The sequence below is a fragment of the Uloborus diversus genome, chromosome 9 (assembly GCF_026930045.1).
Source record: "Uloborus diversus isolate 005 chromosome 9, Udiv.v.3.1, whole genome shotgun sequence".
Classification (NCBI taxonomy): Eukaryota; Metazoa; Arthropoda; class Arachnida; order Araneae; family Uloboridae; genus Uloborus; species Uloborus diversus.
In genome coordinates this window covers 114224485-114296573 of record NC_072739.1, presented here as the reverse complement: position 1 = coordinate 114296573, position 72089 = coordinate 114224485, and the positions used below count along the sequence as shown (strand labels likewise).

Here is a 72089-nt window from a genome sequence, read left to right as displayed (position 1 = left end):
CTAAGAAGTTTGTTACATCGAAATGTACAGACCTATTTAAGTTCCTTTGAATTGCAATTTACATGCACATATTTTATTGATTTGAATCCTTAATTTACATTCACATTTGAACACATGGTTGTGTTATGAAAAAAAAGGGGGTGATAAATTAGGTATTATTTGCAATAGCTAGATTGAATATTTCATTATGTATAATGAATCGTTTAAGAAGATGTCATCAGTGTGTGCAATTGTTTTGCGATCATTACGGTCACAACAAATGAGAAAAAAGTAATATCAGAACGATGAAATTAGGCAAGAAAAAACAAATTATAAAATTTGTTTTGAAGGCAAGCATTTGCCCCCCCCCCCCTCCCCTCCTCCCAAAAAAGCTATGGCGCTTTTTACCACGAAGACCCTTCAAGAGCGAGAGCCACCCGAAAAGATAAAAATGCCAGTAAACACTTCAATAAAAATTTCAAGGGCACAGGTTGGGCAATGACATCCCCCCCCCCACTCAGTTGGGTGCCGCTGTAAAAACATGAAGGAAGATGGGTAAAGGCTAAAGGCAGCAGTTTCTACGTTTGCTCGGCTTGGGAAAAATTCGCCGATGAGGTACTTTTTCCAAAGAAGATAATCGGTTCTTTAGGATGTTTTTAGCGTTCGATTTGGAATATTGAATTCAGGGTGCCCTCCCCCTAGGAACAAGGGCGCAACCCTCTAAATATCACAAAGATCCCCCACCCCCAAGAGCAAGAGCTCTCCTTCCCCCAGACAAAAGAGATAAATGTCCCTCAAAACACCCCACCAAAAAGTTTAATGGTACTGTATGGTACACTAATGCCCCCCCCCCCCCCCCCAGTTGAGTCGCCCTGATTGACCAGTTGAACTGAATACAACAACGGACCGAGTATGGACTCGCTTTGATTTTTGAATATTACTGCTGCCATCTAGTGGGATTTTATTGAAGATTTGATTTTTATCGTAAAAAAATAATTTCTATATTTCTTAGTTTACATGAGAGAAAAAGATAATTTAATTATTTTAATTGAAACATTTACTGAGTCGTAACTTTTAACCATTTTAGCAATAGAGTTCAAGTTCTAAGTAAAATATTAAAAGAAAATTTTAATTTTAAGCCGATTTCTTCAAGCTTGGTTGGTACTAAAACTATGAAATAAAATAAATATAAGATTTCTTGATTACTACACTCAAAAACTGCAGTTGATCTTAATATCTTTTCTAATTCTAAAGCAGCCAATAAAATTTAAATTCAAAATTTGAGAAAAGAAATATAAGCGGTACAGTAACAGCTATTAGTACAAAGCAGCATACTGTATATTTCTTCTCATATTTTTGATTGAAATTTTATTGGATGCTTTAAAATTAATGCATATATAAAGATATGTATTAAGATAACTTTCAGTTTTTGGTTTCTGTAATCAAGAAATCATGTACTTATTTTATTTCATACTTTTTATGCGAACTAACTTATAGAAATAGTCGACAGATTTATTAATTTTCTTTTATTTTATTTATTTATTTATTTTTTTTGAAAAGTATTATTGTTTTAAAATTAATTTGAGATGAAGCTTTTTGAAATTTGACTCATATGTTACCTGTTTTTATTTATATTTTAAATTATAAAACAATATTCACTTTCGTTGTAATATAAATGCATTGTGCATAAAGAGAAAATAGCTTACATTTACCGCTAATCTGCTTTAAATACTGCAAGTTTGTATGTTCAAACTATAAACAATTCTAAACACGCATGTGCAAAAAAAAAAAAAAAAAAAAAAAGCTTTTAAAATGCTTTTAAACTGATGACTTGACTTAAATCAAAGAAAGCTTCAAAAACTCGCATGATAAGAAAAGTTTCACAATTCACAAATGTATGCTAGCTTAATAAGTTCTGGCCTCTTGTCTCGGAATTAATTCGCTAACTTTAGTAACAAAATTAACTTATAAATAATATTGTAACGGATTCGGTGCGACTTCCACTTTCTTGAAATGAAGACACAGTTCTTGATAAAAACACAGGAAATTTATTTACACTATGTACAGGAGAAACCGTTAACAACTGCTAAATTATTCATCAGCAATTATCACACAACACCGTAAACTCAACGTTTACACACGTATTTACTTCCAAATACGAAAACAACACAGCGAAATGCCTCGCTATAAACAGAGCAAAATGCTCTCCGTTCGAAATCTCAAACGAAACTAACTGTTTATCCATCGCTAACGGCTTAAATACACCGAAAAGAATTTTCTCAAATATTCCACACGCTTCTCGAAATGCGTTGACCGTTATCAAATTTTATCAATGAACGAAAAGGGAATAGGGGTCGTATATTTTAGCCATATGAAAAAGGGGTTGTATATTCATTACGGGAAACTATTTACAGGTTACGTTCCTACAATAATTACTATTTACAGAATTTGTAACATTGCCCCCTTCCTAAGGACTGCACGTCCCGGGCAGTACAATCCCCAGAAAGGGTGCCAAACTTCTATCACAAGTTCACAATTACACACATTAAATTATAACTAACAGATACAGAAAACACAATAATAACAAGAAATATTACTAAACATTAAAAGCAAAAATTATCTACAACTTTTATGTTATCAACCATGGTTGTTTACGTAATACTCATGAACTATGGCCATAGTATGGGGCTAACCGATCATAATGTACAACCCTAGGTTTTGCATTAGGTGATTTTTGGATCCTCACTACGACGTCATTTAGTCGGTTAACGACTTTGTAGGGTCCATCCCAATGCGACTGCAATTTGGGTGACAGACCTTTCCGTCGGATGGGATTCCATAACCAAACCTTGTCGCCTTCGTTGAATTCATGTCCAGTAGACCTTGTGTCGTATCGGGTCTTCATCTTCTCCGCCGCGATGTTGATTCGCTCTCGTGCGAAGTTATGAACGTCTTCCAACCGGGCCTGGAGATCCTGGATGTACTCCTCAGGCGATGAAGGCGCATCCGGAGGACGACCGAAGACGAGATCACAAGGTAGCCGAAGCTCTCGTCCGAAGAGCATCTGAGATGGGGCATATCCGGTAGTCTCGTGGACAGCACTGCGGTAGGCCAGCAGGAACAAAGGCAGCTTCTTGTCCCAATCCTGTTGATTTCTGGAGACCATAAGTGAGAGATTGTTCAGGATTGTGCGGTTAAATCTCTCCACCATGCCGTCCGATTGTGGGTGTAGTGGTGTTGTCCTAGTTTTCTCAATTCCGAGAATTTGACATAGGCCCTTAAACACAGCAGAGATGAAATTCCTCCCTTGATCGGAATGAATCTGCAAAGGTGTTCCATATCTCGAGATCCAATGTTGGACTAGAGTCTCTGCTACGGTGGTAGCCTCTTGATCTGGAATGGGATATGCTTCCGGCCATTTGGTGAAGTAGTCGATGGAAACAAGAATGTATTTGTTCCCATCAGCAGTTCTTGGTAGAGGACCCAGGATGTCGATCCCAATTCGTTCGAAAGGAGCTCCAACGTTGTACAGATGTAGCTTCCCTCTGCTTCTCTTCTTCGGTCCTTTACGAGCAGCACAGGCGTCACAAGAATGGCACCACTTCTCCACGTCATCCTTCGCCTTGCTCCAGAAGAAGCGCTCCCGAACTTTATTGAGAGTTTTCAAGACACCAAAATGTCCTCCAGTCGCACTACTATGTATTTCTTTCAGAACATCAGAAATCCTGGATCGAGGAAGTAGTAACTGCCACCTAGATGTCTTGCCGTCGTCAGATTCCCATTTCCGGTGTAGCACGCCGTTCCGTAAATGGAGTGAGTTCCATAAAGCCCAGTATCTTTTTGTTGCAGGACTGAAGATGGAAACGTCCTGCCAGCTAGGGCGCCGACTGTCACTTTCCATGAACTCTAAAATTGGTTTTATGTCGGGGTCTTCAAGTTGATCTTTTCGAACTTGGTCATCACTCCATGGATCAGGTTCTGATGATGTTGGAGTCACTGTCACCTGATAGGCGGTAGGGCTAGTCGTTCCGTACTGTTTCTCGATTCGGGAACAATAGTGGCAGTTCTCAGGACAGGGTCTCCTTGATAAAGCGTCAGCATTACCGTGAGATAACCCTTTTCGATGCTTGATCTCCATGTCATATTCCTGGAGCCGCTGTATCCATCTGGCTATCTGGCCTTCCGGATTCCTGAAGTTCAAAAGCCAAGTTAACGAGGCATGATCTGTCCGAAGCAGAAATTTTCGGCCGTAGAGGTAATGATGGAAGTGTTCTACAGCTTTCACTATGGCCAGTAACTCCTTTCTGGTGACGCAGTAATTTCGCTCCGACTTTGATAAGCATTTGCTCCAGTAAGCGATGACATGTTCATTTCCGTCAATTTCTTGGGATAAAACAGCTCCAATTCCCTCGTTGCTCGCATCAGTGTCCAGGATGAAGGATTTTTCAGGCTGAGGATAGGCGAGGATAGGCGTTGATGTTAAAGCCTCCTTCAGTCGTAGAAATGCATCTTCGCATTCTTTGGACCATTCAAACTTTTGCTTGCTCTCCGTCAGCTTATGCAAAGGTCGTGCAATGTTGGAAAAACCCTTCACAAACTTCCTGTAGTACGTGCAGAGCCCCAGGAAACTTCGCAACTGATGGATGTTTTCGGGACGACTCCAACTCCTGACCGCAGATACCTTCTCTGGATCGGTTTGCACACCCTCAGAAGAGATGATGTGACCAAGGTAGTTCACTTCCCGGCGGAACAAATTACATTTGGACGGGCTTAACTTCAGATTGGCTTCCTTAAGCTTTTGCAGCACCTTCCTAAGATTTGCCAGATGTTCTTCGAAGCTGCGTCCCACGATGATGATATCGTCTAAGTAGACCAGACAGGATTCGTAAGAAAGTCCTCTTAACACTGTCTCCATAAGACGCTCGAACGTAGCTGGTGCATTGCAGAGGCCGAAGGGCATCACTTTAAACTGCCATAAGCCTTGTCCAGTTGTAAACGCTGTCTTCTCTCGGTCATCAGGGTGTATCTCAACCTGCCAGTAGCCGCTCTTCAAATCCAGGGTCGAAAACCACTTGTGTCCGGAAAGAGTGTCCAAGGTGTCGTCTATCCGTGGAAGAGGGTAACTGTCTTTCTTGGTGATTTCATTCAGCCGTCGGTAATCGACACAAAATCTGGTGGAGCCATCTTTCTTTCGGACCAAGACGATGGGAGAAGCCCAAGGACTGGATGAAGGTTCGATTACATCATTCTCCTTCATCTCTTTCAGGAGAGTTTCAACCTCTTCCTTCTTAGCGAACGGTAGTCGTCTTGGAGGCTGTTTAATAGGGGGGTGTTCTCCAGTGTAAATCCTATGCTGCGTTAAATTCGTACGGCCAACATCCTCCGATGTAGATGAAAACAGATGCTTGAAGTCGTCCACCAATTGTTCCGCAGCAGTTCTTTGATCCTTCGATAAGGGTGCACTACCAATTAACTTCGACGTCAAGGACTCAGAAGACACAGTCTCAGGGGAATTGATTCTTCTAATGATGCAGTTTACTGGAGTACAAGTTGCCAACACTTCACCTTTTCGGATATTCCTTGGCCTTTCACTCACGTTGGCGACTCTCACAGGAATTACATCCTTAGAAAGGTCCACAAGCGTAGATGCTACCAGTACTCCTTTTAGGCTATTGCTTAGGTTAGGGTATTCAATGAGTCCAAATCGAAAACTATTGCTTTCTTCAAGGGAGCCAGGTATTAATGATTCTGACCTTGAGGGAATCGATAAATCTGTTTGAGCTATTATTTGATGAGCGGATTTTACATCACTCTCTGCAGGGAAAACGGCTATGTCTTCTCTCATCGAGTGCAGCTCATTAGTCTTGAAGTCGAGAGTGAAGTCATATTTCTTCAAAAAGTCCAATCCGAGAATGAAGGGGTCCGTGATATTAGCGACGAATGCCGTATGATGGTAGGTGGCATTCCCAAACACAATTTCCAAGTCCACTTTACCGTCAATCTCAATTTTGTCACCTGTCACAGTCTGGAGACTTACGCGTGGCGATGTCCACAGCAGTTTCAATCCAAATTCACGAGCCACATCTGTCCTAATGATTGTCACATTGGCTCCAGTGTCAACAATCAGTCTGCAGGGGTTCCCATTTACATGTGCGTAAATAAAAAGTCCATCACTGCCACTACTAGAAGAGGAAATCTGCAGAGCTCTAGTGGTGGTGATTTCCTTCCCTCGCGTAGCTTGGCGAGCCGGACAACTCCTTCGCAGGTGTCCTTTACTACCGCATTTCCAGCACTTCTGCTCTTGTTTCTTTTGGGCTGTTATGCTGCTCAGATGTCTTGTCAAGTCACCGAGTTGTCTCTCAAGTTCAGCGAGGTGGGACAACCTGGAATCAGACTCATCAGCTTCCTGAGTCCGGATTAGATGGCGATCCACACGGGTTGCTTCTTGGGCGGCCTCGTATCTCATCGCATACACAACGGCAGAATTCAGGTCTTTGACATCCGCCATCCGTAGAGCTTTCTGGATTTCCGGATCTCGAACCCCGTCGATGTAGTAGTTGAGTGCCAGGTTGTCTCGAACATCCGCAGGACAGTCGCAAAAAGCTAGATGAGACAGTCTCTCGATGTCCGCCGCAAGCTCTTGCAGGGTTTCCCCGGTTTTCTGGAAACGGGACTTCAACTGGAGTCGGCTGAAATCTTTCTGGCACTTCTCACCGAAGCGAAGCTCCAACGCAGATGTGAGGGCGGCGAAATCCAGGCGCTGGCTGTCCGGAAGGGTCTGAAGAATGTCCGCTGCGTCACTTCTCAGGGATGCTGCAAGATGACAGGCCTTGGTAGCAGAGTCCCATCCGTTCGCTTCCGCCACTATCATGAATTGAGTTTTGTAAACCTGCCACGAAGTTTTCCCATCAAATGTGGCAAGTTTAATGGACGGTCGAGCAACCGATGTGGGAGCGCCAAACTGTACAGAGCTGCTTTCCGCGATCGCCAATCTCCTTTCCATGTTTTTAATTTTCTCATCCACATGATTTTCAACTGTTGCGATACGGTTTTCTACTGTTTCAAACTTTTCATCAAAAGCATCAACTCGATGCTCTATCTCATTAAATTTGTTTTCCATCACAGTCTTTACCGAAGTAAGGTCGTTTTTAATTTCCTCTTGGTTAGAAGCTAAATCATTTTTCAGTACCATTAAATCACTTTTCAATTGTTCTTGATTAGCCGCAATGTCATTTTTTAATTGTTCTTGATTTGCAGTAAAACTTGCAGTCAAATGACTTTTTAATTGTTCTTGATTAGCCGCCATATCATTTTTTAATTGTTCTTGATTAGCCGCCAAACTTTCAGCCAAGTCACTTTTCGCAGCATTAATTGCTTCCAGAAGTTGTTTTAATTGGTCATCCATTGCGCGAGTAATCACCATAAAAACAAAGTCTATAAATTCAAACAGTCTTTATGAAAAAATGTCCAAAGTCACACTTACTCCAAGAAAGTTCAGAAGAAGCCCCACGTTGGGCGCCAATTGTAACGGATTCGGTGCGACTTCCACTTTCTTGAAATGAAGACACAGTTCTTGATAAAAACACAGGAAATTTATTTACACTATGTACAGGAGAAACCGTTAACAACTGCTAAATTATTCATCAGCAATTATCACACAACACCGTAAACTCAACGTTTACACACGTATTTACTTCCAAATACGAAAACAACACAGCGAAATGCCTCGCTATAAACAGAGCAAAATGCTCTCCGTTCGAAATCTCAAACGAAACTAACTGTTTATCCATCGCTAACGGCTTAAATACACCGAAAAGAATTTTCTCAAATATTCCACACGCTTCTCGAAATGCGTTGACCGTTATCAAATTTTATCAATGAACGAAAAGGGAATAGGGGTCGTATATTTTAGCCATATGAAAAAGGGGTTGTATATTCATTACGGGAAACTATTTACAGGTTACGTTCCTACAATAATTACTATTTACAGAATTTGTAACAATATTAATCATTTTTGTTTTTGTCAGAAATTAAAAGGTTGAATTGGCAGTTCTCATGACAGAGAAAAAGTTCAAGAATTCCATAGAAGTTTCAGTATCTTGAAATTGAATTACAAAACAAATATTTTTTCAAAGAACGTTTACAGAGCCACAACCTTTTACACAGTTCTTTACCAAAAGTTTAACAGTACGCTATCATGATTATAAGAAGGGTCGAAACTTTAGGTTATAGATATTAATAACCAATAATTAATAACATTTTAAAGCATAATTGAAATACATTTTGATTTAAATCATGTTCGAAATAAATTTTAGAAGTTTCGTAAGAAACTATACATTGTATACTATGACAAGAAAAAATGTCTCCATCTGCTTTCCGAAAGTGCATGAGCTAACCGGCTGGAAACTAAAAAAAGTGCATGATTTGCAAAAAATTGCCACTGCAGTTTTTGTGCACATTGTGTCCGTTTATTAATTTTAAATTTCAACGCACAGGCACAGGTCATCAGTGCTTTCTTTCTACGTAAGCAAATCTTTATTTAGTGGTAGTGCTGCCATCTTTTGGCGTTTATATTAAAAAACTTTATGTATATTTTATTCCATTATTATTCTACTTTCAGATTTATTATTTTTGACCTTAATAAATAAGAGTTATCAACGAAATATTGAGTATTCCCTGCAAGACTTTATTTTAAACCGTTAAGAATCTATGACATTTTTAAAAATATGTGCATAAATTTTTTTGATGCTGTTACAATTCACAGAAATACATGTAAATGGATGTTCTTAGTGGCATCCCTCACTATTGCCACCCCCTCCCCCTCCCCCCGTGCGAAAAAATGGCGTATGTACACTTGAACACATAAAGTTAGTACTATATTCAGAAACTTTTTTTTTTTTTCAATTTTATAGTATACTAGTGGTACCCGCACGGCTTTGCCCGTAATAGAAAAATTAAAAGGTTTTTTGGTTCTCCTGTATATTTACAAATAATGTATGGTGAATTTTCTCGCCAATTGGCTTGTACCCATGTTACAGTTCCACGTTATGATAATTTCGTATCTCGCCAATTGGCTTGTGCCCATGTAACTGTTCCACGTTACGATAATTTCGTAATTTACTCGTCGATCTTATGATAATTTTGTTCTTAAAATTGGAATAGAAAAAGAACAAAATCGAATTTTCGAAAAATCGCTTCGAGGTGCACACCCCCATGCTACAAACTAACTTTGTGCCAAATTTCATGAAAATCGGCCGAACGGTCTAGGCGCTATGCGCGTCACAGACATCCTACAGATATCCAGACATCCACCGAACAGAGAGACTTTCAGCTTTATTATTAGTCAAGATGACGAAATTTTAGTTAGCGAATATACATTTAATGACAACAATAACACTTGTTCTATCCAAATCTTGTCTGAGACGCACATGTGCTCCTTTGTTGTTGACATTTTTCTTCCCGTTGCTTCTTAATTTACTTCTTTTTATTAAATTTAAAGAATTTATTCGTATCTGCAAGTGATTTTTCATTTTTCCGGTCTCCGACTTGTTTTTCGTCAGAAATGATCTCGCTTATTTTTTAAATTATTTGGAGATTTTTCACTCCAATTTTGCTAACGTTTTAAAAATCGGTTCTTATTTCGTTTTGCTTTCCTTTATATGTTATCGAAACGTCACACATCAATTAACATTTTTTTACGTTATCAAACCAAAACATATTGTTACAAATTCTGTAAATAGTAATTATTGTAGTAATGTAACCTGTAAATAGTTTCCCGTAATGAATATACAGCCCCTATACATTCGGCTGAAGTATACGATCCCCCTATTCTTTTTTTTTTTCATTGATAAAATTTGTGAATGAAATAAGAAAGTGTAGAACGGTGTAGCATTTTCTGGAACAGTTGAGAAGTCTCTTTCGGTGTGTATAAAAAGCCGTTATGCATGATAAAGAGTTTAGTTTCGATTGAGAATTTGTACTGAGAGTGTATTAGCTCTGTTTATTGCGAGGCATTTCGCTGTGTTGTTTTTCGTATTTAGAAGTAAATACGTGTGTAACCGTTGAGTTTACGGTGTTGTGTGATATTTGCTTAATTGCTGATGATTAATTTAGCAGTTGTTGACGATCTTTCCTGTACATAGTGTAAATAAATTTTTTGTGTTTTTAATGAAGAACTGTGTCGTCCTTTCAAGAAAGTCGGAAGCCGCACCGGATCCGTTACAATATACAGTTGCACCCATTTATAGAAGTCGAAGGGACGAAATAAAAATCGTTAAAACCGTAATCTTTACTAATAATAAAGCTGAAAGTCTGGATCTCTGTGACGCCATAGCGCCTAGAACGTTCGGCCGATTTTCATGAAACTTGGCACAGAATTAGCTTGTAGCATGTGAGTGTGCACCTCAAAGCGATTTTTCAAAAATTGAATTTTGTTCTTTTTCTATTCCAATTTTAAGAACATTTTACCGAGCAAATTATCATAACGTGGACGAGTAAATTACCAAATTATCATAACGTGGAACCGTAACATTGGCGCGAAATTCATTATTCATTATTTTTAAATATAAAGGTGAACCAAATGACCTTTTAATTTTCTACTACTGGCAAAGCCGTGCTGGTACCACTAGTTTCTGAATAAAAAGTTAAATGCTACACAATCAACCATGAAAGGGATTTGAGATTATTGCGTTACAGCTATAAATACTGCGTCGTTATGAACGGGCGTGACTGTATTTTAAGGATGCGTTCATTTACGAATGACTTTAAGTAACGGCGATATAATCAATCTAGACAGATTAGTTTACTGTTTAAGTTGATTTTCACAGCTAAATTTTGATGCGATTTTCATTTCACTGATATTGTTTTACTCGAATTGTTTGCCGAGCATAATAATGGTAAACGTTTTTTTCAACAGCTAACCTTTAGTTTTGCACATAATGTTTTACGCCTTCAACTCAATTTAAATATGAAGGAGACTACTACTATGATAATATAAAATTTTTGGAAATTATTCATATACTAGAAAATTGTCCATCAAGGTATGACGGGTGAAAATTACTTCTACATTTGAATAAAGCAATTGCGCGTTAGGTGATATTTTGCTGATAGCGTTAACTGTTGCCCACATTTTCTTGTCTTCATTATCCGAACTAAAATGAGTCTTACCAGTAAAACAAATCTAGTTACTGGATCCAGTTCAGCCTTATCAAAATAAAGCATTTCCCAGCATGTTAAACATTACCAAATTTTTTTTTTTTTTTTCAAATTATGTCGTGGCGCAAGTTTCATTGTTGGGTCAGGAGCGTTGCTCGATCAGTGAATTCGCAATTATATATATAAGGATTATCTATTTTGATGGTACTAATTCTACGATTTATTCTTGAAAACTACAGCATTAATTTTCCTAATTTTAATTTGTTATTAAAAAGAAAAGAATGTGCTTCTTAATGTGTAAGAGCAAAGTAAAAAACCTTAACAGGGCAACAAAAAATGATTTTAGATCAACTAATTTTAGAATTTAACTACCTGCAGAACGTATTTTACCATGTAGAAAAAAAGTTTTATTATAAATAATCGCTGCTTCGTCACAGCAAGAAAAACAAATGTTAAGTCAGGTGTTTAACCATTTTATTATACAGAAAGCAATGCCATTCATTAGCAAAGTTTACTGTGTGCACCGCATGTTGCCCAAACCAGGGCTGTGGAGTCGGAGTCGAACTGATTTTGGGGTAAAAGAGTCGGAGTCGTTAGAAAACATGCCGACTCCGGGCTTCTTTTTTTCTTTCATTTTCACTGACTCTCCTTGCATTCTTGAAAAACTGACTACCAATTGAAATGTTAGGCAACAAAACATGTATAAAAAGTTACTAATGAGAAAATAACTGCCATTATGACAATCAGCTAGTTTGAGTGCTTACCGAACTTTCTGTAGCCGTCCCTCAGTTTGCTTGCTTTTTTAATTAACTTATAGCAACTGTCAGCAAACGCTTTTGTTGCCTAACATTTTCAAGTAATCACTTTCAAATAAAAATAGAAATATAGTGTTTTGGGTTCGATCTGTTATAAAATAGTAAAAGGAACATAACAATTTAGTAAATCGAGGCCCGTAGCTCAGGTGGAAACTTTTGAGGGTGATCGGCAAATTCAACTAAGCTCTGGCGCGAAAGCACGAATCCAAAAAATGCGATGAAATAATGTTTTTTTTTTCTTTATTAAGACAATTTCTCACTTCTTTCACTCGCTTGGTTCTCACTAAAAAGTATGGAATAAATAAGTGTAAATAATTTCTTGATTACAACACTCAATAATTGCAGTTAATCTTAAAATCTTCATATTAAGGTTAATTCTAAAGCAGCCTATAAAATTTAAATTAAAAATTTAGCGACGTATATGTGCCCTATTTTTGCTGAAATTTTATTGATGAAATATAATTTAAAATATATTCGGGAAAATTTTCAGAATTAAAGTATTTATATTTTTTATAAACTCTGAAATTAATTTTGGGTGTCACCTACCAGATGGGTGTCACCCGGGTCAAATTACCCCCTTTAAAGAACTTGCACTTTGAAAAAAAGCTTTTTCTCTCTCAAGTTACAGCTTTCAAAAATTGAAAGCACACGATTTGATCAATATCTATTTGTTAAACATTAAGGGGGGGGGAGCAAATTACAGCTAATTCTTTTCAATTTTTTTAAAGGGATTTTTAAGTCATCTCACTTTTAAACTCATAACTATTGGAAAATTTGATTTTTTAATTGAATTTATAAAGTTGTATGCGTCTTGGGTTTACAATAAAAAACAAAATGCGAAATTTTCATAAAAAAGAAATGATATTTCAATCTCTGTTTAGAGGTTTTCCCCCTTCCCCTGAAGGGAGAGAGGGAATTGAAAAAATACAATAACTTTTTTTTAATCCGGAGTCGGAGTCGGGCATTTCAAAATCCAGGAGTCGGAGTCGGCCATTTTCCTTCCGACTCCGTAGCCCTGGCTCAAACCACTAAACGGTACTCAAGTTTATCCCATGTCCACAAACGGTACATACATTGAACTTTGGTAATGAGAGGTATTGCTGGATGTTTAATAAAACAATTTTTTTTTACCATGTCATAAAAAATTCTTGAACCTGTGAGTCATATTGACACGATAATTCGTTGCTTTTCAATGCATTTTTTAAATGCGTCAAGGACTTTTAGGATGGGACACCCTGTATTTCAAAGAGAAATAATATGCAGAGAAAAGCATTTAGCAAACTGAAAAGATTGAAATAATTTTTCCTGCTAAACGAATTTCATGTTAAAAGATGTGTCCCAACCCATATAACCAATTCTTCATATTAAGCATTTTCGTGTTGAACGTATTTCACTGTATTGTCTTTTTAACTCTGAAATTAACTTAGAAAAATGTACTTTTTATGTCATTTTTCTAACGGGAGGGTATAACCCCTAACACCCTCCCTTAGGCACTTCCTTGTCTATTTGAAATGAAATTATCTGTATTTTTCTTTTTAAATTTAAGCTAGTTAATGTGCTACTTTTACCCTAAAGTAAAGATAACTTTTATTATTTATCCCTTGGATGTTTGATTCTCCCTTACACAAGCGAGTTATGAAATGACAAATAATTTCAGATAAAAGAAGAGTAATACAACACAAATATATTTTTATTTCATACTATAAACAAAGACACAATCTATACAAATAAGAGAACTAATAACATTGTGTATAATAAATTTTATTTTTAATAAAGAATTTCTGCATTAACAATTAAAGTTACACAGTCAACTCTCAATAACTCGAAATCCCAAGGGACCGGCTAAAACGTTCGAGTTATGGGAATTTCTACAACAATCTTAAGAGTTTGGGGCTCAATGAAAACTTTGAGATAAAGGAAGATTAGAGTTCTGAATATTGTGGTATTTATTAAAGCAATACAGAAATGTAGTCCCCCCCTACAGTTGTAGTTTCATTCAGAAGAGATGAATAAAAAATATTTTTCTATGTTTCATTGGATTGCGTGTGTATGTTGCTGGGAAAAGGTAATAATGTTACTGATGCTATTTTAAACATGATTTTGAGATAGTTGAAATCTTGTATAAAAATGATTTATTAACTTCAATTACCTTTAAATCATTTTGAACTTTTAAAATTGAAATATTAACCATTTCTACCAAAACCTATTAAAATCTAGTAAATATTTTCAGTTAAAATTTGATAATTTTTATCATTATCTAAGAAAATAAAACTATTACAATAGTTTCCGTTTTTAAATATCAAAAACATCTTACAAACATCGTTTTAAATAATTTGTACAAGTAAAAAAAAATACATCAAAAAAATTATAGTGAGTTTTAAAATATGCTACATATGTATGAACTTGACACAATATTAGCAACTAAAAAATTTAAAAATCATTTTAACCATTTCAATGTCAAGATGTTATACAATAACATAGATACATCTTGTCAATCATCTCATTATCTGAAAAATTCAAATAAAAAAGAAAAAAAAACATCTTGAAAAATGAAATACCACTGATTGTAGATAGCATGATTTACATTTAAAAACATATGTATTTTGCAACACAAAATATGCTCCGCAATTGGCTAAAAACATGAGATTCTAATGTTTCATAAATAACAGCTCCAAAAACAGAAAACATCACACATGAAGCATAATTTTAAGGAACATATTAATGAATAATTATGAGCCATTTTTCAAAAAAAGATGCGAGTTAAATTTGAAAGAAATGGCATGTTTCTTTAAATAAAGTAAAATAATATCTATAATGTAATTTTTACAGTTTCAATATAAGAATCAAAACTGTGCTTTTAAAATTGAAATAAAAGATAAAAATATCAAAAAAACTACCTTTCAACTTGTAGTGAAATTATTTATGAATACATTGTCCTTTTTAAACAAAATAATAATGCAAATATATATATATATATATATATATATATATATATATATATATATATAAAATGCAATATAATAATGCAAAAAAAAGAAGATTAAGTGCATTAATTTAAAATTGAAATTATTTCAAAAATTGGATAAAACAAAATGCAAATAATTAAAAATGAATACTGAAGAAACAAATTTAAAATAATAAGCTATTCCATTCAAAAAAAAAAACGATCTGAGTGTGATGAAAAAGAGACCATTATAAACATAAAAACTAATATTCATCAATGCTAATTTAAATAGACAAATCTTATTTTGAGATTCTAAAATATCTTAATGCATTTCATGTATTAAAAAAGTGGTGGAAGGGGGTAGGGGAGGGGGCTGCTTGGACTGTTGAAGAAAAAAAATTAAATAACCACTTCATTTAGAAAAAGCCTGAAGTTGTTTTAAAAATGAAAGAAGACAAATTGGTACAAAACTAAGATTTTTGATTGCAACATTGTTGGAGAAAAACTGTTGCATTTTTTTTTTTTTTTTTTTAATTTCAAAATACAATTTCATTAGGTTGGAGCAGTAGTGATCAAGTTTAAAACTTTCCTCCGAAAAATTTCATTTGTCCATTTTTCCAACTTTAAAACCAATCCAAACTATCATTACTTGCTATCAGAATAAAATCTACTGTGATGTCCGGTGACTCATTAAACTCCCAATCTTCAATTTTTATAAGTTTTCATACTAAATCACTACTACTCTGATACATTCAATCAAGATATACTTCATTCGCAACTCCAATAAACTATAGGGGGTGCTGCAGTCACTGTCTAATGGCAGATGAAAAAGGTTAAAACAAACGCATGCCATAACTTATTACCTTTTTGACGCTTAGAGAATGACAGTATTTTTTCATTGTGTTTGTGGGAAGCTTTCTTTTCTATTCTTCTGAAATTAGATTACATCACTAACTGTCTGAAGCCTATAATTTACCCCAAAGAAAACACGTGGAATGGAATGTTTTACCTTTTTCTTTAGTATTGTTAATCACTGCAAAGTAGCATGTTCGAGCTCTGGAGTTGCGAATGCTACAGGTCCCTTACATAAATGTATTCAGCAAAATAATGTCATCTTGTGTTAAAAAAAAAATTCCAGAAAGCAGTTTACATAAAGAATTATTTCGTTAATTACACAGTGAAAGTAATCAGTGAGCAGAGATTCTCAACAATCATAATCTCTTTAAGATTTCTAATACTCATTTGGCAACAAAAGGCAAAAGCCTTTTATGTATAAATGAAATGTGTGAATGAAGCACATTTTTCTAGAAGCCAATTTCAATGACAATGTTCGGTAATGTCAACCACTGTTGCTTTTCTCCAGCCAAATAGAAAGTAACCAACACCAGCTCCAGCTACAACTGCCAAACAAAGCCAAACGTTATAAGTCATAAATATTAGCATAAGAAAATAACTTAGGACCATTTGAACTACGTGCATGAGAGTTTGCAGCATGTGAGGCCAGCTGAACATACGATTCCTAAAAATAAATAAATAAATAAATAAATAAAATAGATAATAATTTATTACATTTGTGCCACTTTGGTGAGCACTAACTACTACACCATGCACTTATTCCCAACTCCAATAAACTATATGGGGCGCTACAGCCACTGTCTAATAGCGGATGAAAAAGGTAAAACAAACAGATGCCGTAACTTTTAACTTGCTTTGAAGCTTAATGAATGACAATAATATTTCATCGTGTTTGTGGGAAACTTTCTTTTCTATTCCTTTGAAATTACATTACACAACAACTCTTTGAAGCCTGTAATTAAAGAAAACAGGTGGAACAAATGTTTTACTTTTTTCTTTAGTATTGTTAATGACCGCAAGGTAGTGTATTCGAGCTTTGGAGTTGCGAATTAGGTAAAAATCAGCATGAATAAATACATTGAATGTATAGAAAGGAAAAACAATCCAGGCAACAAAGACAGAAAGAACGATTTTCATCCAAAATTGACAACAATTTTATTCAGATTTTTTTGTCATAAAATAAAACAAAAGAAATTAAAATGTTTTTATGTTCATAATTTTGCATAAAACAATCATCTGTGAAATGAACTGCTCCTTAAAAACTTTGCAGACATTTACACTTAGATTTAATACTATGAAAATAAATAAATAAATAGAAAATACTTTGTGCAATTTTACTGCTGTACTGAAAGTTAAAATTACATTAATCTTATTTAGTTACATGGTTTCAATGTTCAGTGGATACTGGCTAATGCTAAAGTATTAAACATTATAAACATTTAGAAATTTTTTAAAAACTTTTGATGATACTAAAACGCTGGGCATCTGCTGAAAAAAAGTACAGTAAAATGTCATTTTACTGTACTGTAAAAATATCTCAATAAATATTTCTTTTGAATGTTAGAAATATTCCAATTCAAAAAAACATAGAAACATAGTTAACATCTTTAAATGGTTTTACTACTATAACTTTTTAGTTTACACACATGAAAAGTTCTCCCATCCTATTTTCCAGGGGCTACACTACTGATATCATTAGATTATTAAGATCAAGTGAAAAAAAAAGAGGTATTTAAAATCATATAACATTTACGAATACAAATATCACAGTACAGATGTACATAATTATTCATCTTGGTAAAAATATTGAGTTTAGATTTAATTCAGCTTGAAGCTGATACTTATTTGTTGCTTGTCATCAATAAGCTTTTGCAAAAAGAAACATGGCTTTTTTAGAGTTTAAACAAAAACTGTTATTGAAACAAAATTTTCAGAAATTATTTTCACAAGTCAAATTAGCAAAATTTTTTCAGAAATAAACAGAAAAAAGTTTTACATTCCCTAATGCATACCTACCGTTTTTGCCAGAAACATACACAGTAGATTTTACTTCAAAAAACAGTAGATTTTAGTATCAAAAATCGGGGGGGGGGGGGGGGGGGGGCTGTACATTTTATTTTAAAACTATTTCAAGAGAGACTTATTTTTTTTAAATAAATTTTATTAGGTTCAGAATTTAACAAAATGACATTTGAAAACTTCCACTCAAAATGATCACAGAATTTCATTTAAATATTTTTGAATTAAGGTTTTAATAAAAACATGTACACAAATTTCACTATTGTTTTAATAAAGTTTAATAATTATCAAAAATGTGAAAAATCTGATTTCCAACACAGATGTAAAAATATCTCATTTTTCATAGGTATGAAAATGGAAAATAGCAGAACTTTTTAATGAACAAAATAATTTTAATATTTTAAAAATCTTTTCTTCCCAAATTTTAATGAAATAAATATCAGAGATACCTATGGTGGTGGGGTGGAGTGGTGCATCATGACACAGACTGTGCCGTCAACATTTTTAGTGGGTTACTTTGGGATATTTTAGCCTCTTTCCTAGTAGACTCGCACTTTGGGGGGGAGGGGGGGCATGTCATTTGGAGGAGGTGTGACAAGTCTGGAAGGATGGGAACACCTGATTCCATGACTTTGATTTAAACCATACATTTCACAATAAAGGTATGAAAAATAAATGTAACAATACATACAGGGTAACAAAATAACTAAAATATGGAAATAGAATGTTTAAAAAGGTTCTGTAAGAGAATCATCGGAAAAAAAAGCACTCGGGAAACTAGATTCATTCAATTAGCATAATATTAATTTTTAAATTTGAAAATGATAATAGTTAGTACTTGAAAAGTAATTAAGTGACAGAACAATTGAAATGAAATATCTGACCTATTAAAACACAAACATACAAAATAAAAAGTAAGTACAATACAAAAAGTAAAAGTAAATGTATTATAATGAATACAGCACCTTGCAACTTTGTGTACTTCTGTAACAGGTTTTCCGTCATCTCCCAAAACTGATACTGAAGAATATTCCAGTGAAGTAAAATATTTTTTAAATAAAAATTCTCGAAAGAATTTGATCCCTTCATATAACATAGCAAGAATAAAAATTCCAATCACAGATCCTATTAAACCTGAAAAGAAAGTAAAAAATGATGAATAATTAAAAAGAAGAATAATTTAAAATGCATTTCTAAACTAGTAAATTTGAAAATAACACGATGTAAATACAAATGAAAAATTTCAGCAACAACAAATTTATAAGATTTTAGTTGTACAGTGAAACCTGTGTAAGTTGACCACTCGCAGTGCGGTATTTTGGTGGTCAACTTAGACAGGTGGTCACCTTATAAAGGGTGGTAATGATTTTTTTTCATTTTTTGTCATTTCTTGCACCATGTATTCATTTTTTGAGTAATTTACCCTTATTCTTTCTGTTCAATTCACTTTCATGAAAGTAAAACAATAATTAAAAATACTATTCAAATAATTTTATTATTATTTCCTTGTTTTTAACTATATTAGACACTGTAGTTTTAGAAATTCCATATGTGCTGGCTGATTTTCTCTGGTTTTCTCCACTTTCGATTAATTTTAATATAATACTTCATACTGTTTATTAATCTCAAGTTCAACTAACTTTCTTTTTCAAGCCTTTTTTGTACAACTTATAGCACAAGCGCGACTCTCCCAGTTCATAAAGGCAAAATTAAAATGTCCTATCTCTTAATCCCTTGCACCAGAAACATGCAACTTTACTCATTAGCAGGCCCAGATCTACGTACTTGCAGTGTGAGGGGCCCACGTCCTTAAAGGGGCTAACAACCCTAGAAATTGAAGAAAAAATTGAAAAAAAAAAAAACTATCACTAAGACTTATTCACTTTACAAATAGACACTGCTGGCCACTAGGGAGGGGCCCTACATATTTTGTTGCAGGGCGGCCCAAAATGTATAGATCCGGGCCTGCTCTTTTTAGCACCATTCCTGTGTTGTCACAACATATTGCAACCGAAAGAAAAGACTTTGAACTTTTCTACTGACACCTATTTTCATTGAACAGAGTATAAAAAGCTATCTCAAATAGAACAACAAATGAAAAACAAGTTTGGAGAATAAAGAGCAGCATAAGCTTTATGCTGCTGGTTTAGTTAGTAAAATGCTAGTCTGTCATCAAAGCATTAAAAACATTTTTGGAAAGCTATCCAAAAAAAAAAGAAATAATAATAATAATAATAATAAATAAATAATAAAATAAAATAATTTGCTGAAGAAAGCTTTAAAAAATAAACCAAGTGGTCAACTTACAAAGGGGTTTTTTTTTTTTTTTTTTTATTTTTTATAATACTCCAAACCAATTTGGCGTACATTAGTGGTCAAGATAGAGAGGTGGTCAAGTTACAGAGGTTTTCCTTCATTATATGAGATAGGACTAATTCCGTTCCTGACAAAAGCGGTCACCGTAGACAGGTAGTCAACTTACAAGGGTGGTCAACTTTACAGGTTTTACTGTACAACAATTCAAACTAAGAGTCAAAAAGAAAACAAAAGTTTCTCATATGCCTAAACCATCAGTTATGAGAAGTAATGTTTGTAGCATTAGAAACATCATCCAATGTACCTTCTAAATATACCAAGATGAAAAATAAAATAAAACATTTTAGAGCTTTTTAATTTTCAGCAATTTGTTTTTCATTCACTTAACAATGTTTGTAATGTCCCCCCCCCCCCCCAGGGACCGATTTACACACCTGCGTGCCCCGAGCACTGACAAATATGGTGCCCCCCCCCCCCCCACAAAAAATATGATGGTAAGTGTGTTGGATATTATTTTGATAGAAAGAAAACTTTAAAATACCGATTTCATACGAAAAAAGTTAATAATTAAGATGTTTTGCAAAGAAATCATTTAATAAAAATCTAAAATAGATTTATGGTTTTCATGTTAAAAAAATTTTTTTTTACAGTTGCAGATGGAAAAACTATGATACAATTGGTAAAGGTAAATCATAATGTGCTTTCTGTGCATCAATGATTCTTTATATATTTTCTCCTTTGTTTTCTTGTAGTAAATTCATCTATAATGTCCTCATAATCAAGTTTTAGGTCAAACTTACTTCTATTGATAACAGAGCTAATAAAGATAATTTACCATCAGAAATGAGTGCACAAAGGACACTTAATTAAAAGGACTCTTCAATAGCGAAAATAATCGTTCTCTACAACAACTGGCTAATATGCCTTCATTTAATAAAAAAATTATCAAATGACAATTTTTTTTTCTTTTCTTTCGTTAGAGAACCTGAACACTGGTCCCTAAAAAAAATTGATGACAGAAATTTGGTGCCCGGGCCCTGAATGCCCTGCCGTAAATCAGTCCCTACCCCCCCCCCCCCAAAAAAACATAACTACAACACACACTTAATGTTAATAGCTTTGCAATAATCAAATTAAATTTTTATTTGAAAAACATTGAAAATTTAACTAAGAAACTTTCAGTCTTAAATCAGTGGTTGGAAAAACTACATTTTTTTTTTTTGTAGTGAACTACAACTACTTTGTCACAAATGTAGTTAACTACAACTACTTTTGAAATGAAGTCGCTACTTTGCTACTTTTCAAAAAATAAGTGAATAAAAAGCATACACACTAGGGTGTCCCACAAAAAATGACAGTCGAATTTTGAAGTCGCATACCCCTTTATATTTTTCCTCTTATATCAAAACAAGTTTCATATAATTTGAACAACGGTGACCCGTGTCGACTTGCGTCTGAAAGTGTAAACCAACACTTGTATGCTAAGCCAAATCGAAAAAAAAAAAACTTTTTTTTAGAAACGCAAAATTTCTGTTGATAAAACGTTGCCCCTATACCCCATATGTACCACCAAAACATTTACTTAAATTAAAAACATTTAGACATTACACACATGGTCTAATATTTATAACTGGCACTACCCGCACGGCTTTGCCAGTAGTAGAAAATTAAAAGGTCATTTGTATCGCCTGTCTATTTACAAATAATGGATGATGAATTTCCTGCCAATTTGCTCGCCCATGTTACGGTTCTACGTTATGATAATTTGGTTAATTTACTCGTCCATATTATGATAATTTTCTCGGTAAAAAGTTCTTAAAAGTGGAATAGAAAAAGAAAAAAATCGAATTGTCGAAAAATCGCTTGGAGGTGCACGCCCTTATGCTACAAGCTAATTCTGTGCCAAATTTCATTGAAATTGGTTGAATAGTCAGGCGCTATGTGCGTCACAGATATCTAGACATCTCAACAGATATCCGGAAAGATATCTGGACTAAATATTATAGGAGAGCAAAAATTTCTGTTTAATGCTAAATTTTTCGTCTTGATATAATTTCGCAAAATTTATCTCACATTTTTTTAAAAAATGTATAGAAAAAATTTTTTTTTGAAGAAAATTATAAATTTTAAGCCAAGTGTGGGATACCTCAATGCTTTTTAATTCGAATAAATGTTTTTACAGGTGCATGTGTGGTATGGGGGCAACGTTTTATCAACAGAGATTTCGAGTTTCTAAAAAAGTTATTTATTTTATTTCACCGAGCATTACAAGTGCTGGTTCACATTTTCAAACGTAAGTCGGCATGGTTTGCATATGTTCGGATTATATGAAACTTTTTTTTTTTACAATTCTTTTGATGTAAAAGGAAAAATATAAGAGTGTGTGCGACTTGAAAAATCAACTTTCGATTTTTTTTGGGGGGAATTTTTTTTAAGGGGGGGAAGCATCCTAAAACCAACACCCCCTAATACCGACACCCTACATACCGTTTGAGGATAGATTGAAAAAAGATTTAGATTGATAAACTAGCTCATCTGAACGTGGAATATTACTAAGAAATATTACTAAAATTTCTTTTTTTCCCCAAACATTTCCGTTATCATACTTTTATGTAACACTGTAATACTCGTACTTATTGTAAGAAGCCCAGGGCAGTTCAATATCATCCTACACTAGCTTCTTGATTTGGTGAATACTCTAAAAGTACTTATTTTCGCGAGACTTCAATTTTTGCTTGCCCGTCGTCATCACGAAAATTTAAACACGCAAAAAATGTTTGTTTTTCAGCTTTCGGTATGTTCATATAAAATTCACGAAGAAATCGCCGATATCTTCATTTTGGCGAAAATAAGTGCATTCACAGTATTGGAACAACAATCGCTTTGAAATCTAAACCGTTCATCCACGGGACATTCTCGGCAGCCAAAAAAAAAAAAAAAAAGTTACTAAATTGGCGGTTACCGCTAATTCATACACAGTGGAATCCGCTTAATTGGATCACCAATTAATCGAACCAGCCGCTTATTCGGAACAAATCTTAAAGAACCAAAATAAATCCCAAGGAACATGAGATCAAATTGGGAAAAAAATAATACAAATCGCCCACTTTTGAAGCGAGTTTCAAGTGCGTCAACGAACTTAATAGTAAGTGAAATAAAATTAATAATGGTCCCGTGTAGCTTTCAATTAAAGCCAGAAAAATTTACAGGAAAAAAATGGTTAACGAAACTCCAATTTCATATCGGCACGGTTTCAATATAAATCAAAATTTCAGTGTTTCTTCAATTTAGTTGTGAAAACAAAGTTTATATTTCATTGGAAATTTTCAATGATCTATTAGTTCTTTTTAGCACTTATTTTTTCACTCTCACATTTTTAGTTACTTCTGGTTGTTGAATTGAATCGATAATCACTGGAAGGAATAACTAAAACCGCATGTATCGGTCTGGGGGACGAGTGTAAAAAGATTATTCGCTTTTCTTTATTTTTTAATGGAAAAATTTCGTAAACAGCAGGTTTTCTTTTTTGTATGCTTACCATATATATGGGGCTCACAATAATCATAAGGGTATTTATATGTTTTGTGCTTAGCATGCTCGGTTAAGCTACGTAGGCAATGTTCGCTTAATCGGACCAGCCGGTTATTAGGACCCAAATGGTCCCGTCCTAATGTGGTCCTATTAATTGGAATCGACTGTTTTTTTTTTTTCTTTCTCTTTAAGTCAAGCTCTATTCAATACAAATATTGGCGAAATATTAAAATTACGATGCCAAACAAAATAATAGCGCCAAACAGATAGAACGTATGGCGTCCAATTGATATGCCTGAGGTATGCGATCAGCTGGTATTTTTATGAGTCTTATTTCTCATTGCATCCGCTGATATACTTGTATAAAATTTGCGCCAGGCATATTCGTTTGAATCTTGATTCTTTTTTTTTTTTTTTTGAAAGTTTTTAAAAGTAGATTCCACAAATCGCTACAAACTACTATTTTCTGTATCGAACTACTCACTACACTACTTTTTTTAAAAGTAGTGCGCTACACTACAAACTACTAAAAAATGTACCTACTACAGTAGCGTCGTTACTTGCAGCGCTACTTGGAGAGCACAACAAACTTAATTTTTCAAATACAAATTGCATGAAGAGTTCAACTTCAAGCGCTACTCCTGTAAAATTCATTTCTTTGTATTGTAGCACTCTTTTTTCAAATGTGCGATATCTCTTCATAGCAAACTTTAGTACAAATTGGTTTTGAATGGTAACTTTGATCTCAAAACTGGTTGTATTTACTTACATGCTTAAGTGCTCCTCACAATCTCACAACATATAAAAAGCAAACTTTTTTATTTATTTATTTATTTATTTATTTTTTTTTTTTGGAAATTAGTAAAATTAGTATATAATGATGCATGACAAAATTGAACTAATTAAACATGATATGTACTTTTAATACATCAAGGGCAGTTCCCTAGCAAAAGTTGTACTAAAATATTTTTTTATTTTTTCGATGGAGAGAGAAGGAAACAGATCAGTTCCATCTAATACTAAAGTATAAACCATGTTATCAAAGAAAACAAAAAGCATTTTTTAAAAAATAAAACAGTACAAGAATTTAATGAGAATCAATAATGTAACCATAATGTTATGCCTTATGCTTGATTTTGAAATAAGATATTTCTTTCCTTTTATCTGCTTTTATTTTGCAAAACAATTGCTTTCATTTGTATGCGCTCTACACTTTAAGATACAGAAAAAATTATCACACTAAATCAAGAGTTGAAGGATAAAATATGTCTATTTATTGACACAAGAGTAATTTGAATATAGACTATAAACTTACAGATGATTTTATTTTTTATTCCTGAAAATAAGCAAAGAAAAAAAAGGAAAGAAAAAAAGTTTTGTTGTAAATATTACTTTAAGTCACCACTTAAAAACTGAACTTTTAGTGAAAAGTAAAGTTAACATTAAAACACATAGTAATATATGGAAAAATATTTTTCAGTCTCAACAAGATTAATATTTTAATTATTCTAAATATGGCTTCTTTTTACAGAGACTATAATATTCATTAGGTGCATGAAATTAAAAAATGCAATACAACTCTTCCTTAAAACATACAAATAAAGCAACACGGTTTCTGCAATACAGCTAAGACTTTTACTTTGGCACTTGATCCACTTTGCCCCCAAATAAAGGTATGCTATATAAATTTTCAAAAAGGGACATATAGGGATCTGTAATTTTACAAGACAAGCTTTTACACTACCCTTAATTGTTATAGCAAAAACTCGCGATCTGTTTTACTTACTTTAACATCTTATGATGCGACATAGATTCGTAAAATACGAGGCATGTTTTTAAAGTAAGTATCGTTTTGAAATAAAAAAAGGACAAGTACAGATAGAGCTTTGTGCAATAAATTTCTTTGTTCTATCTCCCTTATGCTATTTTTTGACATTGCTCCCGTGATTTTCCACGCATTTGTCATAGCGTGGTACAGGTTTTTGCATACCTATTCGTAGAAAGTTGTCGCCTGTGTAGTCAATCATGGGGTAACATGTTCTCTGAGTTCATCATTGTTGTTGTGCCATCGACCGCCAAGGAAAGACTTTAGATGCCGAAACAAATGAAAGTTGCTGTGACCGAGGTCGAGGCAGTCCCGGAGGATATTCAAAAAGGTCCCAGCGAAAGCCCTGTAAAACTCCTCATGGTTGAACAGGCGGCAACTTTCTACGAATAGTTTACGAAAACCTCTGTACCACGCTATGACAAATGCTTGAAACATCACGGAAGTAATGTCGAAAAATAGCATAAGGGTGGTAGATTCTTTTCCAATAAATTTCATTGCTCAATCTGTACTTTTTTTTTATTTCAAAACGGTACTAACTTTAAAAACATGCCTCGTACTTTACTTAGTTCAATTGATATCTTTTGCAACACTTACTTAATTTTGAACTAAAGGGAACTAATTTCAAGAGTTTTTTCGTTTTATTTACTTATTTATTTTATTTCGCCTTTAGGCAAGATTTGGAGCCTCTTGAGGGAAAGGTCTGGTAGCATGGCACATGCGTAGTTTTTGAAATGCAGACATTTTGTTGATATCATACAGGATTTTTTGAAGACTCTTTTCTTAAAGTTAGAAACTTTTTTACGGCTTTTTTTGAGGAAAAAGGTAATAAATCTGGTTTCAAATAAATCGTAGTAATTTACAGCTCAATAAAATTGGTTCAACATCAACTATTTTTACTATAAAAGAGTAATAAAAGGAGAAACCTTCAGTAGTTGTGGTAGTCCATTCTTTAAATAAAATTACAGTATCTATTCCAAAGTGAAAATGCATCTATAGAGAAAAAGAAAATGTATCAGAAAAAACAAAACAAGTCTGCTATAATAAATGCAAACATATACAATGGAGTAGTTAAAATCGTCAAGAAAAGGCAAAAGATGGTAAGTTATGAAATTTGCATTGAACTTTTACAATAAACAAAGCATCACACATGATGCATAAAAAAATATTTATAAAACATAATCCATTATCTTACATAATTAAAAACTGAGCGTATGTACCTATTTATCTATCTATGTCCGATTCCCGAACGCCAGTAAACTAGCCATGGACCCAGGCATATACCCCTTAAACAGCGATCTTGAGCCTGTTTTTGGTCCTATCGCTAGAGCATTCAGGACCATGTATTTTGTCAAAGAAAAAATATATATCAGTACCACTTTCTGGAAAAAATTCGGAAGTTAATTCTTAAAAGTTATTTGTACACTGTATAATATTTTTTATAATCGTTGAAAGTGGCACAATTGTTAATTTTCAAGAAAAAATTCTTTTCCTTTTGCTTTTGAGAAATGTCCACAAGAGTTACAATGGATTTGCAGATAAACCTTGATACGAATGTTTTACAAATTTTTAAAGAGGGAATAACTGTTTTGAACGGGGTTTTAGCAGTGGCACGGGGGTGGGGGGAGGATGGAGAAGATCAGCCCTCTCCATTTTAGTGTTCGCCAAACTTGGAAATTAGATCGGAAGTTTTTTATGCTGCCTATCGCTGCCTTAAACAACTCTCTTGAAAATTTCAATGACAGTCCCTTATTTTGGTCACGTGACCTGGAACTGTCAAGTTTTGTGCTACTTGCTGTTCAGATTTTGGTGGATGCCTGGTGGAATGTTTTTAGGTTCTTAATTTCTTCACAAACAAATATGTCCATTACGATTTTAATCAAAGAAAACCATGTCCACCAGATCCAATCAAATGGAGACACGTCCTAATTTAAGAATAATGGAGATGACGTGTGTTTTGATTAGTACTTCTCAATTAAACAACATTTATTCGACCATTTCGCATTCATTTTGACTAAATAGAATGTAGAAATGAAAAATTATACCGGCATGTCTCCGTGGCCTCCACTAGACACGTGTGCTGAATGGACATCTGCAGTGTGCGAAGAATGATCTCCAATAGCATTGAAGCTCGAAGAATGACTGTCATGAGTGGTTTCCATCGCAGAATGATGGTGCTTGTGCGGAGAGTCCTGAGCCATCATCGTGGTCATAACAGCTTGCAGTATGGTCGCAGCTGTGGTAGCAGGAAGAGTGTTGAAAATGGAATTAACGTCACTGCTTCCATTGTCCATGGAATGGTGGTTCATGTGTTCGTGATGGTGGCTGTGATCCATGGCGGTGCGTTAAGGTGTGGAGTTAAGTAGATCTGAAATCAACGTCAAAAATAGTTTAAAAAAAAAAAAAAGATATGTTATGCCTACTTAACACGAGGCAACTTAACTGAATCATGTCTTCTAACATCTGGTTATCACAATGTATAACCAGGTAAAAAAGTGAAGGAAACACCCAGCATCCTTCACACGAAAGTAAAGCTTGTCAGGCACGCCAGGCACATATGTCGCAACCATTCCCATCCCGATGCGTTGAGTCAACTTTTTAGTTCATTCAACTCATCGAGGCATTGCTAAGAGTTTATTCCACACGCTAGTAAACTGGTTGAGTCAACTCGGTTCAGTTTGAACAGCGTTGTGGAGCAGCTGCTCGAATAACTTCGGCTTATCAGAAGAAAACTAACTAAAGGCATAAGTTGCTTTGAGTGAAGACAAACGAAAAACGCCAGTCACCTAGTTGACAGGCAACTTTTTTGAAAAGTTTCTTCAACCCTCGAGTAAAATTTTCTGAAGACAGTGAAATTTTCGGATACTATAAGGAAGCTGCCCACACCCCTCCCATTTATACACCACACACGTAAAACCTCTTCAAATATACATACAAAAATTATTGGGGGAGAAAAACAATTTAAAAGGTGTTCTTTTTAATAATGCAAAATTTTCGGAAATGGCAACCCGAAATCTTCGAAAATTTCGAATCACTAACACTCCTGAACCATGGTGTTAATGATTTTTTGAGCAATCACGAATTGCTTATTGTTCTCATTTGACTGTTTTTGGCGTCCTATGATTTTATTCCCCCCCCCCCGCCTTCCTCTGCAGCACCACCGTCGACGGACCCCTCCCGATGCTGCTCCTCTAGCGAGCATCGTCTCCAGGTTGCGTCCATATCCCACACACATACGCCTACATACACACACGCATGAACACCTACAGTCACACGCACGGGCATACACACACACGCACGTACATACAAGAGCACGCGTAAACACACACACACCTCACACGCTCGTGATTGCGAAAAACATAATTTGAATTCAAGATGCCAAAAATTCAAACTTCCTTTTTTTTTTTTTGGAAAAAAGTCTTTAATTTGAATTATTTAAACTTAAGATCTTGCAAATCCCAATGAGGTTTAAAAAAATTAGATGATGACCTGTGCTACTCAGAAAACTAAGTTCTAGCAGAGGTATTAATGATAAATTTTCGGTAGAAAGGACGAAAATAGAAGTCTCAATTTACACCCCAGCACATCACGAGGATGGAAGTTAAATACAATTTTAGACGATCTTTGGTAATGTATGGAGTAGGAGAGGTTTAGGGGCCTTCCCCAGTATATTTCGCAGAATTTTAGTCGTTAAGACGTGATAGTAAACCATCATAGGTTGTGTAAGGGGAAAATATGGGCTTTAGAGATTTTAATCCGGTAATTTTCAGAAACTGAAGTTCAAAAAATAATAATAATAATACGTGAAATACACAATTTTGGAATAGATTTGGTAACTGAAAAGGAAAGGAATAATTTCGGGGGCTTCCTGCCTCCCAGATTCGGCCGAACTACAATATTTTAGTTGTGTTAATAAATATTATGAGAAAGTCTTTCTCTCCCTTCCCAAATATGTGTAAATCAGATATGTAGCAAGAGGTAAGTTTTTAAAGAACTAATCGTTTCCTTCTTGAAAAATTTCTGGATCCGCCCTTGGAAAAATGAAACATGATTTACTTCGTTAACAAAAAGCCATAAAGTCAAATTTCTCGTCTTCAGATACTCTCAAAGAGTGCCGCCTTGGACACAATGTACAAAATTTTATCTCTCAATCTATCCATAATAAAGAGAAGTACCTGAAGTTGAAGTATTAAAATTCTGTTTTCTTAACACCAACAAATCCTGCTGCACTTTTTGTTTTTGGGAAGTGAGCCTTTTTATGCGAGGGTTTTAAAATTCTGATCCGCAACTCTTTTGTGTGACGCAAGTGATGAATTGTTTTGTATTTGTATAAATAAATAAATTTAAGTTAAAATACATCTGCTTCTCAATTGCCAAAAACAATGAAAAATAATGGTAATTATAGAGTAAGTTTCGTTAATATATTTAACATATTAATTTCAAAACTAAGCTTAAGCAAGCATATATTTGTGTATTTTGGGCATTTTAAACATTTCAAAATAATGCAGGTTTTCGAGTAATGTTTTTTATTCAAGTCAAATCATCAGTTCAAAAGCGCAATTCACATTGAATAAGTTTAACCTAAAAATTAGTTTGTTATCTTTTGTTAAAAGCATTAACTTTGCAATCACTATATTTTTCATTGTTTTTGACAACATTTAAAAAACTGATTTCGAGTATTGCTTTGTGTTTTTCACAGCAAGATTCAATAGCCTACTCCAGAGCTTATGGTCCTGAAAGGGTTAAATTTATTTCTTCTCTCATTATGTCCAAATGATGACTGAAAAAAATACCATTAAAACGCAATTAAGTAACCGAATACTCACCAATCATGGTATATTGCTCAAGTAAGCATTGTAAAAAGCTTTTGGGATTTTATTGTGATCCCATATAAAAATGAAAAAAAGATGACTCTCATGTCAACCATGACCTGCATAAAAAGATAGATCTCACGCTTTATCTCCCTAACCTCTTATTCTATGCTAACAAAGTATGTTAAGAAAGCGATGGTGGAATCAAAGCCATTTGTTCCGCACGACGAAGGAAGGCATAGTTCGAAAAACAAAAGTATTTTTTCACACACGCACCGGGAATTCTATTTTGTAAATGCGCACATTTAAGATGACAACAACGCATGTCGCAAGATTTATAGATATCTAAATGAACTTCACGAAGCGGATTTCCTGCGCTTCGGAATCAGATGGCTAAAATTTTGTTCTGTGCATATTTTTCTAAATTTAAGAATGAATATAATTTAGAACCTTGCTGGAGTAGAGACATCCGATGCAAATTGAGTGAATTGAATGCTAGTAAATTCAGGGGAAAATTTTACGAGATTTTTAAATGGTTTAAAAGAACTTCACGAAGCGGATTTCTTGCGCTTTGGAATCAGATGGCTAAAATCTTGTTCTTAGCATATTTTTCTAAATTCAAGAAGAAATACAGTTTAGAGCCTTGCTGGTGTAAAGACATTCGATGCAAATTAAGTGAATTGAATACTCAGTAAATATACCGAATCCAGGGGCAAGTTTTACGAGATTTATAGATGGTCTAAAAGAATTTCAATCACGAAACGGATTCCCTACGCTTCGGAATCAAATGGCTGAAATCTTGTTCTGTGCATATTTTTCGAAATTCAAAAATGAATACAATTAAGAGCCTTGCTGAATGTAAAGACAAAAAAGGGATTGAATTGTAGTGCCTAGAAGGGGTCCTTCTAGGCACTATAATTGAATGCTAGTAAATTCAGGGGAAAATTTTACGAGATTTATAGGTGGTCTGAAAGAACATCACGAAGCGGATTTCCTGCGCTTCGGAATCAGATGTCTAAAATCATGTTCTTTGCATATTTTTCTAAATTCAAAAATACGATTTAGAGCATTGCTGATGCAAAGACCTTTTGATGGAAATTAAGTGAATTGAGTGTTGGTAAATTCAGGGCAAAATTTTACGAGATTTGTATATGTCCAAAAAAATCCTTGACGAAGTGGAATTCCTGCTATTCGGAATCGACTCAATTATTGAATTAAACAAAATAACTACTTTTCCTTGCTTTGTAGGTCATGGCTAAACCAGCATCACTTTGGGTGAACTACAGCGCCAACACGTCCGTCCGCAAAGTAGCTATGCAGTTGATACTCAATTTTACGAACCTCCAATTTTCGAACACTTACGATTTCACGGAAATTTACCGGTTCGAATAAAAATATTTTATTGAAACGATGCTATTTGGTTTTACGAACTCTCGATTTGAAAAAAATATTCTACGTGGTGCCAAAGGATTTGCATACCCTGGCTCTGGTAAGGTGACTTTCAATTCACCGAGACTGAAACAATTCTTTTTGTATGCAGGGATGCAGAAAGCCAGTTTGCGTTGTGATAATGATTATAGGCGTTTTTCCAATCTACGAATGTCAATCCAAGCGTAAATAAGCTTGTCCAAGTTCAAGCACCAAGTCACCAGAGTCCCACTGTTAAATCGGCCGTTAACTGTACAGTCGAACTGGCAGATAACAAGCACTGATTTAACAAGAACACGGATTTTAGCCAGGAAATCAGAAATACTTTGTTGCTACAATGTTAAGCCTTGGGGAGCATAACTCACTTTTAACGAGCAAACCCCGCTTAAAGCGAGCAATCTTTTTGGATTCTTAAAATTTCCATTGACTTTCAGCTTGACTTATCCATTTTTTTCGTAAATTTTCTTTAACATTCCAAAGTCAACCAAACTTAGTGATAATCATAAATACTGAGAACAAGCGGTGACAGCACTTTTTTTAATTTGTGGAGAAAAAGAAACATTTAAAAATTATATATGTGTATATATTTGTATTCCTCAAAGACAATGACATATAAAAGAGGCATTCAGCCAGTTCTAAGCAAATTAACCAACTAATTCGGTTGTACAGTGATTATAAAGAAGAAGAAAAGCAACTAGGATGACTTTTTTTCACGTACTCTGTTTTTACGAGCACTCGGTTATAACGAACAAATATTGCGGTCCCTTTGCGCTTGTTTAAGCGAGCGAGTTCGACTATACTAATAAAACTGATAAAAGCAGCGCATATAGCTATTCTTTTGAAGCTCATTCCCCAAATACGTAATTAATTTCCGCAAAATTCGATCACAATAATACAGTAATAACAATTCAAAGAATATGCAACTACTATTTTCTGTACAATTTCTAAGCACACAGTTTCAGAATACATCACTCACCTGCGTCGCTCTTCGGTTAAAAACCCGGCAATGTTGACGAGCATTCAACCACAGTCAGGTTCCTCGTCAACAAAAATAACGTGATTTGCAACTCATAATTTCATTAGTTCGAGGAACAGAATGAAAATGGCAACGTTGAGGAAGAATAATAGAATTCGCATGAAAACGTACTATGAGTTTAAAATTTCCCCGATCAACATTTCTTTAAAAATAGTAATACAGATTGACGAAACTTCCTTCGTGAAAAAGCTCACTTCCTCCATTTCCTTTTGTCATACACGTTTTGTTACAATGTGGCTGAAGACTGTAGAATCATCAGTTAATCATCCTTAAGCAAAAAAAACCCCGAAGTTGCTTGTTACAGTTACTTTAAAATAATGACTCGTTTAACACTTTCTCGGTAAAATACAAAGTGCGATTCAGAATCCGCGAGAAAGGGTGAAACAATGAGTTTTTAAATGAGGGATTTTTTTTTAAAGATGAGTGAATTACTTTGCTCATCTTAAAGCACTCATCTTTAAAAGTATTAGAAGCTCATCTTCTGCACTTCCTTTCTTACGTGGATTTTAGGCGGAAATCAGAATATTTATGAGTGGAACTAAGTTCTGCAGACTATATAGGGCTTTACCAATGTAGTCGTTTTGAAGCCCTGCATACAAGTAATCAAAATTAGAAAGCACACACACATAAAAAAAAAAATGCATTCAAAATGAAAACAGCTGATATCATTTACAAAAACTGGAATATCTGTCTAAGGGCTTGATTTCAAAAAAAAAAAATCGCGGCAGCCCTACATTCTACAAAACATATAAGTAAATATCTTGAACTCCGACAAAAAAAAAAAAAAAAGAAAAAAAAAAAGAAAAAAAGAAATTAAGCTACCCCCCCCCCCTGCAAACAAACTGCCCTCTAAATTTTCAACGCCCGCAGGAATGTTTGCTTTTATCAACAGACTGCAATTCATTACAAAGTCAGCTATATAATGAAAAATATCATTAAATCAATAGCATTTGTTGGTCAAGTGGTACATAAAAGAGCTAAAAACAATGAATGCTTCAAGTTCATGTTCCGGTCCCAGGTAGGCTTTCATTGAGAAGTATTTTTGAATCATACTGAAAACATCTCTAGTCCCAAAATAGAGGAGAGATTCACCGACCATTTGTACCGGTTGTCACCAAATTCTTAATTTTGCTACTTACATGTCTTTGCTTCTCACTGCCTCAATTTATGATTAATAGTGACAGTCCTCATTGCTTCTAATTGATATAGAGAAAGAGAGAGAGAAAAAACTATTGAATGTAAAACTTCTGGTGGATGAAAGAAGCTTTCATATTTCCAAAACGTTGAAAGTGAATAAAAATTGTACAGAATCAAAAAACATTTTTTGTTCAAAATTACACGTCACTCCTGCATTTCAAAAGTAACATACATCGAAATATATAATTTTTTTTATACATAGTTTTAAAACTTGTTGATAAACTGATTTTACATCAACGATAACAGTAACAGCACAACATGCTATTTTTAATTTCCTAACTCGAACTCTTTCCAATCCAAAAGTTAATTTTGAATTTATAAAACTGATCACTAAAAAAAAAAAAAAAATTTTTTAAATGTAATTCAGCAAATTGTCAGTTATAAAAATAATTAAAATAGTTCATTAAAATGATTCATCACAAACCGCTTCATCCGTTGAAGAAACAGTTATTTAAATTTAGGTAATATTACCTAAATATAACTATTTAGTATAAACATAATTTTTAAACTTGTTGATAAACTGATTTTACATTAGCGATAAGCGTAAAAGTAGCGATAAACCGTAACATCACAACATGCTACTTTTAATTTCCTAACTCAAGCTCTTTCCAATTCAAAAGTGAATTTCAAATTCATACAATACAAGCGCTATAAAAATGCTTTTAAAAAAATGCAATTCAACAAAATGTAAACTTCAGTTATAAAAATGGCTCCTAAAAATGATTCATCACGAAACGCTTCATCCGTTGAAGAAACAGTTGTTTAAATTTAGGTTATTTTACTTTGGATGAGCGATGAAGTCGAAAGGAAAAACAAAAAGAAGTTTCACTTATTTCGAATCTTATATCAGCGATTCATAATGCGCATCCAAGCATGAAAAATGTGTTAGAAGTTATTTGGAATGGAATGTGTATGCCCCTCACCTCCAAATCAGTGGCGTACGTAGAGGTTGTCGGGAGTAGTTCCCGCCAAGGGCGCAAAACCAAGTGTGGTGGCTATTGGCCAAGATTATTTCGAAAATTATTATTATGTAAAATACTTTTAAAAAATTATATGAAAAACTTGTCAAAATAGAGTAAGAAGAGAAAATGAAACAATAGTATCTTATGTTTAATAAAAGGGAGGAATTTTGCACGTGCGGCAGCAGAGGCATATCTGGATGAGTGGTGGAGGATGTTGCGTACCAAATTTTTCCCTTTTTCTTCTGGAAGGAGGCTTCGTTTTCCTTTTTATCAGAAAAGAAATATTTTTAAATATTTTTTCAAATAAAATTAATACAATAAATTATTTATAACGATTTAGAAAGAGAAAAGAAGGAAACTCCACTTCCACTAAGATTACCACAGACCATCAAATACCGCGTTTTTAAATCTACGACTTCAAAGGTTTGCTGGGGGAGCGCCCCCTCCCTCCAACATCATTAAAGATCGTCTTAAATTTCAAAAAAGTTTCGAGGGAGCGAAAAGAGAACTCCTTCCCATAACATCATCGAAGAATGACTCATATTACGTTTTTGGAGTTTCAATTTCGAAAAACTACTGCACCTCCAACATAACCAAAGATCACCTAAAATCACGTTTCTAAAACTTCGGTTTCGAAAAATTTCCAAGGACCTAACCGAGATAACCGAGTCATTTTCAAAATGTTCACACAAAAACTGTCCCACAATATAGGAGCGTGCACAGAAATTTTGGGGCCCGTCACAAATGACTTTACGGTCCCCCTACATATATTTCACCCCTCATTAAAAAAAATCTCGGGGCCCCCCTTCAGGCTCGAGCCTGGGCCAACAGGTTCCCCCCCTCCCCCCCTCCCCATGCGCAGTGCCACAGTGAAAGAGAAGATTGCACTTAACATGTTATTTAAAACTGACAACAACAAATATTACTTTTTCTGTCCCTCATCTGTATTTCAGAATTCAGTAATATTGTTTTGGTTTTTTCTTTTTTTGCTATCAAAGGATAGTATGAATTTATTGAAAACGAAACAGTAGCAGATTGAGTATAATTTCTTTCTAAATTTTCTTCTATAAAGACGGTGCTTTCAGTGCAGCGAAGTCGATGAGAAAATGAGTGACTGACTAACTCCGGAACCGTTAGAGTCTTCAATTCCGAAGGCTCCTTGACATTAAAATCAGTCTAACTCCAGGACTACGAACCTGACTCCGCAGCCCTGAAAGGTATGAAAATGATTGACTCTGACTCCCACTCTTGAAACTTTAAAACTTTCGTATAATGACTCAGACTTCTTCACCTCAAAATCAGTTCGACTCTTATTCCACGACTCCCGACTCCGCAGCGCTGGTAGCTCTTTTTTTTTTTTTTTTGGATCCAGATATTTGAGTGACCAAGTGATGAAATTCATTTTCAATTGATCACGAAACAGGTTAACCAACAAAAGTTCAGAAGCATGTTTTATCATAAAAACAACAAATTACCAGCTGAAACTCAAGCGTAACAGATAATGAAATAACATCAAAGAACCCACTAAAATGATTCAGGTTTGTTGGAACATTTATGTTGGATTATCCCACCTGTATAATACTTTTGTTTTCTGTCTTCTTCGACAAGGTGCAATCTAAAATAGAAATAATCTGATTCATCAGCAAAACCTTTTTGTGAAAATAAAATTTGAAAAATGACCCACTTGTGGAAAAAAACCACGCCGACCACTGCAGTAGAGTTTTTATTGTTTTTTAATACTACACTAAATGACGAAACAAAGAATTTTTTTCAAAAACCGTGTAAAAAAATACTCAGTTTTTATAGAGAAGGAAGGGAGGGAGAGTCGTAAAATACGGCGAACACTCAAACAAGATTTAGCAAACAGAAAATTTCTAGTGCAAAGAAACAATGCACTACAAGTGTCACTGACCTTAGCTGAATAATAGACAGGAAAGATAGAATAGCGTTTAGGAACGAATGACAAAAGGAACCACCGTATAGAAGAAAAATACACACGGCATTTACAGCTTCTAGAAACTAGATCATTAATTAAAACAAACGATTTCCTTTCTGCATTTGAATTGCTAACTCAATCCGGTAGTAGATCTAACTCACAAGTAGTTTAAAATAACAATAATAATTTAAAACTGTATTTATTTTCAAATTATGCGCATTTCGGAGGCATTAAAAATGCTTTAATTTAGTTAACTATATGCTTGCCATTTTTACCGCTGACACAGCTTTAATTAGAAAACATGAGTTATTGTGTGGTTCAAGCACATGAAGTGCGTAACTAACAATTATGCCAAACCAAAAAATTAGACCTGAAACTTTATGATCGCAATCTAGCGTACTGCTACAAAGAAGTTAATAACTAATTAATGCTATATGTATGCTATTTTTAACACTGAAAAAGAATAAGCTTTAATTAGAAAACATGAGTTATTGTGTGGTTCAAGCACATGAAGTCGTAACTAACAATTATGCCAAACCAAAAAATTAAACCTGAAACTATGACCGCAGTCCAGCGCATTGCTACAAAGAAGTTAAAAACTAATTAATGCTATATGTATGCAATTTTTAACACTGAAAAAGAATAAGCTTTAATTGGAAAACATGAGTTATTTTGTGGTTCAAGCACATGCAGTACGTAACCAGCACTTATGCCAAACCAAAAAATTAGACTCGAAACTTGGTGTTCGCATTCTAGCGTGTTGCTATAAAAAAATTTACAACTAATTAATTTTAATTTTTAACCACATAATTTAGATAATTTATGTATAAAGAGAGAGAAGTAAATGTGCCCTCCCTATAAATCGTTAGCTGATTTAACGATTCATTTGTGGAATTATTTTTTTTAAATTGTTCTTCAATTTGATTATTGAGCACATAAGACAATATGCAGCATGACAGTATTTTTTTATATATATATAAAATTGTTGAATCAAAACCTATAATTGATTTTTTTTTTTTTTTTTAATGAGGTTCAGCGAGTGTTCATGTTCTTTTTGCCTAACCACAATACTAAAATGGTCTCGGCTGTAATTTTCATTAAATTTCGATTTAGAAACAGCTTTCCAATGTAAAAAATCACTTGACAAGGCTTTCAAACTGTAAAACCTTTTCATTTGAAGAAAAAAAAATACATGTTTTTTTCTTATTGAAAAGGCATTGTGTTTCTGCTGAATAATGACAATTGTGAGGTTTCATTTTGTTGTTAAATATGCAAGGAAAGTAAATGCTAAGTATAAGAATCCTAAAACTTAAACTAAGATGCTAAATGAAGGCCTTTTCTAACTTTTCACGTATCTCACCCCGACAACAGAACTGACATACCTAAAAAACTGAAAAAACGAACCAATTTTTGATTTAAAACCTAAATTTAATGCTCTTGCTTAGTGATGTGGATCGGGTAAATACCCAGTGGGTAGGTAAATATTTTTTGGGCATTTACCCGGGTATTTACCCAAGGCCTGGGCAAATACCCAAAAACTGGGTATTTTGCAAAAAAAAAAAAAAAAAAAAAAAATGTAAAAAGTGAATGTGAGTTTTTTTTAAAAATCTAAATATGAAATAATTGGTAAAACTGACACATACATATGTACTACATAGTTTATAATATTTTTTATTGAAAGACTTGATGAAATTATGAAAGAAACATATCGTGAACCAAAGAATCTTTCTTTTCAATGTCATAATTCGAGAAGTATAAGCAATTTCAATGATGAACTTCAGGATTTCAAAATCACAGTCTAAGTTAGTCATATCCAAAATGAAAAAAAAAAAGAGAAAGAAGCGTGAGGGATGTTTGGAAGAATAAACTGAGAAGTTATTAAGACTATGAGATGTTATTTATTTTATTGCTGTTTATGTGCTAACGAGGCACATATAGAAACAGTTTTCACATTAATAAGCAAAAAAAAATCAAAATCAAAATATTGTTTTCTGTTGCCTTGCGCCGGTAACTTCATGATGAAAATTTATTCAAACTAATTTTATTGACATTTCGTTACATTTTGATGTCATGCAGGGACATATTAGTGGGTTATAAAAAAATTGATGTTTGCTTTTTTTTGTAACCAGTTAAGCTTTTTACTTTTTGTAGAATGGCTTTTATTAGCTTCATCTGTATGTATGTATATTGTAACGGAATCTTGCAGCTAAAATTTCGCCCACTTCCTGAGATCGGATTCTTTTGAAATTTGGCACGCGACCTCAGACCCGATGACAATGCAATATTCTATAATCAAATTAATTAATTAACTCTTTTAATTGTTAGTTTCCTCCAATTTTAAATCAATATTTTGGCATAAATCCAACAATGTGAAAAAGGAAAAATTAAAAAAAAAAAACATTAAAAAATGCTCCAAAAATTATTTAAAAATATCTACAAAAACCTTTAATTTTTCTGTATCAAACAAAACCTTGGAACATTAGAACAAAATTTGTTCTAATGTTCCAAGGTAATTAGAACATGAAATATAATTGTTTTAAACTAATTTCATGCCAAAATTTAGGTGAGCCTTCAATTGGAAATTCATTGCTGATCAGACCATTGTTGAACAAAACTTTTATTCAAATGCATCTCAAATTGTAATTAAGTAATGTAGATATGATTTCCGCACACATATATCGATGACTGAGATGGATTAGCTGGATTAGAAAATTACTCTACAGGCAATTTATCAGCGAAGTTTTTAGAGCTCGGCTATTACACTTTAAGGGGTACAGTTGCTCTTTTTGGAGTTCGAGAGACCACGTTTTGAATGCCACCCGAGATCTTTAGTCGCTTTTTTTTAGGCAAATATCATGAATATAAAAGATTTTGAACAATGCTGAAATGAATATTTTTTAAAACAAGTTAAACTAAAAAGAAGAAAATAAAATAATAGTTTAAAAAACTAAAAAAACACGCTTTCGTAGCAAAATGAACTAAAAAGTGAAAAATAATCTTTGGATGATAGTAGTTGACCAATCACTTAATTTTAATGTAATACAAAAAAGCGTGGGGGGCTTCTTATCAGTTGTCTTGAATTTCTTCCATTTGTTGTCTGTGCAAAAATGTAAATAGACAGCACCCCACGGTTTTTTTTGTATTACATTAAAATTAAGTGATTGGTCAACTACTGTCATCCAAAGATTATTTTTCATTTTTTAGTTCATTTTGCTACGAAAGCGAGTTTTTTTAGTTTTTTAAACTACCGTAAACCGGGGTTACTTTGATACAGGTTTCGCATATTTTGTATTGTAGCACCCTCATTTTTCAAGGTATTTCAACAATTCTTGAACCAAACGATAGCTTAACATCTCAGCTTTAAATTGCCGTTTGAAATTCTTCGATACATTAAATAGGGAGGGAGGGGGGTCATTTTTTCTTTTTATTAATGTTACCCCATCATCCGGGGTTACTTTGTAACAACGTGTTTTCTCCATCTAAAACGACTGTTTCGGTGGTTTGTAATAAAGTTACCCCATCCAAAAGATAGCCTGAGTTTTTTTTAATAACAAAATTCAATTTTCCACTTTTTTTTGGGTTTAAAAAGCTGGTTTTAAATGAAAAATAGTTCTTAAGTCACGTAGAGTGGTTCCTACCACTCTAAGCATGCTCATCTAGGAGGAATCAGGTTTGAATCAAACTAAGAAGAGAGAAATTCATATGAAACTTCTTGTATTATAAAACATCAGTTGAAAAATGCTTGAAATCACATCAAGCGTGTTTTTTAAATGTAAAACCACAGCCATCGTAATGTTTTTCTTCATTTCGACAATAAAAAAAATATCAAGGTAACTTCACTTGATTAGAACAAAATAGAACTTGAAAAGAATAGATTCAAAAATTATAAACGCTCGAAAAGAAATTAAGAAAAGGCACAGAAATCACAAACTTTTTAAGATAAATGAGGCACATGAGATCTTTCTTATATCGTGAACATTATCCAAGGTGCACTCACAGCAGTCTTTCATCTATGGCTTCAAGTCAACTGAAAACAGTGCATTCTCTCCAGGTATGATCCTTGGGATTCGAATCCTGCAGCAGATGCGGCAAGGATTAAACCAATTAAACCACAGCTTATCCTCTTGTGGCCACGTCCACCACTTTCCGGATTTTTTCATGCATGTTACTTCAAACTCTCCATCCTCCTCTTGTACAACTTTCCCCGGGTATTTCCGTCCACTGTAAATTACAGCTACATAGTCCCCTTCGATCAAGGGTTTCTCCACCAGAGTCGGCAACATTGCTGGTTGCGGTGGTTCTGGAAAGATCTGGTCACTTGTTGAAGGAGCAAAACTTGTTGAAGGAGCAAAACGACTGTCTATGGGGAGTAGATCTTCTTCATCTGACATAACCCCATGGCCATGTTCAGAATTCCCCATGTATCAAAGTTACCCCTTCAACTTGTGTTGTTTTATGTTTTAATTCATATTAAATCGTAGAATTGAGTTACAGAAATAAAAAAAGAGGCAAAATCATCTTAAATAGTTGTGTAATCAGAAAATAACTCACCCGAATTCAAAAGGTTGCTCAGTTGGTTGCACCAGAAGAGGTTAGGACAACAAACTGAAAACAGCTGATATCACGGATAACACATAAATCAGTGTTGCCAAAACTATTTTACTGTTTCAATTAATTGGCGATGTCAGCGCACTCTGAAAAGTGATTCTTGAAACCCTGAGACCACCAGGGGGTCGCCAATTGTAAAAATTAAGCCCGCCAGAACGGTTCAAAAATAAAAAACAGATTTTTATAAAGTTACCCCGTCAGTCTAAAGTAACCCCGGTTTACGGTATTATTTTTATATCTGAAATTTGGCTATCAACATTGATTAGGCATATCCAACACATTTATTGTGAATATCATATTAGATAGCAAAGTTGTTTCACACAATAATTCTTTTAATATGTGATCAAAATACAATTTTTGAACAAAAATTTATTATTTTGTATGTGGTTGGTTATACATAGTGGAATACATACAGAAAAGTATTTTAGTTGAATATACATTTTTGAAATAAATACCGGTATATACCCTGGGTATTTACCCCTAAAAATAAATACCCGGGTATTTTACATCACTACTACAAAACTCGTACAAAATTGGTTCACATCAGGGGGAGTAGTAGCATTAAATAATAGAATCCAAACTAATACATGTCATTAAAGTTTCATAATTTAGAACGAAATCTTTCAAACTTCATTGTACAGTGAAACCTGTGTAAGTTGACCACCTGCGGTGCACTACTTTAGTGGTCAACTTAAACAGGTGGTCAACTTACAGAGGTTGATTTATATGATAAAGGCTACTTCCTTGCCTGAAAACAGCGGTCAACTTAGACAGGTGGTCAACTTACAAGGATGGTCAACTTCACAAGTTTTACTGTATATGTTACCGAGAAAGACCAAAATTGGAGATTTCGATTTTCACCGCACCGGTGATTCACCGTAAATATTCGGTCTTATGCTGATTTCTTTGCTATGTAAATGTTGATATTCACCGGCTAACGGCGACATTTACCAAGTTTCTGACCTTTCACCAGAAACAAATACCCTACAATTTTGGCCACAAAAATCAACCAGTAAATATATAATCATAAATTTTTTGTGTGTGTTTTAGTATTGGGGAATTAATCAGTTAAAAGAAGTTATTGTGTAAAACTTTGGTTTTCTTTAAAGCTATTTTTTGAGCGGTGTCACTACTGGTGCCGAGTGCGATACGTAAAAAAGAATATTTCAATGATCATCGATTTTGCACCAAATGTATCTGACACATAAATTTCAATTTTCGAAACTAGTTATATGAGACAATTTTACAACAATAAATAGCATCGAATCAAAGAGCGGCTGATAAAACTTTGTTTCATTTCCACCTGCCTCACTCGTCGCACTTCAATGACTCTTAATCAGGATGACACTCAGACGAGAGCATTGAAGAAACACGGAAATGATTTTCAAACACTTAATTTACATCAACCCGTAACTGGTGAGATGGGGTGTAAGACCCCCAATCTTATGGGTTAATCGTAAGAGTTCTGGGGGGTTTTATATACACCCAGAAGAATTTAAACTCCAAAAATATCGTTATAAAACTTCTATAGATGCGCTGTGGGTCCACGAACCATTTGTTTAAAGCCAAATAGCAAGTGACTGAACAAAACAGCGTAAGCCAGCGTTTAATGAAGTCGATTTTTTTGAGGTCTGAGGTGAAATTAAAATAAATAAATAAATAAATAAAAATAAAGCGCAAAAATAAATAGGTAAATAAAAATTCGTTTGAATTTTGAGATCTTGAATTTAAATTATGTTTTTCGCAATCTCTAATTGCCATAAGACCCTACTCGTTGGGTTTCTTGTTTCCACAAATAGCTTTTATAGCAACTTCGCAACCATAATTCGAATTCAAGATGTTAAAACTCAAACGAATGCAGGGGGCTGGATGTTGTGTGATGAACACTGTTTTCGCATAAAAAGGATTGTGTAAAGTCGAGAAGGTCGTTTATGAATAATTATATTCCGAGGCACATGGACGCCTGCATTATAAACATGGAAAAACAAAATCAAACGCGGATGTCATTCAACGGCCAAGTGAAAACAATGAGCAATTCGTGATTGCTAGATCAATAAATTCCCCATATTAATTGTTATTTATATGCATATTTTTTCTTTTTGCAGTTGTATTGTACATTTAAATCAATTGTTTTCCTTCTATATGACGCAGAGAACTTATCATCTTGTTCTTTTAAAGTTTTATGATAAACATTTCAAAGTCTCTATATTTACATACAAAAATTTTGTTATACGGCTTTAGATATATGGGTCATTCTCCAGAAAACGTAACTTTTGAAAGTAAATATTTTTCAATTTCGAAACCTTTTGCTTTCTTTTTTTTTCATTCTTACATGAAAGTGTTACCTACTAGAAGTAACCATAAACAGTGGCCCTGCTAAGTTCCAATTATTTTATTCATAAATAAAAAAAATAATAATAAAATGCCTTGTTTTGTATTTCCCCTCCATCATTTATTTTTACCTCAGAAATAATAACATTGATAAAGTCTGTCACTGAGGTGAGATTCACACAGGTGAGGAATTTTCCATTAATATAGGCCAAATAGATACATTTTTCAGGGAAATTTTTTCTTTCTTCGTTGCTACAGTTTGCGCATGTTAAGCATATGAAAACACGTTCATTTCTTTTTTTTTTACATTAATTTAGCTCCCTAAAATTCAAGTTCACGGAGGTGAGAAGTCAGAATAACCACTCGAAGTTTTTAAAGCAAAATCTATCTTCTTGTTTTTCGACAAAATTATCACAACTTCAACTATGGCTGAAAATAGACAAGAAAACTCCCTTGAATCATGGAAAATAAAATTTGATGTGATTACTGCCACTTGGTAATGAGGAATGGCTTTAGGTAACGGAGGTGAGAATTTATTATGTGGCATGACTATTTGACCGAATAAAGCGAACTGAAACACAATATTAAGAAACTAAATATACTTAAACATTTAGTATTTGAGACTCTTGTGAAAGGAATAATGAAAAAAATAAGTATATACTTTTAATTAAACAAGTTATTAAGCAACATAAACAGTCACACAAGGTGTGTGACATGCCACGGAGGTGAGAATTCACATGTTGTGAACCAAAAATATATGAAAATAAAAATTATTATTAAAAATTTGTTGGCAGGTTTAATTGGATATATTTTTGATGAAATTAAAAATCATTGTTAAAAGAATTGTTCCTTAAAGTTTTTACTGTAAAAGGCGTATGACAGAAAAGTTTCTTTTTGAAGAATGACCCATGTGTGCGTGTACGGACGCTTGCGATAATGTCTCAAATACGAAAAAAATAATTGAAAATAAATGTTTTAATACTTGATATGATGGAAAACACTCAACACTCCATTTCATCAATTGAGTAAGTTTCACTCATTAATAAAACGAGAGCCTTCCTTTCAACAAACAATGCGGCAAAAGTAAACTGTAACGTTTCCTATCATCATTCGATTTGAAAGGAAAAGAATGAATTAGTTCTTTAATGACAGCATTGAAAACCGGAATCTGTTTCATGATTACAACTCGGCCTCGATAGGGTACAACCACGTGCTTCTTGAAGACTGGTTTCAGATTTAAAGACACAAATTCTGCCAGCTTTTTTCGAGATTTCGATTAAGCTGGCAAAAATACTGCTACAGTAGTGAACTAATTTAGAGTCGAACATAAATCATGGACGGAAATGTATTCAGCCCTTAACTGTTGAAGTGAGGTGTTATGTCTATCAGCCATGTCTTACACCCGGCATGAAATGAACTTTGCAAACGGTTGTAACGATACATAAACACTGGAGTAAATGCCTCAAGTAGGCAGCTGAAATTCAATTTTTTTTTTCTTTTTCATATTGCTTCAAAGAAAACTCAACAATAAATGCTTTTATCCCCGATTTTGAGGGAATGTGAAGACCCCGGTAGCAAAAACAGCGTGACGCTGCGTCGCCTGTCGCAGATTCTTGTGCATGTCTGCATATTATTTCTGAATTAAAAAGATATATACATATTATATATTACTTTTTGTACGAATTTGTTGATTTCAAGTAAAAAATATATAGCTCATTGTTTTCAACGAGGGAATTAAGGGAATAGAACATAAAAACACACTAGTAGAAAAAAAGCATTTGTTGGGTAACGGAGAGATGGCGGATGAACTGGAAGCGGAAACAGAACCCTTCATTTTGTAGTAGGCACGGCTACGATCGAGAAAACGTGCGTTCTCGCTGATCCTACATGTTACAAAATGAAGTGGTTTGCTTCCGCTTCCAGTTCATCCGCCATCTCTCCGCGACACAACAATACAAAGACGTTTGTAACAATGACACTCAAACCGTTGGCACTATCGAATGTGACTCGACATCAGCTTTTATCTGAGTTTCTTTGACGAGTGTCACTCGACATCAGCTTTTATCTCAGTTTTTTTGGTGGAGTGTGACTCGACATCAACTTTTATCTGTGTTTCTTTGTCAAGTGCGATTCGACATCAGTTTTTTTCTGAGTTCCTTTGTTGCGTGTGACTCGACATCAGTTTTTATCTCATGAGATCCTTACTCGAGTGTGACTAGTGATGTGGATCGGGTAAATACCCAGCGGGTAGGTAAATATTTTTTGGGTATTTACCCGGGTATTTACCCAAGGCCTGGGTAAATACCCAAAAACTGGGTATTTTACAAAAAAAAATGCAATAAGTGAATGGGATTTTTTTTTTAAATCTAAATATAAAATAATTGGTAAAACTGACACATACAGTAAACTGACACATATGTATTACACAGTTTATAATATTTTTTATAGAAAGACTTGATGAAATTATGAAAGAAACATATCGTGAACCAAAGAATCTTTCTTTTCAATGTCATAATTGGAGAAGTATAAGCAATTCAATGGTGAACTTCAGAATTTCAAAATCACAATCTAGGTTAGTTATATACAAAATGAAAAAAAAGGAAACATGAGGGATGTTTGGAAGAATAAACTGAGAAATTATTAAGACTGTGATGTTATTTATTTATTTATTTATTTTATTGCTGTTTAAGTGATAACGTGGCAAAAATAGAAACAATTTTCACATTAGTAAGCAAAAAGGAAAAAAAATTCAAAATATTGTTTTCTGTTGCCTTGAAAATTTGCATTTGCTCTCCGGTACTTCATGATAAAGATTTATTGAAATTATTTTTGATACACGCAATTAGTGATATAGGGTGGGAAGGTAAATATTTTTTTGAGTATTCATCCGAAGGCAGGGTAAATCCTCTAGTAATTGCGCATTTTGCAAAAAAATTTTGGGTGGTATCAAAAGGTGATGATTTTCTTTTTAAAACATAAATCGCAAAATGAAAGATTAAAAATATAAAAATTTATGTATCATAGTTGTGTTAATTAAAGGCTTAATGAAATCTTAACTGTCAGAATTTAGAATGAACTATTCTAAAACTTAAATGGGATGTTTGCTTTTTTTTTGTAACAAGTTAAGCTTTTTACTTTTGTAGAATGACTTTTTATATCTGAAATTTGGCTATCAACATTGAGTAAGCATGTCCAACACATTTAATGTGAATATCATATTAGATTGCTAAGTTTTTTCACACAATAATTCTTTAAATATGTGATCAAAATACAATTTTTGGGCAAAAACTTATTGTTTTGTATATGGTTGGTTATATATACATAGTGGAATACATACAGAAAAGTATTTTAGTTGAATATACATTTTTGAAAGAAATACCCAGGTAAATACCCATTTTGGGTATTTACCCAGGTATGCACCTTGGGTATTTACCCATAAAAATAAATACCCGGGTATTTTACATCACTAAGTGTGACTCGACATTAGTTTTTATCTCAGGAGCTTCTTTGACGGGTCTTAAAAAGTCCAAATTAATAATTCAATTGTAACCAAAAGATACCCAAATCAATAGATGTCATTTTGGTGCATCCCAGAAGAAAACACTCAGGTTGTGAAATTTGCTCAATTAGAAAAATACTTGGAGGAGAGACCAAGACAACCAAAATTGCACCCTATAAATTATTTCAACAGATATCACATACTTGAAAATAAAAAAATACAACAGTAGAGTAAATATAACTGATATTTAACTAAATTAATTTCTTTCATTACCTTATCTTATATGATTAAAAACTGAGCTTAGGTACCTATGTATGTATATCTATGTATTCATCTATGTCCAAGTTGCGGACCATCAAACCAGGTATCGATAGAATCGTATTTTTCCTTCTTTATGTTTGGCTATTTAACATAATCCTCGAATAATAATTAGCAGAGATATCAATAAAAAACTATTAATTATAATACTTAAATTTCGAAATAAAATCACTATTTTTCGAAGGCTTTCCTCCATTCAAATTATTATTCAGTGCTTTATCTCAACTTTCCGCAACAATGCTTTTATTAAAATTTGTAGTGGTGAAGAAAATCATTGAGAAGAAAGATGTGTTGCCATTTTTTTCTCGAATATGAAGAAATAAAATTCTGGCTTTTATTTTGAGGCTTTTTCTGTAATCGGGGAATTTAAAATATTTCCTTTTTGAAATACATCGCCAGCTCAGTCATCCCAGCCGAGGACTGCAGTTTCGTGCTTATTAGCACTCATCAGCCCGGCATAGGATATAGGAAAGTGACTGAGCTGGAGATGGAAAACCTCTAAAGAAGCCAGAAGTGCCAAACAAACGTAGCTAATATAGAATTAGAGTGTATTAGATTAGAGTGTATTTCATGTACTTCTGCCTTAGCCCTGGCTAATGGGCGGTAACTTATTGAATTTCCTTTTTGGTTATTTTCCCGCAACCTGCCGCAAAATTTTACTGATTTTTTTTTTTTTTTTTTTTAAAGCCTGATTATTGAACACGCGTCACTTGACATAACTCTTATTTTCGAGGTGAACCGTGCAAACCCGGGAGATGCAGCTAGTTCATTCAAATTGCTCTATATTTTAGTTGAAATAACTTTCAACTAAAAAATGTAACCCTCTATTTCAGAGCAGACTGTAGGCACCATACCGTTCGATCGTCAGCCAAACTCCTAAATTAGATTTTAAATCGTAATCAGTAATCACATACAATAGCGCGGGGTCTACACTCCGAACTAACAAACTTTGGTGATATTTATCTCAAATTGAACGATTATTGTTATTTACGAAGAGTGCCGATATTAAAACTTTCAAATAATAATAATAATACACATAATATTAATATTTTAATGGATTTTTTTTTTTTTGTAATTTTCTTTGTAACTAGTAGAGGAAATTTAAATCCAAAAATATCTAAATTTTCCTTTTTTTTTTTTTTTTTTGTCAATGTACCTCAAATACAAAAAAATCAAGTTTGACTGACAGAGGGTTGAAAGCGTTGTTGGTAGAAAAAAAAAATATGTAATTCAGAGGAAAATGGGTTAAAATTACTTTTCCTCAGCTGAATTTCAGGCGTTTAATTATGTATTTCACTTAAATGCACAATCAATCTTTTTCTTTAGGACAAGTATCGCTAAGATGAAACTGCAGTTATGTGTATTAGGGTTATGACTTAAAAAAATAATTGCATTTTTCTTTTCTCCAGGGGTTACAATTGATTATTTTTAGAGCTCTGATTGCTAAAAAAACTATTGTTGTAGTTGTGTCAGGAAAACAGTTCCCGGACGAACTCGTTTCAAGTTTAGGATACTAAATGTACAGTGCTGTGGCCTGTAGCGACTAAAAATGCAGAATCTATAATAGAATACCGTTAATCATGATGAAATGGCATGAAAAACATTGAGTTTTCGAAAAATATGATTTAAAATTATACGGGGTGAGACCAAACTCTTGGGCAAAACTTTAAAACGGTGTTAGAGGAGAGGATAAGAAGAAAGAATAATACAGAAGAATACGGTCGCAAACGCAATGCTGACGCACTACATGCACATAAAGCCAGAAACTAATAGATACAAAACAGCTCACAAATTTATTACACAAAGACGATTTCACACAGCATTTTGTTTTTAAGAAAGGTTTAAAGCTGTTGTTGAAGTTTGCGGCCTGCAGCTGTAATACATGCATCGCAATGACAAAGCACTCACTGTCGCAATACAGAGCCATTTTTTGGCAAACTTTCATCGACCGCTGCGCCTTTGTTGCGACGCCCGACGTATGTATTACAGATGCTACAGGCAGTAGCTTTTAACAACCAATTTAAACCTTTCTTGTAAAACTAAATGTTGCGTAAAATCTTGTTAGTGTAGTAAATGTGTGACATGTTTTGCATCCATCAATTTCTGGCATTGTGAACATGTAGCATAGCATTTCTCTATGTGATTCTTGCTTCTTAACGTCCCCTCTAACATCCTTTAAAATTTTGCCCAAGAGTTTAGACTCTCCCTGTATGTCTGAATTAGTGATAACCCAGAGAAGATATCTCAACACAACTTACACACTAAAGTACGAAAGCTTGATATTTGCATATTTTTTTTCTCACTCGTAAAAATATGTTCTTTTCTATAAAATAAAAGTAGTAGCAACCTTTTTTTTTTTATAAATGGTTTTAAAGTTCGTTATTATCATTCATGCAAGCTACGCATTTTATTGTTACTGCCATTTTTTTATGATTAGCTTCGAAAAACCTGTTGTACCTTAACTTTTTTTGAGGCCAGTGTACTAAGTTTAACAATTTTCAAAGTCGGAACTATATTCTTTTTTTTTTTCTTTTTTTGGGAAAAAAAAATGATCTTTTCTAATTACGTATCAAAAAGTTCATTGATTCCTACCAAAGATTTTTATTTTATTTTATTTATTTTTTTAAGTCATCACCCTAATGTTCATAGTCACCAAGTTTTATTTCCTGACTTTTGTAACATAATCATAATTTATTCATTTCATTCTTTACTTCAAGTTCTTCTGCAGAAATATTAAACACTGGTTAAAAACGTAATAATAGTACACAGAAAATAAATTTAAACAGCCATTCAGCAGTACATTTTAAGACATTTACGCGTACCCTAAACAATCACTGTCGATGTAGCACATCTTCTGGTTCTACGAATGCTTTGGATCCCGCCTCTCTTACAATATTTAAAAAGCTGTAGTTATCTACAGTTAGTTGTTGCCAAGCGGAAACAAAAAGGAAAAGAAAATTTAAAAATATCTGAAGTTCAACAAAAGGTATTTCGAGTCTATAAAAACAGAATAACACAAATAATAATTACAAAATAAAATATCTCGAACAGAAAGAGCTAACTGAAAGAATTTTCCTCTAAAAAACAACAAAATTTCCATCTTTCCGAATTGTTATGAATCTCAATGAAATCTTCTGTATAGAATCAAGTAGTCATACAATCCATCACAAAATAGATCTAAAACGTAAATACGTTTACGTATCCTTCAACGTACGCAAAAAGGGGTTGTCTACAAATGATGTCACACTTTAAGGGGAGGAGGGTCGTGAAATTGTGGCAGTATGTGACAAGGGGGAGGGGAGAGGTATAAGAAGTGTGACATTGCTCATTTCTTACAAGATGTTTATAAAAAATAGCATAACATGTGAAAAGGGGAGAGAAGGGGGAAAGGTGAAGTATGGCACTTTTTGACAAAAAAGGGGGGCGAAGGGGAATCAAACATGTTGAAGATAAAGTGTGACATCATTGGTCACATTCTTTTTTTTTTTCGACCCTAAGTGGTCATGAGCCAAAATGCCGGACGAGTCGGCTTCCCTACTATAGTGGTCTTTTTCAACGAAAAGAAGAATGCGATTAGATTTAAATGCCGTTTGCCTTGAAAATTTGCGTGGTGGATGGCTATAGCGTAAGTGTTGCACGGTAATAACAAGCCTTTTGCAATGCGATAAATGGCAAAGTAGCGTCAAAATAAGTAAAGGAATATCCCAAGGGAAATTGAACAGCTGAAAATGAAGCACATTTCACATGTGGGGTGAATTACGACTAATTGCAATGTAACATTTAAAAATAAATAAATGAATAAAAAAAAACAGTCTCAAATAAATAATGCCTGAGTGAGTTCAAATAAAAGAGGGTAAATTTTATCATGCACTCTAGAAACCAGAGCTTTTTGAGCAATTACGATTGCTTATTGTTCTCACTTGACTGTTTTTAGCGTGCTATGATTTTATTTTCCCCCCGCCTCCCTCTGCAGCACCACCATCGGCCGGCCTCACGATGCTGCTCCTCCAGCGAAAACCGTCTCCAGGTTGCGTCACTTACTTGCCTACACTTACACGTACACCTACACACACAATGACATACACACACGCATACATACAGACACGTACACATACACACAAACACACAACTACCCACACATACACATACCCCCACACAAACACACAACTACCCATACACACATACACCTACACACACGCATACATAGACACCCACACACACAAACACACCTACACATACCCCCCCCCCACACAAACACACCTACACATACCCCCCCCCACACACAAACACACAACTACCCACACACACATACACGCACATACATACAAATACCTACCCACACACGCCTACATACACACACACTCGTGATTGCGAAAAACATAATTTGAATTCTAGATGTCAAAATTCTTTTTTTTTTTTTTTTTTTTTTGTTTAGCGGAACCCTTTTTAATGTCTACTTATTTCGTGGAATCTCTGGTTGTCGTTCATTAGTATACAGTACACTACCGATTATTCGCGGAATCGGGTGGCACAAGTGCCGCGGGTAATAAAAATCGCGGATAAACCGCAAATAGGCTATAATGAGGGACAAATGAGGCAAAAATTGCCCTTCTCAAAAACTTAGCTGCAGTGATGCATAATACTTTCTTTAAACAGGGAAAATATGTACAATCCAGTAAAAATATTTGTATTTTTGCAACTTAACGTCAACAAAGAACAAGTATAAGTGGGTCATTCTTCAAAAAGTGTAACTTTTCTGTCACACGTCTTTTACAAAAAAAAAAACTTTAAGGAACAATTCATTTAACAATGTTTCTTAACTGTATCAAAAATATATCTATTTAAACCTGCCAATAATTTTTTCAATAATATTTTTTATTATAGAATATTTTTGATTCATACCATGTGAATTCTCACCTCCGTGGCATGTCACAAACTGTGTGTGACTGTTTATGTGCTTAATAACTTGTTTAATTAGAAGTATATACTTACTTATTTATTATTTCTTTCACAAGTGTCTCAAATACTAAGTGTTCACGATATTTAATTTTTTAATATTGTGTTTTAGTTTCACTTATTAAACAATTTTCAAAGGGGCAAAAAATGATAGTAAGAAGTTAAATTTTATTCGGGTCAGAATGTTATAAGATAATCACTATCAGCCCCTTTCTTATCTTTTATTAAATTTTTCATATTAGTTTTAGTATTTATATTCACAACAATTTCAGCCGAAGATCACTCTAACGAGGTCGGTTCAAAATATAACCAGAACAATCCAGATCACTATTTTGCAAGAATTGCAAACATTCAGCCAATAATTTCAAAAATGTTGAACGAATAGAGAAACAAAATGTTGTTGTGGTTGTTGTATAAATTAAATGCTTACATTCTGTAGTTTAAAAAGACTAACCCATCAATACACATCAAACTGGAAACAGCTTTTGTGAAGAGTGAAACACCTGTGGAATGCGATTCCTGCGGTGCCGCATACCGATGCTGAAAAGACACTTTTACAAAGATCGTCGATAGAAATTGTGACAATGACTTTAACATGGAGTCAATGAGAATTTCGCAAAACTCACACTAGATTAGGCAATAGGCACCTAACTTTTGGTACCAAATTTGGCGGCAACGAACAACAATTAATTAAATGTTCTTTGAATTGCAAGGATTTACAACTGCACTATAACTGCTAAGATTTATTACGTGAGAGAAATCTTCGTGTATCAGTCAACCATTTTTTTTTTACTACTCTGCTTTAGAACGTGGTTACTGCTAGAGCAGCCATTCGAGTTTGAGAAATTTTCAGGAAATTTACGAAAACCAGGATAAAATAACACTGACCCGCAAACTTTGGGTTCCCAACTTCTGATGATTGTCTCCAATAGTTTTTGTTAGCACTAATTCTGAAAATGACCTTGCTTTTCCCCATCACGACAGGATTTTTCAAAAAACACGAATTTCAAAACACATTTTTTTTTTTACAAAAAACGAAAAACTGCGACTTTGACTTTAAAATGTTTGTTCTCATACTTTCAGCTTTTCACTAAATGCAATGCATTAGCATTTCTAAACAGAAGAGTCAGAAACGGGACAGGATGATCTGCCACTTTCAACGAAAATTGCGACAAATTGAGCCTTAATTCCTCCTTGGTGGCATTTTAAATTAATTATCGAAAATCTGTATCATATCTATATTTTACTATTTTATCCACGAAATCAAGATTTAAGTGTTTTACCTAAAAATCATACATTTTTTTTTCGAAATAATCTTGGCAAATCGCCGCCACATACCAACTCCTAGGTACACCACTGCGCATACTTAGTAACTAACTAAGTGATACTGTTTTTAAAACTATAAGAGAGATAGTCAATCAATTTTGACTTATGATTGGTTGTTATTACGAGAAATCAATTTGCCTGAGTAAAACTTTCAAAAGTCAAACATTTTTTTAAAAACCTTTTTTAATCTAAATGCTATGTTCCTGCAAACACGACTTTGATAATTTTTTTCGGTATCTACAAAATAAAGTAGCATTCAAATTGACACCTACTAAAAGTAAGCGTGCAAAGCAGGTGAATTAAGTGAGGCGTGTCTACCAATGCTGCCTTGATCTCAAACTTAGATCTAGGTTTGCCAGCGGTGATTGAACTGGACGGCGGCGAGAGGAAGGTACAAGGAAGCACTTACACTCAAAATCATTAACAGCCTTGAAGAAAGCTGAAATTCTACTCTTGAGAGTTGCGAAATTTTAACAATGCACTTTCATTTTAACAACTTCTTGTTTCGGGGCAAGAAAGTCGGTTTATCCACGAAACATTAACAGTTGCTGTCAAATATGAGAACGCAGTAAAAGTGAAAACAAGGGTACATCACTGCAAATTGAAAGTTATTTTCGAGTTGAGTGAGACTCAAATTTAAATACTGCATTGTGGGACTCCCCTACACGTTGCTATTGCTCGCTCGGTATTTGGCGACTATTTGTCAACAGATTGCTGAAAAACTTTCAAAATTTGTCTCCAACCCGGATGTCAGCACATAAATGTCGCCGTGACCGGACAAACAGTTACACATAACCAGACGCGTTTTAACAGTTTTGATTTCAATAAATAACTTCCCGATACTAAAAATCCCTGAGGAATGAGACTAAGCAGAATAACTTCCAGTTTACTCCAGGCACAATTATAGGTATCTCGACAAACATAAGGACAGGTGAGCACAGCTTTGCCGGTTGTTAGCCAATAAAAGTTCCACCTCACAAATTTTAACTGCAGGAAAAACTAAGAAGACTTGACCCCCCCCCTTTTTTTTTGTAGAATAGTTAGAACAAAATAAAAAATAAACATACATAGTGTCTTATTTTACATATTATTGTGGTTGGTTACAAATAATAGCATAAGTCTAGGTAGAAATGTACAAACATATGTTGTTCCTCAAGCCTGCATATGGGTCACGTATCCCAAGATCTAGGGAGACTTGACCCAACACTTAGGGAGACATGAAAGCCTTCATGAATGTGAGAAGATTCAATTGATATTGAAATGAAACGCAGGTTTAATGGTGTTTTTTGTTTTAATAAGTGATACTTGAAGTGAATGTACAAAATGTTCACTACTTAGGTAAAGTGTTTTATATATATATACATATATATATATATATATATATATATATATATATATAGAAATTAATCTTAATCCACTTAAGCAGAAAAGCAGAAGTCGAATTCAAAGCTTCATCAGAGACCTCAACACTGTTTCAGTTATTTTATTAAGTAACAAATCATGGAGCTTAAAGATTACTAGTATTTTAGTTATTTGTCAAATAAAAACAAATTATTAGACCAAAATATTATATATTTTAGTCATTCATGGAGTAAAAAAAAATCAACCCTTCATCAGTCGTGCATAATATAGATGAACGCGTGAACAGCGTTCGCAGAAATTTTTTTTAACTACTAACGTTAATTTAAAAAAAGGGGGGGGGGATTAAAAAAAATCCACAGTTTATTACTGTTTTTTCCAAATGTTTTTTTGTCTGCCATTCTTGCTCTGACTTTTTTGTCAAAACAATTGTCAATATGTATTTATTTTTCAGAAACTCTTTATTTAAATAAATGAGTGATGTTTGTTGATTTGTTTACTAAATCAAATATCTTCATAAAATTTTCAAGTAAAAAGCAGGTAGCTCATGTTTTATCTTAGTTAACAGCTGGAAAGTATCTACATAAAGTTTTTCACTACAAAATGAAAATAAAAATAATGATCATGTGATTGATATTGGGCAAAAAATGATGTTTGAGGCAGTTTTCTTCAGTTGGTAAAAATGAGCATAAATTATATGTTATTACAAAAAAAAAAAAAAAAATCAAATGATTTTAAGGAACTTTTTTTTTTGTTTGTTTGTTTCTTCATATTTGAATATAAAACTTGATTCTTTTTTCAAGGGTGAATTAGGCAAAATAATTATTTGCAGAAAATTTTCCGGTTAGGATTTGTGTTCCCAGAAAGTTTTTCATTTTATCTAAGTCTGCCCTTCATATCCACAATATTAGAGTTATTGCTTATTTAAAATCAAATAGATTAAGCCTGAATCACAATATTTTAGCTATTTATAAACAAAAATTCATTGAAAAAACATCAAACTAAACAAAAACATCAAATTAATTTTGGGGTCAAGTCTCCCAAGTTAGCTAAGTCAAAGCTCCTTAGATAGGTTTCTTTTGTTTACCTTAAATTTTTGGCAACTTAGATTAAAGTTATATAAAACTACTGCATATCAATACTAGAAAAATGACTAAAACATGTATTTAAAATTCATTTCCCTCAAAACTGGAGGCTAAAATTTAACGAATTCCAAAATCTTCAAATTTTATTTGAAAGGCGCAGTATCATTTAACTCTGAATTTCTTTAAAAAAAAACTAATAATTCTGAAACGGCTTCGCCCTGCAAAATACTGTTATGTGATTGGTCAACCAATGATATGACAAAAATTTTCCCTAAATATCCTTTTCATGGGAAAAATCCCCATGGGTCACACCTACCTAGTTTCCCCTATAGAAAGAACAGTGTTTCTCAACTTCTTTTGACATGCGGATTCCGGACCGGTAAAAATTTCGAGGAACGGTGAAGTTTTTAGGGCTCGACCGATGGCATTTTTTGGCCGATGGACCGATGCCGATTGTTGGCCAATTGTTCAAAGACAGCCGATGGCCGATTGTTTTCCTCCAAATGGCCGATTGCCGATGGCCGATGCCGTCGGCCGATGGCAAAAAAAAAAAAAAAATCAAACAGAAATAAATGGATAAGATTATCAGGGATTTAAAGGATCGCTGATTCATTTCATTTTACTTTCTTTCTACGAACAAAAAAAAAAAAAAAAAAATCAGATTTCGACCTAAACTTCTATTTTACGATCACCCAGTTTAAAGTTCACAAGTTTTTCCGGCACATTTTTACATGCATATGTATTTAAGAACATATAGATATATCCATTTTGAACGCCTCCTCAGTTAATTATCGCGAATTCTCTTGTGATGTCTTCATGCGCGTAAACTTGCGTCACTCAAAAACGTTATGAAATAGTAAGTTGAAAACATATACGTACGTAGTATGATCTGAAAGTTCAGGACAAATTGTATACAACCTTACCCTGAATAGTTCACATTACCGAAGCACATCTATCTACAAAATAGTCACCTTGGACGACTATGCACTTCTGCCAACGTTCGTATAGCTTTTCGAATCACTCCTGGAAGACATTTTACGCAACCTCCTGTAAGGCCTCTTGCGCTGCTGCTTTTAACTTCATCGTGGGGAAGAAGGCGACTTTCATGTTGAGGATGCACGGTTCGATTGGTCAATACTCTGATATGACGAACAAATAACACAACGTTTCGTCCGACTTAGCTCCGTGTGACTTCTACCTGTTCCCAGCAAAAAAACATTTGCATGGACGCCGTTTTCTTCCGTCAGGAGAAGATAAAGCTACATCACAGAAGGTAGCGAAAAATGACTTCCAGGTGTGTTTCCAAAAGGTATATGAACACTGGACGAAGTACATAGTCCCTCAAGGTGATCTTTTGAAGTTAGATGTGCTTCGGTAATGTGAACTATTCTGGGTAAGGTTCTATACAGCTTGCCCCCGAACTTTTGGATCTACTACGTACAATATGTACTACATACTACGTACAATATGTATAGGGTGTAGTTATGCTTCTCCTTTTTTGACTGCTGTATGATGAAAAGCAAGAACAACAACGAAAAAAAAGAAAGAAAAAAAGGAAGAAAAACAAAAAGACTGTTTAATAACCAATTGATTTTTTTTTCTTTTTTCTTTTTTTTTTTAATTGAACATATAACTAAGATTTCAGAAATATTGTAATAATGTATGGATTTAGGTACACTAAAAATAGTTAAAAAACATTAAATTATGTTGTTTAATCATTCAAAAAAAAAAAAGAATAAAACTATGAAACCGTCAACAAATTACGCAATTAAAGTGAAAAGATTGCTCGTAGACATTTTTTAGTCATCAAATTAACCAAAAAAGGTAACAGGTAAATTACAATATTAAATCATAATAGGAATATTTTTGTACCTATTTAAAATTTATGAAAAGAAAAGTTTGCATTTTTCATAAAAGCTATAACAGTGACATACATTTTGCTGAAAAAAGAAATAGTCATAAAAAGAGCGAGGTTCTTAAAACGCAGCTATAATAAACAAACTCAATATTTACACCAAGTTAATAACTGAATAAATATACTGCTTGATCTGATGTTTGCACACATAATATTGAACAATTTGATTGTTTAATCTTCTATGAAGCATTACAAACAAGTTCAAATTAAATTTTTAAATTTAAGAATAATTTTCTGAAATTTAAAAATTGCATTATAGAAAATCCTTGAAACGTTTCTATAAAAACGAAAGTAACTTATTCATTGATTATATAAATACAAAAAAAATATTTATTTACAACAGAAAAAATAATCGATCACTATTAATGATGCAAAAAAGATGGCGCATTACGAAATATAGGTGAAACAAGTATGACAAATACGCAAAATGACATTTCTTGACCAAAACAAATAATCGCTATAAATATTTAAGAAATGCTCAAAACGACGAGAGAGGATTAAGGGGGGAGGGGTCACCCTCTGATTTTGGAGTAACTCACACTTCGGCCCCAACTTCGGCCGCATTTTTTTAGTACAGAACCGCTACCACCAACGCCTCGGAAGAGTTTCTGAATCTACTTCAGCACTTCTGAAGAAAAAATTCAAAAGTCCCTTTGATTTTCGAATTATGTCACCATTCAAAACGTCTTTAATCAATTTCTTACATTAATGTCCCAAATTCATCCTAAACTATAGATAAAGTTTGAAAAAAAAAATCTAATTTAATGAATGGTGTTAGTTTTAAACGACTCGGAAGTACAAATAGAAATTAATTTCATAAATAGAGGGAGAAGGAAGAGGGCATGCAAGTGTTCTCGGAAATACAAAAAATAATCGTAAAAAATTGAGTTCAAAATAATCATAAACATGGAGCAGAAAAAAACTTTTAAAACTTGCACCCGATTTTGTTTTGACGTGCAGTGGCAGATTTAAACTGTAGCAAATGTTGCAATTGCACGAGAGGTCCCATAATTATAGGGGCACCATAGGAGTTACAAAAATGCTTATGATAAATGTTTTACAACTTCCGTGATAGAGAAATAGGGCCCCAAAACGTATTTCGACGGGCCCCAAACTTGTAACTTTGCTGAAGCGATACAGAAAAGACTGCATTACTATGATTTATATTACAAGTATTGAAAAATTAAAAATTTACCGTCGGTTCAACACAGGGTTGGCAAAAACCCGGGTTTTTTTAAAAAAGCCCATGGACCCAGGGTTTTTTGGGTTTTTTTAAATAAAACCCAAAAAAAACCCAACTAAAGTTGGGTTTTTTAAAAGAAATGTGGGTTTTTTTGTCTTTTTTTAGGGAAAATGTGGGGGTACTTGTAGCATATTGTAGCGTAAGTGTATAGACAAAGTGCAAAAATTGTCTTCGGGTAAAAAAAGCTGGAAAACTAGTTAAAGTTCAGCATATTCTGAAGAAAAGTATAAAAGACTACAAAACCCAAGAATGGTGAAGTTTCAGATTTTTTTTAGTTTTCATTATTACCAACAGTTAAGGCTAAGTTACTTCTCGAGTGATAAAATCTATCGTTCGTTTTTAATTACTACATTTTTTTTGGAATTTTACTTTATTGTATATCATTTTGTTATGCAAAACTACTGTAGAACCTCAAGTAGTTTAAATCAGTTTTTACTGAATTCCAGCTTAATCAACACATTTCTTTGAATTGAATGTTGCCTGTTTTTCTACTTCTGTGTACAGAGTAAGAAATATTAAACTTTTTCTAAGATAATGAAAATACTGTCCATCCTGTTCTGTTTTCTGTTGACCGTTTGAAAAACCTGTTAATTTCTAAAAATATACCTTGTGTTTATTCAAGATTTGTGACGTGTTGGTTTGCAGAAAATAATTCACCTGAAAGCCTTTTAACTAGAGTAGTTTCCTCTGTACAATCTACAAATATTGAGAAAATCAGACGAGACAGGACTCAGTCAAGATAATTTGAGTTATTTATTGACCAGTTAAAGAAAAAAGTTAAATATATTTATTTAAAATCTTTGAAGTATTTTTTAAATGCTGTTAAGTGTTAAGAAATACTATTAAAGTTCAAAATTCATTTTTTGTGTTCATTGTCTGTGATGAAGAAAAAATAAAAAAGAAAGTTAAATTATGAAAGTATTTAAATTAATTTTTTTTAACTTCTCAGAAAATTTAAAAAACCCAAAAGTGGGCTAAATAATGGGTTTTTTTAAATGGGTTTTTTCAAAAAAACCCATTGGGTCCAACCCAATTGGGTCCAATTCGGCCAACCCTGGTTCAACAGGAATCTACCAAAATGACACAAAAACCGGTTTCACCATCTCATATTTGTTTCCATAATCTCCAATTCGGCAATATATCACCAAATGATTGTCAGTCTGAGACGCTAGATTAGTTTTTCATTGAAATAAGTAATTAATAGCTATAAAAAGTAAGTAAACCGGCTTTTCAGAACACCCGATCGAAAACAAAAAAGGAAGTGCACAACTGGAACGTACGCACACCCCACATGCGAAAACTTTACTTTCTACAGCTTACCATCTTAGAGTTATGACTTATGAGAGATATATACGTACATCCAGCTGCAAGAAACAACGCAATAATTAACTTGTTTGGTAATCTGAATGCAGTATTAAACTCTTTCAGGGGTGACTAAAATAGAAATTCATACTGAAATTGAAGTAAACTATTTTATATGAAAACAATAACTCTCTTTACTTTGTATTAAAAAGTAAAACAGCAAAGGTCCTTTTTTTTTTTCCAAAAACATCGGCCAATTCCATCGGCTTTTCGATGTATTTTAAGGCCGATGGGCCGATGTTTCCTGCAAGTTAGCATCGGCCGCCGATGCCGATGGCTAAATTGTTGAACCATCGGCGCCGATGCATCGGCAAGGCCGATGCATCGGTCGAGTCCTAGAAGTTTTCTTCCTTCTTTTTTTTTTCTTTGACAAAAACCTAAGTAACTAACAAACAGTTGATAAACAAATTGCAAGATGTTTATAATCATTTACTTACATGATATTTAAATGTGGAGATAAGTGATAATTATACAGAAGAAAGAGCATTTGAGTTAAATCATATTTTTTTTAATCCCAAATTTTACGTAAAAATATCCTATAATTTTTTATTCATTTGATTAATTAATTAACTAATTTATTTTATTTATTTATTTTTGAATGAGGAAAATGTTTTAAAGCGAACAGGTGAAAATCCAGTGAAATCTTTCCGCGGACCTGTGCCGGTTCACCGACCTAGTGATTGAGAATCCCTTGCATAGATAATAGTCTATCACACACTTGTCTAGGATAAAATCTCCTAACCGACCACATTGCATCTTTAATTACTTTAATTATATTAGCATTTTCTTTGCCACCTGAGCAATAACCATTGCAAACTTCGCTACGGTTTATAAATTTTAGCCCTTTTAATCAAATGCAGACCAAATTGAAAAAAAAAAGCGCATCCACGTGTTACGGTTGCCTTAATCTTAGGTTTCAGTGCTCAAGAAAAACAACTAGAGGTAATCAATATGGAAAAGTCTGCGAATATCATGCCTCCGTGATTTCCCTTTTCACCGTTTAATTAACGGATTTCGCTGTATTTTCCATCCACGATACCGATAGAAAAAAGCTTTCTGAAAGCTATGTCGTTCAACTTTTCAGTATATTGTCTAGCTTGCTTGCCTGAATGCACAAGTGGATCTAAGAACGCAATTATCCGCAAACGAGATCCGTTATTCAAGGAAGAATAACGGTTTTGAAATTGCAAACATTGGATTCGAAGTTGAGTTGCAGAAACGAACAAGAAAAGTTTTTTTAGCTTTCATTTTTGCTAAGTACACAACACAAGCTTTTATTTGTGAACAGAGCTTTTGGAAAATAATAGAAGGATAGGCTTCTGACATCTGTTGAAAAAGCAAATCATTTTGTAATCAAGCTCAAGCGCTGGAATAACAAGAACTTTAAAAAATGATGATAAAATAGAAGACCTCCAATCAGAAGATTAATAAGATTAGAGAGCATTACTCCATTTATGAAGAATCACTTATGCTGATTGCAGTGTCATCTGCCTTCAAGAATTCCTTTCAAACTGTCTCACAAATCATTATTCATTCTGAAGGAAATTGAAACGATACATGACCAGGGCCAGATTAAGGCATGTGCAAATGGGGCACGGTCCCAGGGCATCATCATTTGGGGCACCAAGTCTGTAGGTAAAGTTTTAGTTACAGTAATTTCATATCACAATATAGCAAGATGTAAATAACAAAACGAGGGGGAAAAAAATTCCCCCTAAAAATTTAATCTCTTTCGCAAATCCCAAATCCACCCAAAGTTTAGTCTATATTTACACTATTAAAAGTACTGGGGACTGGCTGGCGAAAAATGACGCAATAATAATTTTAGTAGCTACTATTTATTATTTCGTCCCCTCGTATAACGAATAGCGACCACAGTTAATCTTCATATTTATACCGAACCACTATTTATCAAGTCTCGGACAAAATGAAGTACCAGTTTAGGACAAGACATGTCCTTAAACTATAAGCGGATTAAAAAACACAAATCGCACTTGACCTACAAAGTGACACTCGACAAACATGAATTTTCCGTAATAGAAATGAAAACCACAAGGAAAATATACAAATTCCCCGAACTGCTTTCCCATTTTTGACGTCGGTAGGAATCCTGATTTAGGTATTATCTTCATCCACTAAGATCGCATTGATAACAAGGGAAGAAGAACTGATCTCAGTGCGATTCTTATAAATAGAAGCTTCGATAACAAGTTTTTATTATTAGACGGTCACCCCTACAAGGTTAAGGACGACGACAAAAACGACATGTTAGGGCATTATATAGGCCACTCTGCAAATATACGCCTTTTCTCACATTATGATGAACAAAAAATTCACTAACTGAAAACGTTAAGCATTTAAATAATTTCATATTTTCGACAATCTCAGGGACCACCTAACTTAATATTTTGTAAGGGCGGAAATTCTCAATTTTGCCGAATGCTATAATTTTGTTCAATGATGATAACTTTGCCGAATAGAACTCCAAATTTCCCGAATGATGATAATCTTGCTGAATCGTGAGACAAAATATGCCGATAAGGAAACTTTTGAAAGGTCGCAGTGACCTCCCGTGATGTGCCATTGGTGCGCCCCTGGGTACACTATGTTATTAAAAATAGTTTCCATAATATATTATGTGCATTTTACATATCTTCTTAGAATATATTATGCACAGAAAATTCGATAATGGAATATTGACTGGAGCGAGAAATTCACTTGTCACATCAGTCAAATTAAAGCTTTTTTTGATCCTTTATTTTTCCGAAGTTTTATCTCTTTTGGCTTGATGAGAATGAAATTTCAACACGCAACGGAAGTGTCAACTCGGTGAATTGTAAATAGGAGTCGTCGGAATAGCTTTTAATTCAAATTACTTTTCAATTTTTTTGCTATCATACGTTCAAAATAGTTATCTCTCTTCATAAAGAATTTTTTCCAGCAAATTCGCACCGGTGCACAGAAACTCTTCGCCGGGAATCGAGCGAGGCTTGTTTGCGCAGCGTGCACTATAAAAATTAACAGCAATGAACAATTGCACTAAAACACTTTTCTTCACTGTTTAAATTCTGGTTTAAAATAAGCTCAGTGATTTCTACATCACGTGCACAACCCCATCCGTTGGGGTTGTGCATCCGTTGGTTGAAATTACTCTCCATTTAACTAAAAATTGATACGAAAATTTGATAAGTGCAAATTCTCCCTCGCGTACTCATATCAACCCACTCAAATTCGTATTCTCATCGAACTGCAGTTGCAGAACTGCAGTTTATTGCTCTACAGACTGTTACTTACTGTTTTATGTAAATAGGAAATTCATACAATATTCAGAAACAATTGCATGCTTTTAGTACGAAATTTTAAGTTAATTGAAGCACAAAAGACAAAAAAAGGGGAAAAATATGAAAACTTTTCTTATAACTTGCTTGCTTTAGACGCTTATGCGCAGGGCCGCCGCTAGGTCAAAAAAGTAAAGGAGTGTAAGAAATTAATTGCTCTTCAATTACACAGGGGAACAGTGATTTTGGTGCTGGAGTTTTTGGAAGTGATTTCGTATGAACGTGGTACCCTGAGTTCAAATATGACATCAGTTTTTGCCCAGAAGCTCAAATTTTAGTTGAATGTGCAGAGGAATTAGTGGATGTTATTTTAAATATTTTCAATGCTTCTTATAACTCAGGGACAGTGCCAGAGGACTGGAAACCGGCTAACATTAACGCCGCTCTTCAAGAAAGGGTCTAAAGGTAATGCTGGGAATTTTTGACCTGTAAGCCTGACGTCAGTGGTTTGTAAGAATTTCGAAACTTAGATCAAAATTAATATTATGAATTTCTTAGAGACTAATAGTCTGTTGACTAGTTTGCAGTATGGGTTCAGGAAAGGTAAATCGTGTGCTACTAATTTATTGCATTTCTACGACAAGGCTACCTTGGCTTTAGATAACAAAAAGTGTGTGAATGTTGTTTATATGGAAAACCTACCGTTTTACTGATAAAAATGCTTTTAAAAATGTTCAAAACCTTCTCAATTTTATTCAGGGCCGTCGACAGGATTTATGGGCCCCTATGCAACTTTCTTCAGGGCCCCTAACTTTTTACTTAATCTTTAACCTCCTCTTTCTACGCGCCGTTTTCACATAAATATTTAAAATTGATTTGCGATTTCAGGTATGGGGGACCCTTTTTGTAGCTCGGACAACTTTATGTCGACAGCAAAACAGGCCATTTTATATTTTTTTCCTCACGATGTGTCTTTTTCTACGCGACCGTGTGTTTGTGTGTGTACTTAATAGAAATGAATAAATAAATAAATAAAAAAACCTTTCTGCTGTCTGCCTTTTTTTACCTCCTTGGAGGAGGCGGGATACCAGGAGAGTGATGCAGGTATCCCCGTTGGGTTGAGGGTAGAATATCTCCAACTTTAGGGGGTCCGGGGGTTTTTCCCCCGGGAAGATTTTTGAAAAATACACTAAAAAATTCTGCATTTTGAGGCTTTATACGGCATAATAGTTCACTAAAATTCTGTTTAGCTTTCTAAAGGAAGCAATTTTTTTTAGCCTTGGAATTCACGCAAAAAAAAAATCACATTTATTTTTGGTTCAAGGCGTTGATAGTGGGCTATGAAGATAGGGACAAGTAGAGTTTCTCACTTCGAGCCTGATCACTTTCACTGAATTCACTTCGATTGAAAACTAATAATCTTAACTCTAAGAGAAAGACTTCCATCAAACTAAAAAGTTTTTTTTAGGGGGTGGGATTTATCTTTATCTTAGGCCCGCTTCGCGGGCCCCTCAATCTCTCACGGGCCCCTGTGCAATGCATAGGCTTGCCCCCCTCTCTCGATGGCCCTGATTTTATTTACAAGCACAAATCCTTACTTTACTTCTTACTGAAATAAAGTAAAATAAATATTTAGGGTCTGAGAATTTAAAATTTTTTGTGAACAGGTATTGTTATTTTTTTTTCCCTATTAAATTCTTACTTTAATGAAATTCAAAAAAAAAAAAAAAAAGAGTTATGTTTTCCAACAATTATTAAAGCCAACAATTTGCTGATTATGACCATATTACCAACTGTGACATTCTACAGATCATGACTTTGTTACTGCATTTTCTCTTCAAAATAGTACTCAAAAAAAAATCATTTATGTGTTTTTCTTCAAATGCAATCAACCTTAATTATGTACACAATCAAAATGTTGCTTTTGATGTTGTTACTATATTTTGTCAAAATTTCGATCAAGCCAGCTGTAGTTCCGAGTTTCTTAGTAGTTGGATGGCGTTGGAAAGTCACTCTACATCTCCCACCAAAACCGAGAAGGTCTTGTTACCATTCGGGGGAGAAGTGGAGGAGTTGTCTTCAGTTGTCTTAACTTGTTGAATCGTTATTACTAAACTTGTCAAACTTTTACTGCATCTGGTGAATTTTCCTTTAAGTTACTAGATTGCAGGCAGACAATAGGGTAAATATGCCAGAAGCATTTAAGAAGCCTACACTTGCTTTAGATGTGCGCAAAATGGAGTTAAAACTGCACGTTTTGGGTAAAACAGCAGCACTTGCTAAAAAAAATAGAGCTGCTACAGAAAAACTAATTTCATATTTCGATTCAGAGCCCCAAACATATCTAAAATCAGGTCTCAAACTCTGGGCACCGAAAAAAAAAACATTTTTTTGTTCCCTTGCGTTATTTTAAACACAGGGAAAGATAATAGGTTTCAGTGAGTTTTTTTTTTTTTGGTTTAAGAGGAAGTTACTACTAGATCTAAGTACTGACAATAGGATTCTAGTGCCGAATTTAATAATCACTCGAAAATAGCGGGCAAAGGGAGGGGAAGAGGATAAATTTTCAAATGTATAGTCTTAAAAATGCATTTCAGGTGAGCTATGTCAATGTTTGATGTAATGGGAGAGAAGAAGTTCGTCGTGGTGATGGAACAGCGTTTGATACAATAAATATAATTTTAAATATTGGTGGAAAATTTCTGATTTTTTTGAGCAATCACGATTGCTTATTGCTTTTATTTGACGTCTTTTGATTTTTCCCACCGCCACCCTCCGCACCATCACCGTCGACCGGCTCCTCACGATGCTGCTCCTCTAGCGAAAGCCGTCTCCAGGTTGCATCCATGTCCTACACACATGCGCATACATACACAACTACACACACGCACGCACACACAAACACACACCTACACAAACACATACAGACATATACCTACACACACATACACACATGCATACATACAGCCACCTACACATACACACAACTACCCACACATTCATGCCTGCACACAGACACAAACACATATGCCTACACACACATATCCCCCCCCCCTCCACACTTATGCCAGCACACAGATGCAAACACATATGCCTACACACACATACACATACCCCTACACACAAACACACATACCCCACACACAAACACACGCCTACATACACACACTCGTGATTGCGAAAAACATAATTTGAATTCAAGATGTCAAAATTCAAATTAATTTTTTTTATAAATATTTTTCCAAAACTTGCAATTACACTGTGGGTGTCACACCCCAGACGGTTGACACTCGGGGCAGACCACCCCCTTCGCCCCCCCCCCCCCTCCCGTAGTGATAACACTGCAAAGAGTATTAAAAATTGTTCTGATATGTTCCTTTTACAACTCAAAGTGTTCCTTTACAACATACCATGTGTAACAGGTTTATATTCTGAAATATTTATTTGTAAAATACGCAAGGAGTTTATTATAAATGCTAATTATATTACCAAACAGAATTACTAAACATCTTCAGAGCAGCAAACATTCTCCATATCAGAAGCGATATTGATTGTATTGAAGGACCAAAACATCGATTCTTCCACCAGTTTTTCCTGTTAAAATCCTGGATTTCAATACCAGCCAGCCGAAGAACCTCTGTGTTCTTTAATGGTGACTGGGGGACGTTGAATATGTTGTGATCACAAAGTCCTCAGACTGAATCAATACCTCTGGGGGTGCTGAACCAGAATTGCTCGGCTACCAGTATCTATCAAAATTCAGAGCTGTTTCAGGGATCCATCGAACTGGTTAAACCACAAATAGTGGTAGGTACAAGGGAGCCTGAAGTGCGAAGTGTGTAATTTCGTTGGTACGAGTGAGTCGGGAGGAATGGGACGACACTGCACTTATGCAAAAAAAAAACACGAAAAATTACTCGTAGCTTGTCCAGTAGGTATATGTAATAGCTTTATCTGTGTGGTGATCGGAACAGAACAGTCCCAACATAGACTACGCATGCCGTAAGAGGCAACTAAACTGGACACCTAATCTAAGGTGTGAGGCACTGTGCTGATGGATAGATGGCATATGGGTGGTATGATGTCTTAAACGGTCCCCTCGAGGAACCATGCGAAACCTCATTGTATTTAGCCTTACACTCATACAGGGTGGTTGTGCGGCTGTTGACCTTTTACCACCTCACAGTTCTCGGCTCCCGTGGACTTGGAGGCTGGCTTGAAGGAGAAAACCAGCAACCTTGCTGCTGGAGGATATGGGTCTGCAACCCACCGAACGAGACGGGCGAGGGTGCAGGTCTGCAATTAACCGATTCTGCAGTAAGGACAGTAGCGTAACTATGGGGTCTAGCGCCACTGGCGAACTAAAGAAATTGCGCCTCCTCCCCCCAGGGTCACCCACATGAAAAGTCACCAGAGGTCATTGTGACCTCAAAAAAAAACCTTTTATTTAAAAACATTTTGATTAATTGATTTGACAAATAGAAGGCAGCATTGCAATTTTTTTTCTTATTTTCTTTTTTAGAATTGTTTTCAATGATGCCCAATGTTCCCTCTCAGTAGATTTTATGTTTGTATTTATATATATACCCCCTCTAGCTCTTTTTCTTGAGAGTTTTATTGAATTTTTTTCATTATTTTTCAAATTCTATAATCAAAAAAAAAACTCTTTTTCTTTTCTCTTCAGACGAAATGCCTCCCCCCCCTAGCTGTTGCGCCACTGGGGAGAGCCACTCCTGCCAACAGCTAGTTACACTACTGAGTAAAGGGGCAGGGAGTACTCAATTTTGCACAAAATTGCAACAGGAGCGTGTGGGAGAATGGGAGGCTGGTACAGGAGTTGAAAGCCACTAAGCCGGCCTTTCCCAAGAAGGTAGGAGAAACCAAACTTCTTCGGTTGGAGGTTTCAACTCCTTCCCCCTGCACAAACTGCTGTATCTTATCGAGTATGGAGAAGTCAGCAACAGTACTATCTATGTTCAAGCAGTGAGTATGTTTAAGATGGCTGTTGTGAGAGAAACCATGTCGTTGGAGAGGTTATCTCGCGATGACATTGAACATACTCAGCTTGTCATCCTAAGAAGGAAAGACCTGATTCTCTCTGAGGATCATATGCCAAAAATGCTGGCTTCTTAACAAAAATAGTATTGGGAAGGCTTTTGGTCTTCTTAATGATATTTACACCTTAAAGCAGCACCGTGCTATAATGGGTATCAGTAATGATCCAATTTGCGGAGGTTACCTCTTTAATGTGGAAACTATTACTCACACCTTGTGTGATTGTAAAATGCTTTCTGCCTATAGGTTTGAACACCTCGGTCATCGTTTGCTTGAACCGTGGGAGATTCATGATATTCCTATTGGGTGTTTGCTGAATTTTACTTCAGTTGCTGATCTGTTTTAAAACTTCTATTTGGGGACTAGTACAATAGACCTCTGGTCTCAGTGCTTGGTTCAATTGAACCCCTGTCTTTCATTTCATTCATTCATATGTAGTAGCTGTAGTCCTTTGCTGCTACATCTACTGAACTAGTTACAAGTACTTTTTCACTTTTATTTTGGCCTAAATTCAGTGCCTCCTTTACTCTCCTTAGAACTTCTTTAATGAATAAATTCTATTCTTAATGATGTTTTCAGGAAGTATTCAGAGGCCGTGGTGGCCTGATGGTTAAGGCATTGGACTTGTGAATGGAGGGTGTCGGGTTCAATATTAGCCTGTGGAGGATCCATTGCTTTCATGGGGCTAGGGGAATTTAATATGGACGTGGTCACAAAGTCCTTCAAGTGAAATTATACCTCTGGGGTGCTGGACCAGTGATTGCTTGGACTAAAAAACTGACTAGGACCAGCCTAGCTGCATCCAAAGACTGTTGCTGGTCCCTACGTTTATAATTGTATTACTCGTAAATAAATTTCTCCCTGCATTTTACATTCAGTATGCATAAATCAAATGACAGCATACAGCATGAAATTCACAAGATTCTGTTGCTCGAGGTATGTGTACGTGCTTACTGACAACTGTGACCTGGAATGATATGCATGTAAAATAGTAAGTAACACATGTGCCTGCAGCGCTATCAGATGTTATGGCAGGTTTTATGTTGTAATTGTTTCTTACCTTGAAAAAAAAAAAGAAAAAGAACTTGTAAGTAAAGCTGAAATTAGTAATAAAAATGAAATTTCAGGTTGGCCTTTACTTTGGTTTTATTCCAAGTCAGGTGTACCCCAAAATTACATTTTCGGGAGCAGAAAGTAACAATTTGCCAAATATAACTCCAAATTTTACTGAATGATAAAATATGTCTATGCATACATAAGTACATCTAATTAAAGGGAAATTTGGGAATTTAAAAATTGCAATTATGTCTCCAAATTCACAAATATGGGATTTTTTTTTTGCAGGGGACACTTCAAATCAGGGTGCCCCTGTGCCAAGTATTTCAGCTCGCACTCTTGTGCAAATGTTGGATTTGTATCACATTTAATTTTACAACAACTACTTTTCTCATGCATTTGCGCTTGATTCTAACCTTGAACCTTGGACTAAAAAATTAAATTTTCATTTTCTACTACTCTCTATAAAGATACCTTTGAACTGGTTTCTCCTGGTACAACCTTGATTGATTGAAAGAAAAATCATCATGAAATTTTTTTCAAAAAGAATTAAACTTGTACATTCCACATTCGTCAACCTTTTCCTTTCATGCCTTGTTTCAGATACCGGTTTGATTGCATTAAAAAACTGCAATTATTATAAAGGAACAGGGTCATTTCCCAGTATTTTGGACAAATGTAGAGTCTGTTTAACTTGACACTTTCTTTGTCATAACTATTTTATTAGCACATTATCTTATTTTGAGTTTGTCCTCTCAACACACAAACTCAAATTAAAATAATGCGCTAATCAAACAGTAAATTAAATAGTTATGGCAAAAAAGTGTCAAGTTACAGACTCTACATTTGTCCAAAATACTGGGAAATGGCCCATCACAAAGGGAAAGATAACTGACAAACAGAAACAATTGGGAATTACTTGGCATTAAAATGAGGCAAAATAATGAAGCAGCTAGAAATATTATTTTGGAGCAATTAAGAGTAAAAATGCTGATATACTATGCTTATGATTTACTGATATACAACTGTAACTGGTGCCAGATTTGATAAACCACTTACTGGTGCACTTTAAAAGTTTCATTTTCATAAGCATTTCACAAAGTAAACAATTTCAACGAATGTAGTTAAAATCATATAATTCATTGCTTGCATAAATTACTACGATTTTTTAAACAAGCAACTCATTTTAACGATTAGCGATGCATCACATGCAAAAAGAAATAAGCATATGCCCGATTACGTAAGACTGATATACAGCTTCGTCACCTTCAACAAGAGCTGAACTTCATATAGAAATATTGATTAATTAATTTTTCAAGACAATTTAGACGACTACTACAAAACATGAGGCTGTATTGTTAAAAACATAACAACATACACATGAAAACTGAAATAGTATTACATTTAAATGGACAAAATGCCCCAAAAGTAAAATACAGTCAAGAACATAAACTTACCTAAATAGGGGAAAATACTACTTTCCAAGATATATCCTTTAAATTAACCCGCTAAACATGTGAGTGAAAGATAACTACGGAGCAAAGCCAAATCACAACCAACCACAAGAATGTTTACCATGTCATCTGAGAAACAGAAACATTGGCTGATGCTGATGTATTTTTAGAACCGTTGCCATTCACAAATGTAAATTTTGTTGAAAAAAGAATAATGAATTTGAGGAGGGCAGTAGCAGACGACGTCATCCTGGTGGACAAACAAACTCCAAGTGCTGCTGACAACTAAACGTGCTGTTCGCTCGGCTGTCAAAGCATCTCTTTCGCTTCCATGTTTTTACATCGTAATGCTGCGTGTGATCTAATTTTTGTTGAATTAGGCACTGTTCAACTAATTTCTTGGCATTGATGAGCATTTATTTTAATACTAGATAAG

At 34.3% G+C, this 72089-nt stretch overlaps 1 protein-coding gene across 1 annotated transcript; it reads right to left on the bottom strand.

Annotated features, from left to right (window-relative positions):
- Nucleotides 1-15979: 15979 nt before the first annotated feature.
- LOC129229462 (high affinity copper uptake protein 1-like) lies at nt 15980-71793 on the bottom strand. Its single transcript, XM_054863776.1, has 5 exons — nt 71657-71793; nt 27484-27806; nt 26365-26431; nt 18732-18900; nt 15980-16411 (listed from the first exon to the last, which is right to left on the bottom strand). The coding sequence occupies exons 2-5, from the start codon at nt 27772-27774 to the stop codon at nt 16210-16212; spliced, it is 729 nt and encodes a 242-aa protein (XP_054719751.1). The 5' UTR covers nt 27775-27806; nt 71657-71793; the 3' UTR covers nt 15980-16209.
- Between the last annotated feature and the right edge of the window lie 296 nt (nt 71794-72089).

Bases quoted from the DNA above. Each gene is read 5' to 3' on its own strand.
- LOC129229462 (XM_054863776.1), bottom strand. From the start codon at position 27,774: ATGGATCACAGCCACCATCACGAACACATGAACCACCATTCCATGGAC. The intron at 26,432-27,483 runs GTATAATTTTTC...TTTTCTCTATAG, and splicing joins GAGGCCACGGAGACATGCCG to ATGCATTTTCACTTTGGAAT. The intron at 18,901-26,364 runs GTTTCTCCTTTT...CTTTCTTTTCAG, and splicing joins GACTACCACAACTACTGAAG to GTTTAATAGGATCTGTGATT.